Here is a 72,089-nt window from a genome sequence, read left to right as displayed (position 1 = left end):
TATATGACATGCATGAGTGCAGAAAACTTATAGGCAAGATTTCTACATGATATGCGTAAGTGCAGAGCTTGTAAATAGTAACACCTATGAGCATGCTGTCTACCCTTTACATACGTAAATGACCCTCCCCTTTTCACTAGATCCCCATAAGTTATTACAACATATTACAGACCAGAATGAATTAAGAAAAGTAAAATTACATCAGAAATTAAGCTACAACTAAGGAGCCAAATTTAAACTCAAGGTCTAACAATATGAGATGAACCAACTTCCAGGATCAGGTTTCCAAAGCCTTTCTCTTATTTGGTATGTATCAAAGTTCCCAAAAGTCTCAAAGGGCTCCGGGTAATGCTTACATCCCAAACACATTGCAGAATTAAGAGCATAGTGTAGTGTGGAAATGGCAGCCCTCAGATGTCCAAGTTCAGAGGGAACTCAAGGCCCCAAAGCAAGGCTCATAAGAGAGGGGCAGAACTTAGAATCTAAGAGAGAGTGTAAGTGCATAGAGGGGGAATTAAGGAGAGCCATGGAAGGCTAGTGGTCATGCCTAGCAATTAGGAGTGTTGGCACACCCCTGACTAGCCTGTTAGCCACATTTATTGGGTGTTAGGATCCATTAAGGATTAGAGGTCCAGACATGAGCATCAATTTGGATATTGCCAGGCCTGAACCTTAACTCAAACACATAGAAAGGAGTAGGGATATGGGGAATTCACAACAAACATGCACATCAGATGCAAAGAGAAAGTAGCATATTCAGTACATAACATGAACAGCAAAGTAGACAGGAGTGTAGCAACAGTAAAGTAAACACATAGGGATGGTGCTGAAATAAAAATTAAGACATACCAGTTTCAGGGAAACAAATAAGTGAAAGTTGAAGTCTTGTAAACCAAATTGCAAGCAAACAGTACAAAAGATCTCAGAAGAGAGTAGAGTATTGAAAGAGTATTGTAATTGAGAGGTGTGTGTGTAAAGTATTGAATTCGAAGTCTTGAACTGAAGGTTCAAGGTGTCTAAGTGTAGAAGGGTCGTCCCTTTTTATAGTGTAGAAGGCAAGTAAGAAAGAAAATAGGTCTGCAATCAATCACGCAGAATCTCCCTTTAGTTAAGGGATTCTGATTTCAAACGGGTAGAAGACAATTAAGAAAAGAATTGGATTAAAAATCTTTTCTAAAGTAACACAAGAAGGGTAAATACACAGGGTTTATTTAAGGCAAAAGTCCAATGGTACACGGTTTGTGAAAAAATAAGGAAAGGGAATCAATCAAGCAACCAGTAAAAATCGAAATTGCATGATTTGTTCGAATGAACCAAGTCAGGAAAAGGTAAAGAAGGTTCAATTAGAGAAAATCAGTAACAATCAATCAAACCCTATTAAAAGGAATTCGGAATCAATCAATAGTTGGCAAAAATCCTTTTTGAAAAAAGAATTTCTCTTATATAAAGCACACAAATATGTGAATCAAGAAGGAACTGTCATGTTACTTAGAAAAGAGTCTAACATAGAAAGGTTCAGAATCATGAGCAAAGGGATACAAGTCTAGTTTGCAGGCTCACAATGAGTCTGAGAGTCCAGGGTCCCAAAGTAGAACCCTAACCCGCACACAAAAGATCAAAATTGCTAAGAAATCCCAAATCTTAGGGTTTCGAATTGAGTCAGCTAATAGAGATGAGAAGGCAAGCCACTCGATAGAGGCTCAGGAATCTTTTCCAAAGACTTATGAGAATCAAATAGATATGATATACAGTCAAGAGCATGGAGAACACGTTTTGAGAAAAACTCAGAACTTAAACAAGTTCAGAAGAAAAAGTGATACAAACTTAGGTAAAAACAGATGAATCATGCTTAGTAAGAACACAAACATAGTCCAGTAAAGCAAACAACATCAAAGAATTCACAGTAAACAAATATAGTAGAAGAGTAAGGAAAACATAACACGGATTAACATGCGAGTACAGGAGGAAAGAAAGTAGAAGAACAGTACGTGCATAGTAAAAGAAGTCATACAAGCATAACACAGACAAGCACACATAAAGAAAGAATCAGAAAGATATTTTGAAGAAACCTTTTAGAAATCCTAAATCGAAATTAAACGATTTTGAAAAGAGAATTTGGAGAAAACCTTTAAAAAGTTCAGTAGACCACAAACATATTCCAGATCTAAGAAATTAAGCAAGTAAAGAACTTCGGACAGTTTAGGGTTTCAGAGAAAAGCCTAGAAATGAGAAAGGTCTTGAGGATCGAAAAGACTCATATTGCTTGAACACACCGGAATAATGGTCGGAGAAGCCATAGATCTATAGATCTAAGAAGGATCTGAAGAGAGCCATCGGAGTCGGGCCTTAAAACATCGAACATCCAAGGTTGAGTGGTAGAGGGGAGTGAGTACAGGCCATCCATGGCCTGAGAAGCCATGGATTCCGGGGGAAACATGGTAGAATAAGGTGGGAGATGGCTAGGGTTTCCGAGAGCTTGAGAGTGTTTTAAGATACGAAGGGTTTCAAGGCGGCGGGTCAAATCAGAATGAGGGAGATTAGGGTAGTTGTTTGGGTTTAATTATGGAAGGGTAAATAATGGTCGTTGATCTGAATGATCAACGGCCTAGATATAAGAGGGTAGGTGGGAAACCGGGTAGGGTCATTTGAATTGGGTTATGGGTTGGGTCAAAATTGAAATTGGGCCAGTTCAGTTGGGGTTAGGATTGGGTCAATTAAGGGTTAAAATTGAAATGAAATGGGGCTGTAATTGAAATGAAATGGGGCTAAATGTTAAATAGCCAGCGTTTTCCCTTTTATTTATAAAAATAGTAATAATAATATATAAATATCAATTTAAAATACTGGAACAAATTTTACAATTATAAAATGCTATTAATCTTAAAATAGGCTAGAATTGCAATTATTTGCAATTTAGCTTTTTAAAATACCAAATAAAATTATAAAAATGTATAAAATATTACCTTAATTATATTTGGTATAAATATAGGAATAAAATAAATTACTCACCAAAATTGATAATTTTGGGAATAATTACTGAGTTTTGTACTGCTAAAAATGGATAATAAATTGATTTTAAAATCTTTGAAAAAAATACAAAAACTCTTGGGAATGCTTATATATGCATGTATATGCTATTTTGAAAATATTTTGTATATAAAAATACATAGGAAAAAATTGGGTATCAACAACTGCCCATCTTTACCCGGGAAGGATGAAAGAGTTGTCGGGTAAAGATATGATGGCCAATTTTGACCGAATGAAACGATTTGAAGAATTTTTACCGAGCTCTGGTTCCTGAGCTGCCTACATATCCCTGGTCTTACAGGAATCAGGCCATATGTAGTTCATGATCCAATGGTAGAATATACCGATGGAGCTTTCGAAAAGCGGACACGATGCTCGGGTTGAGAAGGATGGTCGGAGTCTGATAAGCTGCGAGAACTGGAGCAAGATCGCCCCTGTTGAGACGGCCGTTGCTAGCCGATTTACCTGCAAATGAGCATATATTGTGCATAAATTTAAACGTGATGCAAGTTCCCATTGGACCATGAATGTTGTCTTTGGACGGTTAGGATGACGTCCTCGGACTATGACGTCCTGGGCCATGAAGCGTATGATAAAGGATTCATAGGCTATGAAATGATGTTCTCGGGCTATGAGAATGAGGCCTCCGAACTATGATGCCTTTGAATAATGATATGCAAAAGATAAAATGGGGTCCTCAGGCCATGGCATGGCGTTCTCAGGCTATGCAAATGGTGCCTCCGAACAATGATGCCTTTGGACAATTTCGTGATCTTTCAGCCCATGAAATGCAGAAGGTGGAGATATTTTAGCCGATGCAAGACGTAAATAAAAGGTGGCTATATTCCAGCCGATGCAAGATGTAAATAAAAGGTGGCGATATTTCAGCCATGCAAGAGTGATAAAGTGGTGTTATTTCAGCCATGCAGGATGGGGACAGAGCTTAGTCTCGGAAGGCAGAAAGGTAGCCTTATGCAATGCAAAGAAATGGAGATGGAGACAGAGCTTAGTCTCAGAAGGCAGAAAGGTAGCCTTATGCAATGCAGAGAAATGAAGATGGAGACAGTGCTTAGTTCGGAAGGCAGAAAGGTAGCCTTATGCAATGCAGGAATGCAGATGGAGACAGAGCTTAGTCTCAGAAGGCAAAAAGGTAGCCTTATGCAATGCAAGAATGAAGATGGAGATAAAGCTTAGTCTCAGAAGGCAGAAAAGGTACCCTTATGCAATGCAGCAAATGTAGATGAAGATAATGCTTAGTCTCGGAAGGCAGAAAGGTAGCCTTATGCAATGCAAGAATGCATATGGAGATAGAGCTTAGTCTCGGAAAGCAGAAAAGGTAGCCTTATGCAATGCAGGAAATGCAGATAGAGACAATGCTTAGTCTCGGAAGGCAGAAAGGTAGCCTTATGCAATGCAGGAAATGCAGATGGAGATAATGCTTAGTCTCGGAAGGCAGAAAGATAGCCTTATGCAATGCAGGAAATGCAGATAGAGACAATGCTTAGTCTCGGAAGGCAGAAAGGTAGCCTTATGCAATGCAGAGAAATGCAGATAGAGGTAGATCTTAACCTCGGAAGGCAAAAAGGTAGCCTTATGTAAGGAGTAAAAAGGGCAAAATAATGATAGAATTTTCTTAGCTGATAGCGGATTAAGGCATTGCGACTGCTGGGGATACTGTGTCTGCTGGGAGCACTACGTGCGGATAGCAGCTGTGAGTAAGTGCAACAGTTCTGAGAGTTATATTCCTGAGCAATGTGAGTCTCGTGAGTGTATAGTATATTTGATGATTTTGCAACTCAAGTTCCTGCATTCAAAGAAAAATTGTGAGTTTTATAAATAGGGAAGGTTAGTTCGTATTCCCGCTGGCTCTGCTTGACCTGCTCGGCTCCGTTCTGATGATATTGGGCGTATCATTGGGGTAGCATTGCTAAACGAAGCAACTTTGGTAACAGACATGCATGATTTAGTAAAGAAATGTGACAATAAATACATAATTAAGAATAGTTTTCTTTAGATGAACTGACGACTGCGACATGGTCCAAGATACTGCAACTTCTCTCGCTCCGGAATTTTGAGGGTCCTCCTCAAAATTCTGCCCCAGTTTACTGGGTTGCTGCTTCCGATGGCTGCTTGCGTCAAATGGCTGAAATCACTTCGGAATTTTGAGGGTCCTCCTCAAAATTCTACCCCAATTTCCAATAGCGGGGGAAAATGAAAATTTTATTGAATTATGACCGAACTCATTTGGTGAAATAATCAATTGCCACTAGAATGAACATGTGCATGTTTGATGCAGCAGGCTCGATAGGTCCGATAACATCCACTCCACAAGCGGCGAACGGCCATGGCGAGCTTGTTGCAGTAAGCTCGTTTGGAGGCACCTTTATCATGTCTGTATGTATCTGACAACGATGGCATTTTCGGACATACTAGATGCAGTCCGTTTCCATAGTCATCCAAAAATAACCAGCTAGGAGTATTTTCTTGGCTAAGACAAAGCCTTTCATATGCGGACCGCAGGTCCCTGCCTGAATTTCCTCCAATAGCCCGGATGCTTCCTTTGCGTCGACACACCTTAGTAACCCCAAATCAGGAGTCCTCCTATACAGGATTCCTCCGCTATGAAAGAAGTTGTTAGATAATCTCCGAAGTCTGCATTTCTGAGTAAGATTTGCAAGTTCTGGATATTCTCCTTTCGTCAAATATTTCTTGATATCATGAAACCAAGGTTCTCCATCTGCTTCTTCTTCTATATGAGTGCAGTAAACTGGTTGATCGTAGATATTTACCGGAATAAGATCAATGAAGTTCTTGTCAGGGTGCTGTATCATGGACGATAGGGTAGACAATGCATCGGCAGACTCATTCTGAACTCTGGGAACATGTTGGAACTCTGTCTTTGTGAACCTCTTCCTCAATTCATGTACATGATGCATATAAGGGGGTATCTTGGAGTTCTTGGTTTCCCATTCTTCTCGGACTTGATGTATAAGTAGGTCTGAATCTCCGATCACTAGCAATTCCTGAATGTTCATGTCAATGGCCATCTTGAGCCCTAAGATGTAGGCTTCGTACTCGGCCATGTTGTTGGTGCACGGGAACCTGAGCTTGGCAGACACTGGATAATGTTGGCCAGTTTTTGATACTAGAACCGCTCCTATGCCAATTCCTTTGAAGTTTGCTACTCCGTCAAAAAACATTCTCCAACCATCATAGGGTTCTGCAATATCTTCCCCTATGAAAGATACCTCTTCATCAGGAAAATACGTCTTTAGAGGCTCGTATTCTCCATTCACGGGATTTTCAGCAAGATGATCGGTCAGTGCTTATCATTTGATTGCTTTCTAAGTTACGTAAACAATGTCGAATTCACTCAGCAGGATCTGCCACTTGGCTATCTTGCCAGTGGGCATAGGCTTCTAAAGATGTACTTCAAAGGATCCATTCTTGATATGAGGTAGGTGGTATAGGCACAGAAATAGTGTCTCAACTTCTAATCTACCCAAGTCAGAGCACAACAGGTGCGTTCCAATAGAGAATATCGGGCCTCGTACGGGGTGAACTTCTTGCTAAGATAATAGATGGCCTGCTTCTTTCTTCCCGTTTCATCATGCTTCCCTAGAAGACAACCGAAAGCTCCATCCAATACTGCAAGGTAGAGTAATAAAGGTCTACCTGGCTCGGGCGGGACCAAAACTGGCGGCATTGACAGGTATTCCTTGATTCTTTCCAAGGCTTTCTGACAATCATCAGTCCATTTGGTAGCGGCGTCCTTCTTTAACATCTTAAAGATTGGCTCACAAATAACAGTGGATTGAGCTATGAACCGGCTGATGTAGTTATGTCTTCCCAAGAAACTCATAACCACTTTCTTGTTCTTCGGTGGTGGCAATTCTTGGATGGCTTTGAACTTTGACGGATCCAGTTCTATTCCTCGACGACTCACAATGAACCCAAGTAGTTTTCTGGCAGGAACCCCGAATGTACATTTGGCAGGATTCAGCTTCAAGTTGTACCTTCTTAGTCTGTTGAAGAACTTCCTCAGATCTTCCATGTGGTCATTGGCTCTCTTGGATTTGATGATGACGTCGTCTACATATACCTCGATCTCTTTGTGTATCATGTAATAGCAAATAGCAGTCATGACCCTCATGTAGGTGGCCCCAGCATTCTTTAACCCAAACGACATCATCTTATAACAATACATCCCCCACGGCGTATAAAAGCCGTTTTCTTTGTGTTTTCCTCATCCATCCATATCTGATGATACCCAGCAAAACAATCAACGAACGACTGTAGTTCATGCTTGGCGTAGTTGTCAATTAGAATGTGTATGTTCGCAAGGGGAAGTTGCCTTTCAGACTGGCCCGGTTGAGATCCCGGTAGTCGACACAGACTCTAACCTTCCCGTCCTTCTTCGGCACTGGCACAATATTGGCTAACCATGTTGGATACTCTACTCCCCTGAGAACCTTGGCTTTGACTTGCTTGGTGACTTCTTCCTTGATTTTCAAACTCATGTCAGGTTTGAACTTCCTGAGCTTCTATTTTACTGGTGGACATGTCGGATCGGTTGGCAGTTTGTGAGCTACAATAGATGTACTGAGACCAGTCATGTCATCATAAGACCAGGCGAATATGTCCTCATATTCCCTTAGAAATTCCGTGTACTCTTTCTTTTCTGATGGTGACAGATGAACACTGATTCGTGTTTCTTTGACATTTTCTGCATCTCCCAGGTTGACAATCTCAGTTTCGTCCAGATTAGACTTAGGTCTATTCTCAAAATCCTCAACCTCTTTAACAACCTCTTCTGGTATATCATCTTCTTCTGAGTCCATATCTGTTTGTTGCGTTGCCTCGTTGCACGTCACAATCGGCGGTTCATCAAGATAAGTAATAGTAATGCTGTGTAAATAAAGTAAACGATAAAAAGTAATAAGTGCAAGATTTATAAGAAACTGAAATGCTTTGATAACTTTCATAATTGTTTTGAACATTAGAGCTCTTATTTCAATATTAAAAATGCGGAGAGAAAGTCAATTAGCGAAAAATAAAGATAATGCATGGTGCTTTGTTCAGCCTTGCTACCCCGAAGCTTTCCGGGCCCTGATGGTTTTGATGGACCAATTGTTGATGCGTGCTCCTCGGCTTACGGCCTGTATAGAAGGGCCTTGTGAAGTAAAATGATGATGCGAGAGTGCACGAACTAACCTTTGGGGAGGGGAATAAACAAAAGGTAAAAACAAAAAAGGTAGCAAGTTAGTGCGGATTATGAGAAGAAAATGTTGCAATATTTAAACATATAGTGCAAGAATATAAATCGTGTCCTAATTTGGGAGCCTCGTTGTGCCCGAGGTAGGTCTAGCGACAAGTTGATTTGGAGAACTTATAATGCTAAATGCCTCATTTTATTGATAAAAAAATAAGGTGAATCCCAAAATGACACTAATAGCAGAAAATAAAATGTTACTAATGGTCGTTGGCCTTATTACATTTTTAAAGCAAAAGAAAAGACTCTTAACTACTTGTTCCCAGAAGGACCTTCCCCAGACTCGGCATCTTAGCTCCATCGAACAGCTTCACCAGCTCACATAATCCCAACAACAAATAGGCTCTAGCCAAGTGTCCTCGTCCGTTCCCCTCAGCGTTCTGGCAGTCGGTGACTCTTTTCCTCACTTTCCCTTCCAACTCTAGCAGACTATATTCCAGATATTCCAGCTTCTCACTAGCCCTGGTGACTCTCTCTTTCCATTCGTTGATTTGGTTACTTGATGGGAGGTTCCTACACCAGGTCAGCAAGAGTGAGGGTATGTTGATCATACCAAAGTCGGGAACTTTGTCATTCATTTCTGCAAAACAAAAGTGTTAGACCCTTACCCCGCCGGACTCGACTATTAAATATCAATAATTAGCATAAGCAGCATTCAGTTCTCCAAATAAATGCACAGAATATGGTAATGTCCGTTTGGGTTCCCAGGAAACCCAGTGGACATTGGACAAGGCTATCTTAAAGAGTTATTATGTGGACAACATAACTGACTCGGCTAGGTTTTGACAGTGATGCATGCATAATTCAACAGAGTAGGGTTTCTATAAGGTATTAGACTGGTACCCTTGAGCGGACAACTCAAGAGGGAAAGGCACGGAACCATCAACTACACCGTTGATCGACTAGTTTTACCGCAAATACGCCTTTGCCAAATTTAGGGGGTAATGATATCGGAAGGGCGCAACCACTCATTATAAGTGTTGCTATGGTATTTTGTTTGGCACGAGTGGAATATGATGTTGAATATGCAGTTACAAGTTGTCATGTATTTGCACGTTCATAAAGTAATGATTACAATAATTGCTCATAATTACAACAGTATTGAAGGAAAGTAGTAAAAGAAAGCATTAAAGAAAAGAAACAAGGAGCCAAGTCAGTTTCGTAATAGAAGAGAAATAAAGACATTAAATAAAGGCAATAAAGACGCAGTAAAGTCACAAATAACATGAGATGGTAAAAGCCTAAAAGAAATATCCCCAGCAAAGACGCCACGCTGTCGCGCCCCCTTTTTCTCGCAAAATCGGGCTTGTGACATTTGGGAAGACAACTCGTTCCCTTTTGGGAATTAGGTTTTGGAACTTGAAGAGTCGCCACCTAATGATTATGTGCATTAGGACACTAAGAAGGGTTTGAGTTTGAAGAACCAGAGTTTGGGTAAGGGCTAGAAATTATCTCGAGGGGAAGGTGTTAGGCACCCCTCAAGATCCACTAGTGTGGTTCCCGGCCATGTTACAATTGTGACTTCACATAATCAAATAAAAAATTAAGGGCACAAGTAAGAAGGGGTTCACATATTATTGCAAGCAAATTGAAAGTTTGAAGAGAATAAAGAAAGCAGAAATTTTAAGGAAATAGTTCGGACAATAAAACAAGTTAAAAAACAAAGGGGGTCCTAGGTTTACAAACAATATGGATCACATCAATGCAATATCCGGTAATCGCTCCTCAAAAGAGGGGTTACACGTGGTATTAGCATAGCGATTATCATATCCATATCTACCCTTTCCCACCCCGTTAAGATATTAAGCGCGGAATAGTATCGTTACTTATTGCATTCTAGTACCCGCCCCAATCCTATCAGTCCCGCAGGCATTTGGGACTACAAGTCTTAAAGGGAAGGGAGATTTGGCTTTTCAGAGTTTTAAAAGGATAAAATTCTAGGGCGACAATCAAAACATATAAGGCAGGTATGGGGAGAACACACAACAGTTTAAAGGGCTCAAACGGGCCTCCTCATTTAAAGAAACAAACTGTTTAGCATGACTTACAAATACTAGTTATGGTCTAAATTTTAAAGCGTTAGGGTAGGCTAATTCATCACATATTTTTTAGATGAGGAGTCCGAATTAGCCTTCCTTGGTTGTAGTTTATCAAAGACTGATGCAGTTAATCAATTATCTACTGGCTTGCCTAGGCAAAACTTACAGACATGATATCTAACAATGCTTACTCTGATTTTAACGAAGGCTTATTGATTATATAAAAAACATAAGATCTGCAGATATTAGACAACATTGCAACTGATTTTAAACTCGTAGATGAAATAAGCGAATCAGATTCAAAGGGTTACTCCTATAAGCATGATTTCTAAGCGTTGTTGATTTTAAGACGATTATGAAAGTGCGGGGAGTCCTATAGACATGGTATCTAAAAGGCAGTTGATTATTGTTTTAACCTATAACTGTTTGTCTAATGATAGATGTAAAATGCAGAAGTGTCGAAGACCTATAGTCATGATTTCTATATGTAGAAGTGCATAAACATAGGCAAGATTTCTATATGATATGCGAAAGTGCAGAAAACCTATAGACATGATCTCTATATATGCAGAGATGCAGAAAAACCTACAGACAGGATTTCTATATGATATGCAGAAGTGTAGAAACTTATGGGTAGGATTTCTATATGACATGCATGAGTGCAGAAAACTTATAGGCAAGATTTCTACATGATATGCGTAAGTGTATAGCTTGTAAATGGTAACGCCTATGAGCATGTTGTCTACCCTTTTCATACGTAAATGACCCTCCCTTTTTCACTAGAACCCCATAAGTTATTACAACATATTACAGACCAGAATGAATTAAGAAAAGTAAAATTACATCAGAAATTAAGCTACAATCAAGGAGCCTAATTCAGACTCAAGGTCTAACAATATGAGATGAACCAACTTCCAGGATCAGGTTTCCAAATCCTTTCTCTTATTTGGGATGTATCAAAGTTCCCAAAAGTGTCAAAGGGATCCGGGCAATACTTATATCCCAAACACATTACAGAATTAAGAGCATAGTGCAGTGTGGAAATGCCAGCCCTCAGATGTCCAAGTTCAGAGGGAACTCAAGGTCCCAAAGCAAGGCTCATAAGAGAGGGGCAGAACTTAGAATCTAAGAGAGAGTGTAAGAGCATAGAGGGGGAATTAAGGAGAGTCATGGCAAGCTAGTGGTCATGCCTAGCAATTAGGAGTGCTGGCACACCCCTGACTAGCCTGTTAGCCACATTTATTGGGAGTTAGGATCCATTAAGGATTAGAGGTCCAGACATGAGCAGCAATTTGGATATTGCCAGGCCTGAACCTTAACTCAAACACATAGAAGGGAGTAGGGATATGGGGAATTCACAACAAACATGTACAGCAGATTCAAAGAGAGAGTAGCATATTCAGTACCGAACATGAACAGCAAAGTAGACAGGAGTGTAGCAACTGTAAAGTAAACACATAGGGATGGTGCTGAAATCAAAATTAAGACATACCAGTTTCAGGGAAACAAATAAGTGAAAGCTGAAGTCTTGTAAACCAAATTACAAGCAAACAGTACAAAAGATCTCAGAAGAGAGTAGAGTATTGAAAGAGTATTGTAATTGAGAGGTGTGTGTGTAAAGTATTGAATTCGAAGTCTTGAACTGAAGGTTCAAGGTGTCTAAGTGTAGAAGGGTCGTCCCCTTTTATAGTGTAGAAGGCAAGTAAGAAAGAAAATAGGTCTGCAATCAATCACACAGAATCTCCCTTTAGTTAAGGGATTCTGATTTCAAACGGGTAGAATAAGGTGGGAGATGGCTAGGGTTTCCGAGAGCTTGAGAGTGTTTTGAGAGACGAAGGGTTTCAAGGCGGCAGGTCAAATGAGAATGAGGGAGATTGGGGTAGTCGTTTGGGTTTAATTATGGAAGGGTAAATAATGGTCGTTGATCTAAATGATCAACGGCCTAGATTTAAGAGGGTAGGTGGGAAACCGGGTAGGGTCATTTGAATTGGGTTATGGGTTGGGTCAAAATTGAAATTGGGCCAGTTCAGTTGGGGTTAGGATTGGGTCAATTAAGGGTTAAAATTGGAATGAAATGGGGGTGTAATTGAATGAAATGGGGGTGTAATTGAAATGAAATGGGGCTAAATATTAAATAGCCAGCTTTTTCCCTTTTATTTATAAAAATAATAATAATATATAAATATCAATTTAAAATACTGGAACAAATTTTACAGTTATAAAATGCTATTAATCTTAAAATAGGCTAGAATTGCAATTATATGCAATTTAGCTTTTTTAAATACCAAATAAAATTGTAAAAATGTATAAAAAAAATTCCTTAATTATATTTGGTATAAATATGGGAATAAAATAAATTACTCTCCAAAATTGATAATTTTGGGAATAATTACTGATTTTTGTACTACTAAAAATGGACAATAAATTGATTTTAAAATCTTTGAAAAAAAATACAAAACTCTTGGGCATGCTTATATATGCATGTACATGCTATTTTAAAATTATTTTGTATATAAAAATACATAGGGAAAAATTGGGTATCAACACACTATCACGACTCCTGAGGGTGAAAAATCCAGGTACTGACAAGTTGGTATTAGAGCTCTAGGTTACATGGGTCTCACAGTTCACAGACAAGCTTAGTGGAGTCTGAGGGATCGGTACAGAGACGTCTGTATTTATCCTTAGGAACAACTTCACATTTATTCTCTCCTGTCGTGCGGTTTGGTTTCTCTATACTAATTGAAATTCAACTCTGTTCTTTCGCAGATGGCGAGAACACGCGCTTCCTCATTCACTGACCAGCAGCCCGAGCCCCCAACACTAGCTCCCACGAGGGGAAGAGGGTGAGGGTGAGGCCGTGCTAGAGGCCGAGGTAGGGGCAGAGCTCAGCCCCGAGCAGCAACACCAGCAGCGGAGCCTCAGGTTGACTATGATGATGAGGTTCCGGCCCCAGCAGTTCTGGTTGGCCCTGCTCAGGTCCTTGAGGGGTTTATTGCTACCCCGGTTCTTTAGGATGCTCTGGTCCATTTAGTGGGCCTCATAGAGAGTGTCACTCGAGCAGGCTTGCTTCCTGTAGCACCAGCCGTCTCACAGGCTGGAGGAGGAGCCCAGACTCCTGGTACTCGCACTCCGGATCAGGTAGCTCGCTAGATTCAGACTCCAGTGGGTCACCCAGTTGGAGCGGTTCAGCCAGTTGGCGCAGTTCATCAGGGTATGGTAGCTCATACCAGGGATGGAGCAGTTATGTCTGCCGATGCTTTGTGGAGGCTGGATAGGTTCACCAAGCTCTTTACTACTACTTTCAGCGGTGCATCTACTAAGTATCCCCAGGATTATCTAGATAGTTGTTATGAGGTTCTCAGGAACATGGGGATAGTTGAGACCAATGGGGTCGATTTTGCCACTTTTTGCTTATCTGGATTCTCCAAGATTTGGTGGAGGGATTTCTATTTGGCTAAACCAGCCGGATCACCAGCTTTGACTTGGGAGCAGTTTACTCAACTATTTCTAGAGAAGTTTCTCCCTATCACTCAGAGAGAGGCCAATCGGAGGTAGTTTGAGCATCTCCAGCAGGTTTCCATGACTGTTACCCAGTATGAGACCAAATTCATCGACTTGGCTCATCATGCTCTTGTCATACTTCCCACCGAGAGAGAGAGGGTGAGGAGGTTCATTGATGGACTTATTTAGCCGATTCATCTTCAGATGGCTAGGGAGACTGGGAGTGAGATTACTTTCCAAGAGGCGGCCAATGTGGCCAGGAGAGTGGAGATGGTTCTGTCGTAGGGAGGTGGTCATGGGTCGGACAAGAGGCCCTGTCATTCAGGCAGATTCAGTGGTGCCTCGTCTGGAGGCAGGGATTCGTATGGTAGAGGCCATCCTCCTAGTCCCTTTCAGTCAGCACTTCAGGTTTCTCATGGTGCTTCAGGCGGTCGTGGTTCTCAGATGTAGTATTCTGATCAGTAGTCCTACAGTGCACCACTAGCTCCTATCAGTGCACCGCCGCTTCAGAGTTTCCAGGGTCGTCAGCCCCAGCAGCTGAGGGCTTGTTTTACTTGTGGTGACACAATGAACATTGCTAGGTATTGCCCTCAAGCACCGAGAAGCTCTCAACATCAGGGTTCCCGTGCCATGGTTCAGGCACCAGGTATTCCACAGCCTGCCCAGCCAGCTAGAGGTGCTAGAGGTGGAGGTAGAGGTATTAGAGGTGGAGCTCAGGCCGCTAGAGGTGGAGGCCAGCCAGCAGTAAGCCATCCTAGAGATATAGTTCAGGGTAGTGGGGCCTAGCCCCGATGTTATGCTCTTCCAGCCAGCCCGAAGTTGAGGCTTCCTATGCAGTTATTACAGGTACGATTCTGGTTTATGATAGAGATGCTTCAGTGTTATTTGATGCAGGGTCTACGTACTCGTATGTGTCCTCTTATTTTGCACTGTATCTGGTCATGCCTAGTGATTCTCTAAGTGATCATGTTTATGTGTCTACACTGGTGGGTGATTCTATTGTGGTAGATCGAGTCCATCGTTCATGCATAGTTGTGATTGGAGGTCTTGCGACTCATGTAGATTGCTTCTTTTGGACATGGTCGATTTTGATGTCATGTTAGGGATGGACTAGTTATCATCTTACCACGCTATCTTGGAATGTCATGCCAAGACTATGACCTTAGCCTTACCGGGTTTACCTCATTTAGAGTGGAGAGGGACTCCTAGTCATTCTACCTATAGTGTTATCTCTTATGTGAAGGCTCGGCGTATAGTCGAGAAAGGGTGTTTGGCCTTTGGCATATGCTCGTGATTTTAGTAATGAGGTTCCTTCTATTGATTCTGTGCCCGTTGTTCGTGAGTTTCCTGAGGTATTTTTTTCAAACCTGCCGGGTATGCCACCCGATAGGGGTATTGACTTTTGCATCGATTTGGATCCGGGCACTCAGCCCGTTTCTATCCCACCATATCATATGGCCCTGCCTGAGTTGAAAAAGTTGAAGGAGCAGTTGCAAGACTTGCTTGAGAAGGGTTTTATTAGGCCGAGTGTTTCGCCTTGGGGTGTGCCGGTGTTGTTTGTTAAGAAGAAGGATAGATAGATGAGAATGTGTATTGATTACCGGAAGTTGAACAAGGTTATGATCAAGAATAAGTATCTATTAACAGGGATTGATGATTTGTTTGATCAGTTTTAGGGTGCCAAGGTATTTTCGAAGATTGACTTGAGATCTGGCTACCATCAGTTGAGGATTAGGGCATCCGAGCACTCGGTGCGGGCATTATGAGTTCTTGGTTATGTCATTCGGGTTGACAAATGCCCCAGTAGCTTTTATGGATCTGATGAACCGAGTGTTCAGGCCTTATTTGGATTCATTCGTGATGGTCTTCATTGATGATATTTTGATTTATCCCCGCAGCCGGGAGGAGCACGAGCATCATCTTATAGTGGTTCTTCAGACCTTGAGGGTTAGTCAGTTATATGTTAAGTTCTCGAAGTGTGAGTTCTGGTTGAGTTCAGTTGCATTTCTGGGTCATGTTGTATCAGCATAGGGTATTCAGGTTGACCCGAAGAAGATTGAGGCAGTCAAGAACTGGCCTAGACTAGCATCAGCTATAGAGATTCGGAGTTTCTTGGGATTGGCAGGCTATTATCGTCGGTTCGTGGAGGTGTTTTCATCTATCGTAGGCCCGATGACCAGGTTGACCCAGAAGGGTGCCCAGTTCAGATGGTTGGATGAGTGTGAGGCGAGCTTTTAAAAGCTCAAGACAGCTCTAACTACGGCACCGGTGTTGGTTTTGCCCATAGGTTCAAGGCCTTATACAGTCTATTATGATGCATCTCGTATTGGACTCGGTGCAGTGTTGATGCAGGATGGCAAGATCATTGCCTATGATTCGTGGTAGTTGAAGATTTATGAGAAGAACTATCCGGTTCATGATTTGGAGTTAGCAGCCATTGTTCACGCATTGAAGATTTGGAGGCATTATCTGTATGGCATGGTATGTGAGGTGTTCACGGATCACAAGAGTCTTCAGTATTTGTTCAAGCAAAAGGAGTTGAATTTGAGGCAGATGAGGTGGTTGGAGTTGTTGAAAGATTATTATATCACCATCTTATATCATCCGGAAAAGGCCAATGTGGTGGCCAATGCTTTGAGTAGAAAGTCAGCCAGTATATGTAGTCTTGCTTATATTCCGTTCGGTGAGAGACCGTTTGCCTTGGATGTTCAGGCTTTGGCCAATCAGTTCGTGAGGTTGGATGTTTTTGAGCCCAGTCGTGTGTTAGCTTGAACAGTCTCTCATTCTTTTTTATTAGAGCGTATCCAAGATAGGCAGTATGATGATCCCCATTTATGTGTCCTTAGAGACACGGTGCAGCGCGGAGGTGCAAAGCAGGTTACCTTAGGTGATGATGGAGTTTTGAGATTGCAGGGTCGAATTTGTGTGCCTAATGTGGATGGGCTTCGAGAGTTGATTTTAGAGGAGGCCCATAGTTCTCGGTACTCTATTCATCCGGGCACCGCTAAGATGTATCAGGATTTGCGGCAGCATTATTGGTGGTGAAGAATGAAGAAAAATATCGTTGCATATGTGGCTCGGTGTTTGAATTGACAGCAGGTTAAGTAAAAGCATCAGAGGCCCGGTGGTTCATTTCAGAGGATTGAGCTTCCCGAGTGGAAGTGGGAGCGGATCACTATGGATTTCATTGTTGGACTCCCACAGACTCGGAGGAAGTTCGATGCAATGTGGGTTATTGTTAATAGGCTGACCAAGTCAGCGCATTTCATTACTGTGGTAGTCTCCTATTCTTCCGAGAGGCTAGCTGAGATCTATATCCGGGAGATTGTTCGTCTTCATGGTGTGCCCGAGTCTATCATTTTAGACCGAGGTACGCAATTTACCTCGCATTTCTGGAGAGCAATTCAGCGAGAGTTGGGCACACGGGTTGAGTTAAGCACAGCATTTCATCCTCAGACGGACGGGCAGTCCGAGCGGACTATTCATATTTTGGAGGATATGCTCTGAGCTTGTGTCATTGACTTTGGAGGCTCGTGGATCAGTTTTTGCCCTTATTAGAGTTTACCTACAACAACAGCTACCAGTGGAGTATTCAGATGGCTCCTTATGAAGCTTTATATGGTAGGCGATGTCGGTCTCCGGTTAGATGGTTTGAGACGGGAGAGTCTCGGTTGACGGGAGATGCCCTGGACAAGGTCAGGATTATTCAGGATAGGCTTCGTACAGCTCAGTCCAGGCAAAAGAGTTATGCTGACCGCAAGGTTCATTATTTGGCATTCATGTTCGGTGAGCAGGTATTGCTTCGAGTGTCGCCTATGAAGGGTGTGATGAGGTTTGGGAAGAAGGCAAGCTTAGCCCTAGGTTCATTGGCCCGTTTGAGATCCTTGATCGAGTGGGAGAGGTGGCTTATAGACTTGCATTGCCGCCGATCTTGTCAGTCGTGCATCCAGTGTTTCATGTGTCAATGCTTCGGAAGTATCACGGTGATCCATCCCACATATTAGATTTCAGCACTATCCAGTTGGACAAGAACTTGTCTTATGAGGAGGAGCTGGTAGCTATTCTAGACCGGCAGGTTCGTCAGTTGAGATCGGAGAGTTTTCCTTTTGTTTGTGTTTAGTGAAGAGGTCAACCTGCTGAGGCATCGACCTGGGAGTCCGAGTCCGATATGTGGAGCCGTTATCCCCATCTTTTTCCCGACTCAGGTACTTCCTTCTTATGTCGGTTCGAGGACGAACGGTTGTTTTAGAGGTAGAGAATGTGATGACCTGAATTATGCATCCCGAGGCCTTAAAAACCTCTTTCTGTATCACCTCAATTTGCATGCATAGTCCGGGCGCGTAGCCGGAAAGCTATTATGTGAATATCTGTGAAAATGTTGAAATTTTGATGTAAAATGCATTTTTAAGTTGACTTTGGTCAACATTTTGGGTAAATAGACCCGGACTTGTGATTTGATGACCCCGAAGGGTCCGTGGAAAAGTATGGGACTTAGACGTATGCCCGGAATCGAATTCCGAGGTCCCAAGCCCGAGTAATGAATTTTTAAAGAAAATTATTTTCTGGAAATTTCTATGATTTTTGGAAATGAAATGCATTTAGAATTTGATGGTATCAGGTCCGTATTCTGGTTCCGAAACCCGGTACAGGTCTTATATGTGAAATAATATGAGTCCGTGAAATTTGGTAAGAAACGGAAGTCATTTGAGGTGATTCGGACCCGTAGTTGTGAAAATTCATACTTTGAAAGTTTTGAGATTTTTCTTAGATTTCTATGCTAAATTCATTGTTTAAGAGGTTATTTTGGTGATTTGATCACACGGATAAGTTCATATGATGTTTTTGAGTTAGTTTGTATGTTTGGGTTGGAGCCTTGAGGGCTCGGGTGAGTTTCGGATGGGTTTCGGAGAGTTTTGAACTCATAAAAAGTTGCAGGTTTTTGACTGTTCAGTGCCCAAGAATTTTGTTCTTCGCGTTCCCGTGGTCCCACTCGCGAACGCGTAAGGAAAATCTCCAAGGTGCCAGATTTCTTCTTCACGAACACGAAACCTGAGACGCGAACGCGAGGCTGAGGGGGCATACCCTTCGCGAACGTGTAAGGCAATGGGCCTGGGGGAGGAGATTCTCATTTATTCTACACGAATGCGGCCACTAGTCCGCGAACGTGAAGGATCGAGGGGTCAAAGCTCTGCAAACGCGAGCCCAATGTCGCGAACGCAAAGGTCACTGAGGCCTTACTCATCACAAACGTGATGAAGGCATGTCCAATGATTTTAAAGCAGAAGCAAAAACGGGACTTAACCAAAATTTCATAACTTCTTCTTCCAAACTCCAAGTTGGGTGATTTTTGAAAGGAAATCTCACCATCAATCCTTAGGTATGTAATCTTAGACTCATTTTCTTCAATTTCCATTAACACCCATTAGATTTTTAGGCTTAAATCATGTTCTTAAGAGTAGAAAATTAGGGATTTGGGTAGAGTTAGGGATTTTTGTATAATTGTGATTTAGACCTCGTTTTGGGATCGAATTTTGGAAATAATTATATATTCGGGCTCATGGGTGAATGGGTGAATGGATTTTTGTCCAAACTTGTGTTTTGACCAAGCGAGCCCGAAGTCAATTTTTGACTTTTTGGAAAGAATGATGGGAAAGCTATAATTAAGCATTGGAATTGGATTGTTTAGCGTTTATTGATGTTATTAAGTCGATTATGTCTAGATACAATTGATTTGGAGCCGAATTCAAAAGGGAAAGCTTTGTTTGAGGCTTGAGTTGGCCGTGGAAGTTTGAGGTAAGTGTTTGGTCTAACCTTAGCTTGAGGGATTAGAAGTTGTGTCTTATTTGCTACATGTTAATTGTGGAGTACGATGTATAGGAATGGTAACGAGTATCTATACGTTGGTGTCAAGCATGCCTGTGAGTCTTGTATTATAATTGTTATGACTCTGATGTGGTTTATTGCGCTTCATATGTTATTATCACCATTGTTCCCTTGTCGTGATGTTTGTTTGATATTAATGATCCCTTGTCGGGATGTTTGTTTTGATAGTATTGTTCCCTTGCCGGGATGTTTGTTGAAATTATTGTTCCCCTGCCGGGATATTGTGGAAATATCATTGTTCCTTTGCGGGGAAGCTGTTATATTGTTCTTGTTCCCTTGCTGGGATTCCTTGTGATTTTTGTTGGCTTATAATTGGGAGCAGGTGGTACGCCTAACACAAGATATAATGAAATGGGAGCGGGTGGTACGCCTACCACAAGATATAATGAAATGGGAGTTGGTGGTACGCCTACCACGAGGTAAATAAAATGGGTGCAGGTGGCACGCCAGCCACGAGATACATGAAATGGGAGTGGGTGGCACGCCTGCCACAAGACACAGGAAATGGGATCGGGTTGCACGCCTGCAACAATATGTGAAAAGAAAGTGAAATCTGCCTTTGTTTTCCTTATTCTTGTTAGTGGTTGATTTTGACTCCTTTATAATTCTCTTGATATTCTGTTTTACCCGTTATTCCCCGAAGCATGTTTCCCCCTCCTATCTTTATTTGTTTATTTATGTATTTCTTTTGCGCTGTATATATATTTGAACTGCACAGGTTTATTTGGTAGTCTGGTCCTAGCCTCGTCACTACTTCGCTGGGGTTAGGCTGGACACTTACCAGCACATGAGGTCGGTTGTGCTGATACTACACTCTGCACTATGTGCAGATCCCGGAGCAGCTTCTGGAAAGTAGCTTGGAGGCTTCCTTCAGTCCATCCGTAGACCTACGGTACACCTGCAGGCGTCTGCATGCCCTGGTGTCTCCATCTGTCCCTATTTCCTGTTTCATTTTCCTTTTATTCAGAAACAGTGTATTGTTATTTCTTTAGACTTTGTATGTATCAATTTTAGATAGTCTGTGACACCATGTTTTGGGTGGTTAAGGCTTAAGTATTTGTAATAGATGCAGTTTTCATAATTCTTATTGTTGTCTTCTGCTTAAATTTGAATTTTCGATGTTGCCATGTTATCATTTTATATTTGTTAAAAAGAACTTATTGGTTAATGAAGTAATTAGATTAAAGGTTTGGTTTTCCTAGCTCACATTAGTAGGTTCCATCACGACTCCCGAGGGTGGAAAATCCGAGTCATAACATGACCCAACCGGTCATTCCGTTCAACTATTTAAAGTCTTGAGTAGCATCGTATGATGTATTATGACTTGTGTGAATCGTAGGTTTTGGTTTTGATATTAATCGAAATTGATTTGGAATAATGATTCTCAACTAGGAATCGTTAAGTTGGAAGAGTTAACCAAGGTTGAATTTTTTGTATTTGACCCCAGATTAGAGTTTCGATGGCTCCATTAGGTCCGGATGATGATTTTAGACTTAGGTGTATCCCCGGATTTGTATTTGGATATTTCTAGAAGGTTTCGACACTAATTGGCGAAAGTTTGAAATTTGAAGGATTGGAATGTTCATAAGTTTGACCGAGAGTTGACTTTTATGATATCTTTTTCGAATTGTTGTTCCGGGAATTGGAATAGCTTCTTTTTTTCATTTGGGACTTGGGTGCAAAATTTGAGTCCATCCCGGATTGATTTGATATAGTACGAAATGAATTTTGGGAGTTGAAAGTTCAAAAGTTCATTAAGCTTGATTTGAAGAGCAATTCGTCATTTTGATGTTGTTATGTGTGATTTGAGGCTCAAGTAGGTATGTGTTATGTTATGGTACTTGTTGGTATGTTCGGACGGGGTCTCAAGGGGCTCGGGCGTATTTTAGATTGATTTCAAACCATTTTTCTTCATGTTTTCATTGCTGGTTGTTGCTGGTGTCTGATGCCTCAATGGTTCTTTGTGATCACGAAGATGGTGATGCAATCACGTAGAGGAATTATAGAGCTAAGTAATTTTCTCACTCGTGCTCGCGTCTTCATGAACGTGTTCCCATAGGGTTGTGCTGGTTACTATTTGCGTTCGTATATAGGGACCATGATTGCGTAGAGCTAAGACCGGGAGCTGGGAGCTGGTGAGTTCTCTTCTGCGTTCGTGTGGGTCAGCCCGCGTTCGCGGAGAGTCGGCATCTGTGGGCATCGCGTTTGCGTGAGGAGACTCGGGAAAGCATAGAGTATTTCAGGGTCAGTGTATTTTTCTTCTTGGCGATCGCGATGGTATTTCCGCGATCGCTATTCATTAATTCATTCAGTGATTATAAGTTCTCTATTTTCGGAGGTTTCGGCTATTTTGCATATTTGGAGCTATGGAGCTCGGATTGAGGCGATGTTTGGCAAGTTTCACCATATGGATTGGGGTAAGTGTTTTATACTCGGTTTTGATTATATTTCATGAATTCATCTTCGATTTTGGCATTTGATTGATGATTTTGAAAGAGAAATTGAGTTTTGAACATCGATTCGGAGTCGGATTGGAGTGAAACTAGTATGGTTGGACTCGTAATTAAATGGGTTGTCAAATTTTGTAAGTTTTGATGCATTTTGAGGTGCGGGCCCGAGTTTGACTTTGTTAAATTTGGGCTTTTGATTAAAGAATCCACCTTTATCGATTGTATTTATTTCCTTTGGCATTATTTGATGTTCTTGAGTTATTTTCGGCTAGTTTCGAGCCGCTCGAAGGTCGGTATACGTAGGATGGCATTTTTATAGTATTGTTTGACTTGCTCGGTATTGGATTCAGCTTGTTCGAGGTAAGTAACACTTCTAAACTTGGTGCTGAGTGTATGATCCCTGAATATACATGTTATGTGTTGGTATTGAGGTGACGCACATACTAGGTGACAGGCGTGTGGGTGTGCACCGTGTGAATTATGACTCGGTTGATTATGTGGTACTGTGTAGCTACTTAATCTTGTTTTATTCCATGAAATTTCTACGTGCTAGAGAAATTTAGCTGTGATCGATATTAGAAACCATGTTTAGGCTATATGTTTATCTCGTTGAGACCTACTGAAGTCATTTCTGTTGTTGAGTTATTTGCTTAAATTGCAATTATGTACTCAGTCACATTCATCATTTGGATATCATATCTCAGACATTGTTATCATTTATTGTTAAATCATGTATCATTATTTGGGCTGATTGGCGTGAGATTTATGAGCCTGAGAGACTGGAGTGATTGATAATTGAGTGAGGTCGAGGGCCTAATTGTGAGTTATGATTATGGGATCGAGCTACATGGAGTGACAGGCCATATTGGCTTTATATATATTATTATTGTATGGATCGAGTTGCACGTCACAACAGGCCTTATAGTCTTTATTATTATGGGATCGGGCTACACGCCGCAGCAGGCCAGATTGGCTTTATATTAGCGCTTGGGCAGGATTCGCCCCTTCGGAGTCTAACATACCAGCAGTGAGCCCATGCATCGAGTGCCGAGAGATTGAGTGCCGAGTGATTGAGTGCGAGACGGTGAGATTGAGTACTCTGAGGGTGTGAGTTCATGAGTTCAACTAAAAAAGCGTTGGCAAGAAAATTAGCATTAGACACCACATGATTAGTAGTCGTAGTGTCAATGATCCGTTTCTGAGGTCGAGCAAAAGTTTAAAGTGCAGTACTAATACCTGCCACATTAGCTTGAGGAGTAGCATAGCACTGTTCATAAAATATATATTATATGGACATATTGGTCTTTGGTGAAAGGGAAGGAACCTCATTGGTTCTGAGAAATAACACCACCTTATTTTTTGGAAACACCACATCCATGATTTTGTGGAATACCATACATAATGTCCCATAGCATGCTTGACATGTTACATTGGAATACCCAGAGAACCATGAGTGGAATGTATGTAAATAGAAGGACCAATATCAGCCATCACATTATAAGTACTAGCTCCCCCTTTCTTTTTGAACTTAAATTATAGTGGATATCCGACTATCTTATAGCAGTTTTTTATCGTGGCCTTTTATCTTACAAAACTCACATTGAAGATTATAGTTCTTTTTGTGTTTCTGACGACCACCTAGCTAAGAGCTATATAAAGCAGTAGGTTCATAGTTTTCTATATTAACAATAGGAGCAAAAACTAGCGCAACTCTCTGACTCTCATCACTCATAAGCGTAGTTCACTACTGGTAAAGGTTTTATCATAATAATTTGACTACGAGCTTGAGAATAAGAATCATTCAAAGCCCATGAGAAACTGGTATAAATTCTGGTGTCGCATATGCACTACAAAATCCTTGGATTTTGCATAGTCACAACCAAATGTGGGCACTAAAGCCTCAGACTCATCTCAAAGGTCTTTAACCTTGGAGTAATACACCGAGATAGAAGTACCTTGACTTAAGGTTGCAATTTTCTTGTGTAAGTTGAAGCTACGATTATCATTCACCTTGTCAAATTGCCCATGTAGATCCATCTACACAGTGTGGGCATTAGAGGTATATACAATGCCATTAATGGGAGTTTATTAACTAAATTCATCAACTAAGAAAATACAATCACATTGCATATTTTCCCTGATACCAGTATTTCTCATGAAATTACTCCTTCTTCCTTCTATCATCAACCAGCCCAAGCTTATTGCGGCCAAGTAAAGCAATTCACACAAATCAATATCACAATAAGAAATTTTCAATACTATTCAACTCAAATAAAATTAGAGAGATTCCAATTGTATCACCGGAGGCTAGATACAATGGATGAGTGATTGTAATAGTTACTCTGTTATATTTAGCATAAAATATGGGAAAGTCCCAGGTTAAATAAAAAAAACTAAGACTCTAAACTCAAATCTAAAATAATGAACCTTCAACTTCAAATTCCTATTTGAACAACTTTTTATTGTTATTGATCCATTTGAATCATTACTAAACTAAAATAGCTTCCTCAATCTCGACGATTGCTTATTCATAGGCTATTATGAGTTCAAGACAGGCCGCTATGGTGAAATTGGTAGACACGCTGCTCTTAGGAAGCAGTGCTAATGCATCTCGGTTCGAGTCCGAGTGGCGGCATACCGTCTTCTAAAAAGGATAAATAGATCTTATAATGAATTCAATTCCCGATTTCCTTTTTAGAATTATGTAATTAAGGGACTCTTCTTTTTTAAGATTTTTTATGATATTTTCAACCTTAGAGCATATATTAACTCACATTTCCTTTTCGATCGTTTCAATTGTAATTACAATTCATTTGATAACCTTTTTAGTCGATGAAATCGTAAAACTATACGATTCATCAGAAAAGGGCATAATAGTTACTTTTTTCTGTATAACAGGATTATTAGTTACTCGTTGGATTTCTTCTGGACATTTCCCACTAAGCGATTTATATGAATCATTAATTTTCCTTTCATGGAGTTTCTCCCTTATTCATATAATTCCGTATTTCAAAAAAAATGTTTTAATTTTAAGTAAAATAACTGGCCCTAGTGCTATTTTTACCCAAGGCTTTGCTACGTCAGGTATTTTAACTGAAATACACCAATCTGTAATATTAGTACCTGCTCTTCAATCCGAGTGGTTAATAATGCACGTAAGTATGATGATATTGGGCTATGCAGCTCTTTTATGTGGATCATTATTATCAGTAGCACTTCTAGTGATTACATTTCGAAAAAACAGACAGCTTTTTTATAAGAGCAATGGTTTTTTAAACGAGTCATTTTTCTTGGGTGAAAATGTTTTACAAAATACTTCTTTTTTTTCTGCTAAAAATTATTACAGGTCCCAATTGATTCAACAATTGGATTATTGGAGTTATCGGGTTATTAGTTTAGGATTTACTTTTTTAACCATAGGAATCCTTTCGGGAGCGGTATGGGCTAATGAAGCGTGGGGGTCGTATTGGAATTGGGACCCAAAAGAAACTTGGGCATTTATTACTTGGATCGTATTTGCAATTTATTTACATACTCGAACAAATAGAAATTTGCGGGGTGCAAATTCTGCAATTGTAGCGTCTATAGGCTTTCTTATAATTTGGATATGCTATTTTGGGGTCAATCTTTTAGGAATAGGGTTACATAGTTATGGTTCTTTTCCATCAACATTTAATTGAATTCAAGACAAGTTATTACAAATACAAGAGCGGGCGGCGCATTGTATGAACCAGCGTGCGGACCGTGTGAATCATCAATACAATATTTGATTCACACGGTTTTCTACCATATGTAGTTCAATTTCATTGTTTTTACTTAACTTAAGAGTTAAGAGAAGAAAAAAAGTCTTCTTTTTTTCATTGTCCAAGAATGTTTTTCAAAACAAACATAGGTTTTTTTTATTTCAGTCATCCAAATTATCTATAAAAAAAATTAGATAGAATAACTTCGACCTTGTCAACTGCTAATGAAAGAACGAAATCCGGGTATATACCAATACCTATTACGGGTAAAAAGATGGAGATCGAAAGAAATAACTCTCGCGGTCCAGAATCAAAAAAAGAATCCTTCGGGGCATTAAATAGCTTGTATCCATAGAACATCTGGCGTGACATAGATAATGAATAAATAGGAGTTAATATCATTCCAATTGCCATTACAAAAGTAATTAGTATTTTTGGAATTAAAAGATATTTTTGGCCGGTAATTATTCCAAAAAATACTATCAATTCGGCAACAAAACCACTCATACCTGGTAATGCAAGGGAAGCCATCGAAAAGCTACTGAACATCGTGAACATTTTTGGCATTGGAATAGCTATTCCGCCCATTTCGTCAAGATAAACAAGGCGGATTCTATCATAAGTCGTTCCCGCCAAGAAAAAAAGTGCAGCACCAATAAATCCATGAGATATTATTTGTAAAAGGGCTCCATTAAGTCCCGTGTCGGTTAGAGAACTAATTCCTATAATTATGAAACCCATATGAGAGACAGAGGAATAGGCTATTCTTTTTTTTAAATTCCGTTGGCCAAGAGATGTTAAAGCTGCATAGATTATTTGTATTGTACCTATTATCATCAACCAAGGAGAAAATATAGAATGGGCATGAGGTAATAATTCCATATTGATTCGAATTAATCCATACGCTCCCATTTTTAATAAAATTCCGGCTAGAAGCATACAAGTACTGTAATGTGCTTCTCCATGGGTATCTGGTAACCATGTGTGTAGGGGGATAATGGGCGATTTGACAGCAAAAGCAATAAAAAATCCAATATAGAATATTATTTCTAAAACCACAGGATATGACTGATTAACTGATGTTTCAAAATTTAATGTTGGTTCATTAGAACCATATAAAGCAAGACCCAAAACTCCCATTAAGAGAAAAACAGAACCCCCCGCCGTGTACAAAATAAATTTTGTAGCTGAGTACAGACGTTTCTTTCCTCCCCACATGCATAGAAGTAGATAAACAGGAATTAATTCTAACTCCCACATGATGAAAAAAAGTAAAAGGTCCCGTGGAAGGCTACTAGGTACGGACAATAGATAGATTGATGAATTTAAAACTGATTTGTAAATTGTAATAACTAAGTCTGGACTAGATCATTCTTAAGGATTTGTTGGGGGCACTAGGGAGCCTGTGACCAAAATGATCAGGGTGTAGCCCCTTGTTAGTTTAGTAAAAATTACTGTATATATGTTTATAGTTGATCAACTCTCTCTACAAAGATAGGTGACATACTTGTTGTATGTTATTCTTGGCCATCTATCAAATTTGCAATTCATGCCTCAATAAAATGATCTGTTGAGCTATATTCTATCTTTGATTATGTAAATATGTCTTGCGGTCCTTTGCCTGCATATGAGGTTTCCCGTGCATTGATATAATCCACTAAATTAGGAGCATTATCTTAACAGGTAGAATGTTAATTCTTGAGCACGGAACGTACACTTTCAATCACTTACTGGTCTAATCAGAGAGATTCTGCCAAATTAGCAGCATACCTTCTTATTAATTTATTCAAAACGCCTACTTGATTTTTCTTTTTTTTCTTTTTTTGTGTGGCGGGGGGGGGGGGGGGGTCAAAAGTCATTATGCAATCAAGTCATGTGGATGTGGTTTGAATCTTGCCAACGCATGCAGAGTAGAGGAGCTTCTTTGTGGATGTAGAAACATAATTGCCAGATTACTGTTACTTATAGACTTGAAAGTGTGCATAATTGCCAGAGCTCATTTGTATAGGCAGGAGAACTTCGTGAGGTTTAGGTTTGAAGCTGAGCGTGTTTTATATAGCTGTTTTTTGTTCTCTTGATTTCACTTTTACGCGCTCTGCTTTGCTGCTTTACTGAGATCTGGGGCTAAGTTCGATGATTATTTTGGCAAATGCTAACGCAATAATATGAATAGGGGGGAAGGGAATTCTGATGTAATGGAAGAAACAGTATTTCATCAAAAGAAAATGTTAGCAATAGAAATCTAACATAGTGAAACTGGTATTAAGATCAATTGGCCTAACCTTTATTCTCAGGAGCCCAGGTAAATGCTCTCAAAATCGATTGGTCAACGTTTATTATCCTTAAGCTATGGATGCACAAGAACTTAACGTCATTTCTATCTCTCAGCATGACCACGTTCCAAAATTTTCCTAAGGACAAAAAGGAGACGTCGTACAAACCAAAATCCAAAGCGCCCCCCCCCCCCTCCCCCTCCCCCCATACACTGGCGCCAAAAAAAACATCCTATATGGGAAACAAACATCATTTGTCCATACCACCATTATGGTTACACGACATGGTAATTCTCGGTAGCCAGCAGCATTCTTTGAGAAAACTTGGGAGCAGATCCACCTTTCAATGGCAGAATGTTGGCAACCTGAAAATTACAATGAATCAACATATCAACCAACTCTGATGGACAATATTTAGCAACCTATTGGAGATAACTTTGGGCAACATCAATTGCCTAAATTCACGGTAAACTCCCTCAACGTTGTAACTACATTCCACCCACAACCACAGGATTTCTTTGGGAAAATACACAAGAATGATCCTTGAACAGACATAAGAAGGCTCACATGCAAAGAAATCAAAATAGGAAAGAACATGAATCAGAAGCATAAAAGAAAATTGATAAGTAAAGCATCAAATTATCCAGACACAAATAGCCCAAGCAGGTAAGCAGAAATAGTGCATATATTCAGCAACCTAATGGCTGAAAAAGGAGCGTCACAATATCATGTGTAGAAACAGGTGCAAACCTTCAGGTCACTGAATGTTCTTGAGGCAGTAAAACGGGCAGAAATTGGGAAGAAGACATCAGGATCTGCTGCTGGAACAACAAATTCCAGTGATCCACTGCAAAGTTTCCATTTCCACATTAAAGTTACAAAAAAATACTAGAGATCAATCACATGCTTCAGTACAAAAACAAGTTTCGACATAAGCTAACCTGCGATTAGAATTGTCAATGAGAACTATAGACCACTCCAGAACAGCATTTCTGGAATCATACCTGCAATTAATGGGAGAAATTATTGAATCTTAATAGAACACGTGATCATAGGAACATAAGTCCCCAGCAGTTCTCTCAATCACATTTGCAGTACTTGGTCTAGTTTTGGTCATATTCACTGGATTTAGGTTTGCCACTACTAGTTACAAAGCATGGATAGCAGTTACAGAGTCTGGTTGCCAATTTTGACTATACGTGTTTATATTGCACTTCTTTCATTCACATTTTGTTCCAAAAGTAATCATGCCACTCCAATACAGCTTTAGCTGCATAACTTCACTAAAGCAAAAATACATCGGCAACTGGTGCACCTACTACAATTAAATTCACTGTTTCAGTTCTCTGTACAACTCAAATTCACTAGTGAAGCTTAAAAATTCGATACTCAAAACCAATATTCACACCAAAATATGCCTTTTTTATCATCAGTGGATAGTTCATACAAGGTGCAACAAGATAGATACAGAATACTGTTTCTTCATCTAGGAAAGAAAAGGGAATTGAAGTTCGGAATTGAACAAGAATAACCAAATCACACCCATCCCTCCCATTAAAGAACCACAATAAGTGGGAATTTTCCAATCTCCAAAAATCTTATCCCAGTAACCTAGGCAAACAGCCTAACCAAAATTGGGGGAAGCAGCAGGTGACACACTATGCATGCACCACACAGTTAAATTAAACATGAAACCACTTCCTTGTCTTGACCGTATGATACAACTGACTTAAAAGGCACTAAGAATTTGCAAGCACTCAGATATATATTTACAGCTTTAGTAAAACCATTTCATCCTTAAAAGCTCTATTACAATGAGATCTGTGCAAGCACTGGTCCAAATATCCACAAGAATTTATCTTTGATATAAAAGGGTACTGCTTTTAATAACCGAGTGGCAGAGTAATGTTTGAAGTTAAAATGTCACCTCCACTCTCCATCAATCTGCTGTATACGTGGGGCCTCCCTGAGAGCTGGGAGAGGTACAGAAATCACGGCATTCTGTAGATCAATCTGTGCTGGGGTTTCATACTCAATATTCACATAGGTTTCATTCCCAGAAACTGAAGGCCAGCAGTTAACTGAGAAAAAGTTGAAATTAATTATAAAAGATTAAACATTATTGAATTGTAAAAGATGAATAAACAGAGATGTAGACAAGAACAACCAAATATCACGATGCTTACTAGTTAAGGGTAAAATCGACTCATCTGCACTTTGCATTCTCCACTTCAAGAGATTAACGCCGTCACCAGATTGATTAGCAGGAAAAGGCCTATTAGGATCTTTGAGGCCTAGAATATTTTCCTTAGAAAATAACTCCTTATTGATATTTGGGTGTGTTTTGAAGAGGATGCCTGGATTACCACTGGTTTCAACCTGAACATATAGAATCAGATGACAAATAACATTAAGTAAGTTACCACAAGCAAAACCATCACGATTATCCCTGCCATCTGAGATCAGATAGGCCTGCAAACTGGGAGCTACAGAGTCATGTTTAAACAAATATTTCAAATTGATATGGGCCTAGTTGAGTCTTCATCTTTGTTGGCAAGTGTTAAGCCTAGAAAAGGCATTGCTACTGCTCCTTAATGAAGAAGAAGTCATTCAAAAGAAAGAAGCACATGCAAACTTCACTTGGCTTTACACCCTCCAATTGCTTCTTAGTCCCATGTCTGATGCAAACGATTCAGAAATATGAGAATCGTTTAGCTTCAGAAGGAACAGACAATAAGTTTATTTTCCCAAAGAGATAAAAATGGAAGGGGCAGACAAAAATCTAATGGTGACACTATACATTCTACCTGTAAAATATGACAGAAGCTGTCTAAAGATGACTATGGAACGAAAACCAGAGAGAATTAGGATGCAGATGAAGATACACAAATGACACATACTTGGTAGGCAAAGGACTTTTATCATCAGCGTTAATGCTCCCGATGAAATATATGAGAAAGAAAAGGCAGACAAGTACGTGGTCAGGAATCATAATTGCATCTAGACCAATCAAAATAACAATCCGATCCAAAACCATGACGGCCTGTAACTATATTCTGAGTTCACTTGATTCAAGTAGAAACTTAATAGATAACTTAAGTACCCTGCCTTCTATAGAAGTTCTATTTACAAACTACAAAAACCAAGGTACTGACCGGGGAATGAGGATATAAATCGAAGGAACTCATGGACAAAGTATTTTACAAAAAAACAGAACACAATACATTAGGGCACAGTAAGATGTAAATAACATAACATCAATACACTTTATATGATTACAGGCATCATGAATATAAGTAACAATTCATAACTTCTATAAAACACTATACAGTCCACAATAGAACTCAGCAGAATGCATCTACAGCAATTTCATTATATCCTTCAATACAACCGTTATTTGACACACAATTCTTTGAAAGAAATACTTTCTCATAAACTTTTTATTTTGAAAGTAAGCAGTTTCATAGACAGATCAACAAGAAGCAATAGGTAATACTTTATCATAAACTTATATTACTTTAAACTTCCTTCCAGTACATCAGAAGAAGTTAGCATAACTATTTTACTCCCTCCGTTTCAATTTAAATGGTGTAGTTTGACTTGGCACAAAGTTTAAGGAAAAAAGACTTCTGAAACGTGTGGTCCTAAAAGCTTAAGGGGCAAAAGCTTTGTCATTCTTTTTGGAACGGACTAATAAGGAAAGTGTGTCATTCAAATTGAAATACAGAGAGTACTAGATATTGCCATAGCCTGATCGTGCTTGCCAGGTGCCAATATCCAGTAATTCAAGAATTTTTAACTTCCTCTTTGTTTGGATCTAATGAAGACTAGTGGAAATGTGACTAATGGTGCCTAGTGTGTGCCACATCCATTGCCGAACAGGTGTCATTGCCTTCAAGGGGATGTGCAGTATTACCATTTATGGGCCTTTAAAGTAGATCCACAGATGGGGAAAAAAAATCAAACTTAAAGGGATGCTTACACATGCTCAGAGAGAGAGAGTACCTGAACTTGGATATATCCATCCTCTTGGTTCAGAATTTGGAGAGACAAGGTACCCTGCACATCAAAGTTGCCGATACCGCCATCACGCTTTAATGTTACATTAATCTTCTCTTCAACAGTCAGTGTGACTGGATCAGTTGGTGGTGGAGCAGCTGGCTTGGACTGACCAATGCTTGGTCTGACATCTTCGACAATGACCTCACCCTCAGCTTTCAGGGATTCCAAAAATTGGTTGGCCCTTTGTGTTTTACCTAGCTGCATACCAAGACCTTTCGGGGGAGCTGTAGCAGATGCAGCTGGACGACCTGATCACATAAATGTGATGAGCTAATTATGCCAAATTGGTTTTCAACCACCTACTCGATGTTTCTCCAAAAAGTATGTGCTTTTTCCATAAGTAAAATAACATGTTTATTTATAAGATAGAAAAGAAAAACTGCTTACGAACCATGAGAGAAGTAATACAATGTAGATACACAAATTTTTCGGGCCCACCAACTGATTCCAGGATTTGAATTATGGACATATGATGAAGATTTTAGGGGCATGTCTCAAGTAGAGCTCACCTCCCAAAAACAAGAAATATTGGGTAAAGAGTAAACAAAAGCTGTATGATATCATTGCTGATTTTTTTTGGGTTGTCTGTGCATGTGTGGTTTTTTTTTTTTTTGGGGGGGGGGGGGTTAAAAAAAGGAAGAAACACAACAATGTCATGTTCTCCTCCAACCTCGTTTCCTCATCTCACAAGCTTTTTGCATACTTTATATATATCTAATAGAAGAAAATTAAAGTAATTAAGAAAATAGTAGAGTAAATTTTCAGCATAACTCATGCAAGACAGAAACAGTGCTAAATAGACAGTACCCCACAACCAGCTGGCGACAAAGTTCAAGGGGAAATAAATTAGGCATAAAACATTGCAGCCAGCTTAAACTCACTGGTCCAAAGAAATGTAAAATATCAGGTTGCACATAGTACATAAGGCAGAATGTGTACATTAAGAACTTCCATTGATTGACTTTATATAGGTCAAATAGGAATTTACAGATTGCTGTTCTTGATTCAGATGAAACTTATGCAACTGTCGCAGGAATGTTTAGGATATTATTCATGACAAATGTCTCGGATGTACGGAAGGAGCAAAATTAGAAAAATAAAGGACTTGCAAGTTTTTTTTAAAGGTACTTGAATATTTGATTCATTTCATTGGGTGTTCGTGTTTATGAATGTTGAATAGCATGATTCAAGGAGATTAGATTTAGGAGTATTGATTAGCTAAGTTGCTCGGACACGGGTGCGGGTGTCTGACACGGGTGCGGATCTAGAGGTCAGATCCTTCGAGATGTAAATTCTAAGATTCGGGGATAGGGATCCTAGTACGGATACGGGTGCGGGGATCTGGCTAAAATAATTCAAAAAATATAAAAATATCTCTAAATTATAATAAATTTTGTGAAATACTTATGTATAGCTTGTAAAGTATGAATTTCTTTTCTATTCTCAAGTTGTAGATAAGTAAAGGATTGATTTCCTAAAAAAGGTATGCTATTTTGTTCAAATTTAACCGAGTTTTGGTTCTGATTTCGGGAATCAAATTGTATCTCGTCTCAAATTTTTCGCCATCGCTGTCAAAGTACCCAAAATTGTTTGACCAGAACCGATATAGATCTCATACCCACACCCGTACTAGTGTCGTGTTGACACGGGTGTGGCACATAAATTGCCATGTCGGAGCAACTTAGTTGATTAGCATGGTTTCAGGAGATTTGATTTTATTTGATTTGATAGCTGGATTGATTGTATAGGTTTATTTTATTTCCTTAATTAGCATTAAGAGCTTTGCATAAATTTCCTTACCCATGGGATGTAAACACACACAGAAATATAAGAAGCCTTTTCCTCTTCTCAAAATCTACATGGTATCAGAGCCATTGCTGCCTTTTTAAGGTGCGTTATCTCCCTCGCAGCACTAGGGTTCCGTTTTTATCAAAGAGGTCGAGTTTTCTCTCTCTTGGTGGCTGTCCACAACACAAACTCCTGGTAAGTTTTTTTTTGGAATTTTCTTTTCTATTAGGGTTGCTGGATCTTCCGAGCATATCCTTACCAGTTTTAATTTTTCCATTCACCGGAGCTAAGGTTCGCTCGAGACAGATTTGGTTTCCAGCGAGGCAGATTATATTTGAGCAATTTTTTTCAAATTTCCTTTGATTTGGCAGAAATATGGAGACATTCAAGGAGATGGTTTTTCGAGAAATCTTGTCTTCGGATGAAATTCAGTTTTTTCGTCGCCTCCAAGCCAAATTTGACTACGCTAATGTTGCCACATCCAATCATGTGCAATTAGGTACTTCCTTTGTTGCTCACCTTAATTCTTGAATTGTTGATTTTTGTGCAAATAACACATGACAGGCTCTTCTAAAGGCATTCAAAATCATTCTCTGTATCCCAAAGGAGACAATGTTAAAATAGCCACTGGTTCTTAAACACGTATCTCTGGAACAAGTTCAGTCATTTGTACTCCTAATATTAAACTATCATTTGTGCTCCATGTCCCTGAGTTCCATGTCAACCTTTTAACTATTAGTGTCATCACCAAAACTCTAAACTGTAAAATCGAGTTCTTTCCCAATCATTGTATTTTTTAGGATCTTCAAACAAGGAAAATGATTGTCAGTGGTAGATTGCATGATGACTTGTCTATATTAGATGGAATTCAAAACTCTGGTCAAGCCTTTTTTGGGGAAAGTAAGTATGTCAACCAAGAAATAATACAGCGGCATAGACGATTAGGACATCCATCATTTTTTGTTTTGAAGAAGTTATATCCCGATTTGTTTTCAAGGACTCGATTTGAATCTTTGTTCTGTGATGCGTGTGAATATACCAAGCATACTAGAAACTCTCATCCTGTGAATGATAATAGAAGCACAACTCCGTTTATGACTATTCATTCTAATGTATGGGGTCCAACCCGAACTATTTCTTTGTCTGCTAGTCGATGGTTTGTTACTTTCATTGATTGTTGCACTAGGATGACTTGGGTATATTTGTTAAAAGCTAAAAGCGAAGTTTTCTCTTGTTTTCAGTCATTTCATAAGATGATTTGTACTCAGGTTGATGCCAAAACAAAAATCTTAGAATTGACAATGGTAGTAAATACATGGATAAAAGATTTGGTGCTTATTTGGAGTCCAATGGGATAGTCCATCAGACTAGTTGTCCTTACACTAGTGCTTGGGTGTGTTTGCTTTATCCACACTAGAAATTTTGGGAAACTTGATCCTAGAGATAAAGTGTGTTTTTATTGGGTATTCTCCGACACATAAAGGTTATAAATGTTATCATCCTCCCTCTAGGAGATCTTTTGTTAGCATGGATGTTACCTTTCGAGAATCTGAGCCTTATTTCAGTATTACCTCATCACCTCTTCAGGGCGAGAGTAGGAAGAGGTGATTCTACCTAGTTCTATTACTGGACCTCTTAATGAGAGTCACAGGGGAAAGTGAAATTGGAGAAAGAATTCAGGGGGAGACTATTGGGCATTTGGATAGGCCTGATTTGAAAACTTACTCAAAGAGAAATAGAGCAGAAGAAACCATCATGCAATCTACCGAAGCTGAATCTGCTTCTACTAGTGAGTTATTTACATTTCCTAATGAGTTAGAAGTGCTTATTGCTCATAAAAAAGGAGTCAGATTTTGCACCACCAAACACCCTTTATCTAATTTTGTCTCCTATAATTCTTTGTCTCCCTCCTACAAAGTCTTTGCCTTGTCCATTTCTTCTGTGTCTATTCCCCAGAATTGGAGGGAAGCTTTTGTAGATCCTAAATGGAAGCTAGCTATGATTGAAGAAATGAAGACCTTATCAAAAAAAAAGACTCGGGAACTTGTCACTTCACCATCAGACAAGAAGTTGGTTGGCTGCAAATGGGTCTTCACTGTGAAGCACAAAGCTTATTGCTCAATTGAAAGATTCAAAGCAAGATTGGTAGTTAAGGGATTCACTAAGACTTATTGAGTGGATTATCATGAGACATTTGCTCATGTTGCCAAGATGGACACTATTAGAATTCTTTTGTCGTGTGCAGCTAATCTTGAATGGGACATGCAACAGTTTGATGTGAAGAATGCATTTCTTCCTGGAGACTAAGAAGAAGAGGTGTATATGGAGATTCCTCCTGGATTTGATATTGCACAGAGTCAAAGAAAGGTATGCAGATTGAAGAAAGCCTTGTACACACTGAAGCAATCCCCTAGAGCTTGGTTTGACAAATTCATCAGAGCAATGATCTCATTCGGTTACCAACAAAGCAATGCTGATATCAAACGAGTAAAGTCACTCTTCTCGTAATTTATGTTGATAACATAGTAATGACCGAAGATGATCAAAAGAAGATGGCCCGATTGAAGAAGTTGTTCGCACATAAATTTGAGATCAAGGAACTAGGAAAATTGCAGTACTTCTTGGGAATTGAGGTTGCTAGATCCGAAAGAGAAATCTTTATTTCTCAAAGGAAGTATATTCTGGATCTCTTGAAAGAAACTGGTATGACAGGTTACAAGCCCACAAAATCGTCCATTGAAAGCAATCACAAGTTACAAAGCGGAGTTACAGAGTCAGTTGATAAGGAGAGATATCAGAGGTTGGTTGGAAGACTCATTTATCTCTCCCACACTAGACCAAACATAGTCTATTCAGTTAGCCTTGTGAGTCAGTTCATGCATGATCCCCGAGATCCTCATATGCAAGTTGTCTTTCATATTTTGCGGTACCTGAAGTCTGCTCCAGGGAAAAGTCTACTTTTCTCCAAACATGACCACCTCCAAATAGAAGCCTTTACAGAAGCGGATTGGGTTGGATCTCTAGATGACAAAAGATCAACTTACGGCTATTGTACGCTCGTAGGAGGAAACTTGGTTACTTGGAAAAGCAAGACGCAAAATGTAGTTGCTAGATCAAGTGCGGAGGCAGAATATAGAGTTATGGCCCAGGATATTTGCGAACTACCTTGGCTACAAAAGCTACAACAGGAGTTGAGACCATCTGAAAAAAGAAAACTTTCCTTGTATTGTGACAAGAAGGCTGCCATCAATATAGCTCATAATCCAGTCCAGTATGACCGAACAAATCATGTGGAAATTGATCGACACTTCATCAAAGAAAAAGTCACAACTGGTGTCTTGAGTTTGTTTCATGTGTCATCGGAAAAACAACTAGTTAATGTATTTACCAAAGGTCTCAACAAGCGAACTTTCCATACTTTGAGTTGCAAGTTGGTCATGCGGCATCTTTGCACCAACTTGAGGGGGAGTGTTGATTAGCATGATTCAAGGATATTTGATTTAGGAGTGTTGATCAGCATGATTTTAGGAGATTTGATTATATTTAGGAAATCTGATTTTATTTGATTTGATTTGATAGCTGGATTGGTTGAATAGATTTATTTTATTTCCTTAATTAGCATTAGGAGCTTTGTATAAATTCTCTTGCTCATGGGATGTAAACACACACAAAAATATAAGAAGCCTTTTCTTCTTCTCAAAATCTACAATGAACCTTCCACATTTTGAAAGTAGACTTAGGCAGTAAACTTATGCAATTTTGACTCCTCCCAATCATCTTAACGGAGCATTTATTTTCCTTCAATTAGTATTCCCCATAGACTTCCTGTGCATTCATCACATCGATGCCTTATGTTTTCCTAACCAATATAATTCTACTGCTTTCCTCCCAATATACAGACATGTAATACTAATTAGAATTGAAAGAGTTCCAGATCCTATGCTCAAGAATATAAGAAGCCATGCGGGAAAAATATGCAAAACTCAATGATGCACTGCCTCGACAAGGTGTGTTTGAACTAAAGACACATAGCATATTGATTAGGTACAACAAATACAAACCCTTGGATTTGGTGGAAAATGAATCCAAATCGGTGCTTGGTCCAAGTCCAGAACCACTGCCAAAACCACCACCTCCTAAGCTAGATAAGTTTGTATTGCTGCCAAAGCCAGTGTCAATTCTTCCAGAACCCATAGATTGCAGAGACATGAAACCTCCTTTCTCACCTCTATTCTTCTCAATCTGCAAAGCAGTTTCCACATGTTGATTCTTCTAATAGCACTCAAAGGATCCAAGATAAAAGAAAGGTTAAAAGTTACGGCACAGGTAGCACTGGCGTCCTGAACTACCTTGCTTTTATCAATCTCACTGGCTTTACGCTTCATGACATCCTTAGTTTCATTAATCTTGCTCTGTAAGACTAACTTATGCAATTTCTCTTCATGGCTCTCCATTTCACCATACTGCTTGACTTGTGCCACGGTAACATTTTCCTTGTGCCCAAGAGAGATTACCTCATCAAATGCAAAAATAAGCTCAAAAGCTGTCTGTGAGATTCCCTCCTCATCTAAGCAATGACAGTATTCAGGCACCTAATAACAGTCAAGGAATCAACCCAAATCCTTTCCATGTGACAAATAATCTCGGAAAGCAACAAGCATAAAAAAACTATGGGAGATATATTTTGCAGCTTGATGAAAATTTGAACTTAGATGACGACAAGCATTTCTTATGAAAAGCATCAAAACTCAATGAACAGAGTTGGGCAGAATAACCTAGAGCTCATAAGAAATGAATCGTAAATATGTATCAGAAAAACAGGAAGGATACAAGTTTAGACAGCAGCCTCAGTGTCTCCAAATCTTCAAGAATGTTGCTCTGTTTGTTTGTCACAAGCAGTAAGTATAGAGACTCAATTGGCTGATAAACATAACGCACGTTTTCAGTCTCCACATAGGTATGTTGCTTTCCTGTTCCAACCAATTTGGGGAAGGCTGCAAGATACCCTTCAATTCTTATACGAGACATATCAACAAACTGCCTCGAGACAAGTGCTGCAGAAGAGGTGAAATGATACAGTCAATGGTGGTTTGTGGCAAATGTATCCGATTATAACTAGAGAAGAAGAATATTGAGCATCCCAAATGCAAGAACTGATTGAATAAACATCCCACCACGATCAAATAAAAGAAGCTTCTTCTGTTCTTTTTCTTTTTTTTCTATGCAAGAGCAAAAAATCTGTAGAACTATTTACCAGAAAGCATCAAAGGCCAGTTGACCCACTACAAGAGGGAATTATCAGAGGAAACAGAAACTCTTTTCTTTCAAATGTCAATAATAGAAACCATTGCAAGCTAAAACAAGTACAGAACTAGACCCTATAGGATTAGAAGATGGAAACACATGTATGTGTGAAAACCAAACAGTGGCAGTAGACACCATAATAGTTCCAATATATTTCTCCCTCCCCCTTTTTTCATCATTATACCACTAGCGTCATTGAATCAACCATTGATGCTTGCATCAAGGTAGGCTGTCTATATCCCCGGACACTGCATGAACGCGGAATGCTTTGTGCACCTGACTGTCCCTTTATACCACTAGCCTCTTTACATAATAGATATGAAAAACAAATATTTTTTTCTGTCTATCCAAAAGTTTCTCATTTTACAGGTAGATGGTTACAAATTTATGTATGATTTACCTTTTCTCTCCTTTGAGTATGTGTTCCGTGATTTAGTCCTTTCCTTTGCATAAACTTCACATTCCTTTTTACCCTTTTCCGAAAGATATTAATTCCTTATACTTTGTCGCATCTATTACAAATAAATAATAAAAGAGAATCAAGTAGGTATGGACAACTAAAATGTGAAGCCTGCCATTTTCTTTCACATAGTAATCTTATAACTTCCTCACATATATAGTAAGACTTCTTTTACTCTCTTCCCTATACTACTACTTTCCTCCACCCACCGATTTACCCTTTTATCTACCATCTCATAGTCTTAGCTGCGCTTATCTCTACCATTCTTCTCCACGTTTCTCCCAGTGCACAATGTATATTTTTTGGCTAACATGTTCAATCTTTTCTATTTTGCTTAAGAATTGCTCAGAGACATTAGCTCAGCTAAATATAAATGTAAGGACAAAAAGATATTTCCATATTACATAAACACCTAGAATGTGCCACAGTTTCTAGCGCTTTATTGTATCACTTAGTATCCCTAAGGGTATTAGAATTTTGTTCTCTCATTCTGACCAAAACAAATGGCATAATGGGTAAGCAACATATGACCAGATGTATCCATGCAGTATTAGCATGCCTAATCTCTTCTTTCAATGAAAAAGGGGAGCTATTTGCAAACAAAAATACTTCGTTTGAGGATATGTTGTCAGCTATGAAACAAGAAAAGAACTGAGTAAAGATCTCCAAATGTTCACAAGACAAACCAGTAAAGTACATTCTTTATATATTGCAATGTCAGTCAATGATGATTAACAGTAGATAGTCCTAGCCCTTTGCAAATTACTTTAAACTACTTTATTCATGTTGCTCTATGCCTTCTGTCTTTATACGAGGTTGGCATCTTGATATTCAATCACACATGAATTAGAGATCATCTACTCTTGTGCCTCCAGTTATACCTATGGAATTTTCTTTTTCTCCATTAATTGCAATTTTTACATTTCTCCACCATAATAATTAAACTAACTTATACTATCAAATGCTTTCCTAAATCTTATTTGTAATGTTCGAGCTCTCGACTGCTAAGTGCTAAAAGTGTTCACATTTCTCAAAGATAATATCTGAACAAACTTTTCTTAGTTAAGTGCTTTTCTAAGGCCCTTTTTATAACGTTCATTCTGTAAACTTCAGAAAAGGAACGAGTCACATAGTTTTGCAAATCAGAATGCAGGATAATAGATCTTACTAGTTTATTCTCACAGTTTTGTCAAAAGAACAAATCAATTAATTGGCAGATGCCAAATTTGTGTAGAATTGCACCACAAAAAATATTCGACTGAAGAAACTAGAAATTCCAGAAACAGATATAGTAAAGATAGTACCTTTGCCTGACTTAGAAATAATGGACGCAGCTAGAACAACCTGCAGCACATAGAACAGTTTGCAATTATTATCACAACGATTCTTTTTCAAAATCAACAAACTCCATATTTTCCCTAGAAAATTCCTGATTTTTTCTAAAGAGATTCCTAAAATGTTCAGCAAAAGATTAATCTTTAAAGATATTGAGTTATAAGCTCATCAACAACCAAAATCACATGGGAAAAAGAAGTTGTCAGTCGGAAAAATTCATTGGAAAGATAAGCCAGTGGAATATTACCATCTTCGCAGATCTTCTGTTTCAGACCTTAATCAATAGATCGCGTATCACCTGGAATTTAAACACAAATTCCTTCTGGTAAGAATAAGATAAAAATTACTCCAATTTATTCGCATCACCAAGGCGTGCGTGGCTCAATGAAATTGGCTTAAAAGCCAAAACTGTATTGGTAATGCCATAAATTTTCCTTCAAGGTTTAAGTTTTCTTTTAATTTTAAGTATTTCATAATATAACATAGTCTAATATTTTAAAATTTTGAGTTAAATTATTTAAATATTCATATCTACTTATAAAATATTTGATAACTACAGCCAATATAGTTGTAATGAAACTAAATATTAATATTTTGTTAACTTAAAAAAATCTTACTAATAAAATAACTATAACTAATAGAAAAAAAATTGGCCTAAAGCGGAAGCTTTAATGGTCTTGCCATAGAGCCCCATGCACCAAGGAAATTAGAGTTACAAAATAAACAAAGTAATACAACAACAACAACCCAGGAAAATCCCACAAGTGGGATCTGGGGAGGATAGTATATACGCAGACCTTACCCCTACCTCAAAGGGATAGAGAGGTTGTTTCCGAAAGACCATCGGCTCAAGATAATAAGAAAAACAAGAAAAACAAAAAAAAACAAAAGGGAGAATATTAGTTTCACCATAGAGATCATAGGAAAAATAGTATCATAAAATGCATAAGAAAAATACAAGGCATAAAAGATGGCTAGTAAATAGATCTAGCACCGAAAAGAGAAAATATTAAGACACGACAATGCCTCTAGTAATTTTCGATTAAAACCTTACCAGACTAGGCTCACAATGGAACAAAGTAACGCAAGACTCAACTAGCTTCTAGCCTACAACTGTAATACTCGACCTCCACAAAATAAACAAAGTAATGTAGAGCGCATATCAATCAATGAATTATGCCTTATTCTCATGCTAGTTAAGGCCGCATGTAACGGATTTTAATGTAAACTATATAAATTAACTCAATTATATGTTTAACCAGAGATCCGCGTCCTATGGCTATGCAAAATGTATGCATCATAGCATAGTTTTAACAACGAATGCTAACTGAAATAGTAATAAAACCCTAGGATCAACAGCCAAAAGTGGAAGTAGAAGATATCGATGACGCGACACCACACATTTCAATAGAGATCATCAGTTAGCTAAGTGAAATGATCGGATCAGTATGCAAATGCAAATGCAGGACGGAAGAAAGAAATAAGGCGCTCAAGAGTTTATATATGGAGGCGTCGGAGTAGAAGATCTTAACAGTGTTTGAATATTAAGATTTCAAACATTGCCTCCTTTGTTTTTATTAAGATTAAGACGTCTAAATATTAATATGTATATTAAGATTATAACGTCTGAATCTGAATATACATCTTAATATTAAGAGCTCATTTGGCCATGAAAATATTTTTACTTTTTTCGAAAAACTTTCACTTTTTTTCGAAATCAATGTTTGGTCATAAATTTTTTATTTTTACTTGAAGATGAATTTTAAAATTTTTTAAAAATTTAAAAAAATTCAAAAAGTTATTTTTCAAAATTTTCACTCGGATCACTCACAAAAATTTAAAAACAACCCAAAATTATATTCATGTCTAAACACAACTCTAATTTTCATATACCATTTTCACTTGGGAAAAAAAATATTTTTTTCGAAATTTTACAATTCTTATGTCCAAATGCCCACTAAGATATTTTATAAGATCTGAATACTGATTAATTAAGACTATTTGTTTTCTCTACATATGAATATGAATACTTATCTTTATTTAAAAATTAATAAGTATAAATTCAAATAAAAATAATACTAATTAATCTAATATTATACTAATAAAATAAATTTAAATATTATATTGTGGTTGCTGGTGATGATGGCTAACAATGGTGGTTGTGGGTGTCAACTGGGTAGTGTTGGTTGATAGTAATGATTATGGGTAGTAGATGGTGGATGACAGTAGCAGTTAACGATGTTGGTTGGTGGTGGTGGTAGCCGATAAAAGTAATGAATACTGGTACATAGTGGTGACTAGTGATTGTTGTCACACCTCCTTTTTACCACTCGAGGGGGAGTATAAGGGAGTTTTTTCAATTTAAGTGACATAAATCAAAATGGAATTATTTATTTATTTTTTCAGAGTCGCCACTTGCACTAATTTAATATGGTATCCCAAGTCACCGGTTTATTTTAAAATCTCAAATCGAGGAAAATCGACTTTATTTAAAAGTCTGTGAAACCAAAAATTCTAGATAAGAAATTCTTTTAACCCGAGAGAAGGTATTAGGCATTTCCGGGTTTCGTGGGTCTAACACAGTCGCTTAAACTATTAATAATTGGCCTATTATCTGATTTACTACACGTTTTAAACCTATTGTGCATTTTAGCTTTATAACCACTTTTAACAATTTATGAGATTATTCTGGAATAAGTTACGATTGTCGTACACTTGTTTGTTTGATACACATTGTGAATCGTGTCACGGAAAACATACCCACGATCTACAACATGTTTAATTTATTAAAGTATTAGAAGTTGTGGCTAGGTCACATAAATGTACCCCCAAATTTGAAAATTATGTAACACAACTACGTCACGGGAACCGTACCCATAGCTATGATAATTTTATTATAAACGTGTCTAAAACAAACTACGAATGTTCAAAGTGCTTTCTATACTAGTTTCGATATTAATGTGAGGGCCATGGGTTATGGGATTCATTTGTGGATGGCACGCCTCAATTTATTTCGAAAGATTATACTTGATTAAAGCAAACTAAGGGTGTTCATGTTTACTTCCTAAAATTATATTTTGAGATTATTGCAAAAGCGAAGAATTATAGATATAGCATTAGGAGATGCGTGTATAATTTTAACTACTAAGGGGAATGGGCCAAGGAGCAAGCCCAGTATGTTATTCTAGTCGTGTCCTTTAGAAAGGTGCCACCACACTGAATTGGGCTCAAAAACTGAGCCCAGGCGCGAAGTGAAGGCTTAAATACAAGCCCAAGTCTTTTTTTTTTTTACCAGGCCATCTCCTTTGGGCTAAAGCCAGGCCCAACTTTTAAGTGAAGGCCTCAAATGTACTGAGGCCTTATTTGATCTTCACACTTCCTCCAATACACAAATATACATATATCACACAAGTTCTGATTGCCAACATAATGAATAACTAGACTATAAAACTTAATATTTAGCAAATCATTTGAAACAGTGGTACTGTCTTGAACTTCTTTAAATAAAAAAAAGGACCTGTTTGAATCGTGGCACTTCATGCATAGGAGGGGAAATTAAGACTTCAACTTTGAAATTGAGAACAGTTATAATTAAAATTTCATGTTGTGTTTACAACACCTTGCTACTAGTTATTACAGACCATCCTAATAATAATATGATAATTACAACTACTATATTGTACCCGAATTCGAATTTTTAAAGAGAAAATATCAACTACCCTATTACCACTTCCATGTAATTGATAGCCTAATGAACACCTGCCTCTTTTAGACATGATTTATCCATCAAAGCTTGATCCAACACATGAAAACACTAGTTTCAGCATGATATCAACAACAGGATTTCAGCTCTTAACTTTTGAACTTGCTGATTTGGCCAACTAATGGCCAAACCCACAGGTTATAGCTTATGGTTGGCAAAACAAAACTCAAATGATATCAAGTAAAAAATATATTATTCACTAACAGAATAAGAAGGGAAGAAATGACTTCAATAAATAACATTCAGAATCAGCATTAACATGCAGAATATTTGACTAAAGAAGCATCTTCAAACAAGGTTATTTTCAAGAGGAAAACTACAAAGCATCAATGTATTAACTAGGTTATTCATACCAAATTACTTCAATCTTAAACTCACAGAATAGAGACTAATTAGATCCATATCAATGTAAGCTACAACTAACATGAAAAGATACTTATATTTTCACATGTAATTTGCAGCTCTAGTCTTATATCATTTAAACAAGCATTTCATGAAGAAAGGCTGAAGTCAGTACCTTGAAAAAACAGCAACAAAAACCAACAACAAACAGATGAAGAGCTGGCTGAAACTAAAAAAAATGTGAGCAGCAACAGAAACCCCAAACAAACAGCAGCCCAGAATCCAAACCAGAAAAACCAAGAACCAACCAAACAAAATTCTCAAAACCAGAGTATTCAAGAGACGACCAGCCTAGAAATTCTAACTAGTGAAACTGATGTTCTAGCCGGAAAAAGTTTCAAGGGATTTCTTTTTGTTTTCAAAGCCTTTTAAGTGTAGAAAATGTTGATGAATATTTCTGTGAGTGCAGGTTTTCTTTTCTTTTTATAGAGTGTATATCCAAAACAACAGCAAAGAATATTCTACCCTAATTCTTTGGATAGTACAGCGGATGTGACAGAGAATAATGTCCAGTTGTCCATTTTTCAGCATCTTTTAAAACCAATTTTGGACAGCTTGTACATTTCTAGAACTTTCTTTTTTAACTATTTGTTTTCTAAAGTTCTGAAATCCTCCTAAGTTTCGTTTAGTTCAAATAGACCCTTACAAGTTTCTAATGATGTACAAATCCAGGCAAATAGAGGCAAATCCAAAAGGGATAAAAATCCAAATCGAAAATGACCAAACGGAATCAAGATGGTGCAATTTAAACCTAAAAACTAAACTAATCGGTAAATGAAAGTGCTTATCTAATTAACCCTAAACAAGAACTTAAATTTAAACAAACACATATGGCAGAACACAGTAACAAACAAAGAAACAAGCATGGTAATGCCATGAAACCTAATAATTAACCTAATTAACCTACACTGTGATCGAATTAACTAAACTATGCAACTAAAAATAATTTTCTAACAATTAGACATGCTGTGAACTAAATAACTTGTACAGTTCAAAAGTCCTTCGATGTGGCCAAACAATATGCTAACCAACTGTTCTTGTTGAGAACGATTGACTAGCACGGTCTTTCAACTACATCGAATCTGGAAGCAATCCAAAGAAAACTCGAAAAGGGCGGACAAATGGAACTAGGTTTTATGGTTCTTCATAGATTTAAGATTCGAGGACTTTGGCATGGATTTTTGGGGAATCAAGGGTAGGATAGTGGTGAGGGAAGGTTGATGGTCCTATGGTGTGAGTTTGGCATTGTTTGGGTGATTTAGGGATTTTAGGTTTGGGATTTCAGATCTGAAATTCGAGCAGTTTGATAAGAATTTTGAGGGAAATGGTTTGGGGATTTGGAAAAGGGAGGGAAAGGTGATTGCATGGTGTTAATTTGGAGTAGTTTGGAGAAGCTCCACCACCGTAAGGCAATTTTCGGACGGCGGAGATGGGTGGAGCCTGTGTGGGATAAAGGGGAGACTAGGGTTTACAGGTTAGAGACAGGTTTGGGAGAGGGAATGGACTAAGTATTGGGGTTTGGGAGGGATAACTGGTTTTAGGACAGTTATATCATAAATGATTGCCTAGTTTCGAGCCGTTGGATCAAAAGTATCCAACGGCTGTGATTGAAAGACAAGGAAACGATGTCGTTTTGGTTAAGTGAGGGACGCAGGCCGGGTAAGGGATTGGGCTGGGTTTGAACGAGTATTGTGTTTGGGCTAATTAGAAATTGACCCAATATACTAAGATAAAATCTTTTCCATTTTTCTTTTCTCTTTATTTTCCTTTTCTTTTTTCTTTACTTAGTTAAAATCCTAAATTAATATAATTTATAAAATTAAACTAATTATCTATTATAATATTTACAAAAAATGAGTTAACCCTAAATTAATAAAGAGAAAACTATTATTCTAACATTTTAAAGCTAAAAATGTAAATGACTGATATTTTTTGTGATTTTCATCTTAATAAAGTAATTAATTAACTGATTAATCCTAAAATATGAAAACGAAATCTAAATGCAATGCATGGTATTTTTTACATTTTTTCATGATTTTAACAAAATTAAACATGCACAAAAATGCAAACAATTAAAAAAAATCCTGCAAAAATCCTATATAATTGCAAATAATTTAGAAAAATCTATTTTCTTTATTTTTGTAGGAGTATTTCACATAGGGCAAAAATCACATGCTCACAGCTGCCCCTCTTTGCTCGGAAACACGAAGAGTTTTTGGGCACAAATAAAATGAGCAACTATGAGTGATTTTTGCCCGTTTGAAGCTCCATGGGAAGCATTTTTTGAAAAAGTCTGACCAAACCTTGCTTCGGAGGTTGCCTACATATCCTTGACTATAAAGAAATTAGGTCAGTATAGTTCTGGAAGTTTTGGTAGCTTAGACTATCAAGAAACTGTGATTTCATTGTTGTTGCTGCTGTTTCTGCTTGCTGAGCTCCTTATTACACCGAAATGAAAGATGAAAAGCTAAACTAGCTAAGCCTATCAACTATGAGTTACAAGATTCCTATCTATAAACCTTCTAAAGCTTGATCTTTAGTCTTGGCTGGTTCTTCCTGCAGAATCTAATCTGAATCTTGATGCTCGTTAGCTGCAGTTTCTAGTTCATTCTTCTTCAGCTTTTCGGATCAAGGCGGGACATGCAAAACTTGTGATTTCAATCGTATCTTGAGCAGTCCGCATTTTTTCTTCGCTTCCACACTTAAAGTCCAACTTCTTTTCTTGTTTTTCTTTTCCTCTATTTGGATTGAGACTTCTTCTTTTGGTCATCTCAAACCTCGTCCTTATGGTGAAAACCTGTTCAGGCACCAAAACAAACAAACGAATGAAATTTTCTGCCCCAGTTTTTACTAGGAAAATTTCGTGAGTTATTGCAAAAAATCCAAATCATTTCTTTATTGAAAGCAATAAAATTAGGATTGTGTATCCTTGAGAAAAAAAAGATTAGGGAGTGGAGACCCTATATCTAAAATGAAATCAAATGGGGACCAGAGGCCCTAAGTTGGAAAGATTATCAAGTTATGCTAGCATCAACTAGGGAGTGAGACCCTATACTAAAAAAGACTACCAGGTTATGCTGGCAGGGTCATCGAGTTATGCCAGAAAAGTTCTCGCGTTATGCTGGGAAAGTCATCGGGTTAAGCCGAAAGGTCCTCGGGTTATGCCGGAAAAGTTATCGGGTTATGCCGGAAAGGGTCCTCAGGTTATGCCGGGAAAGTCATCGGGTTATACCAAAAAAGGGTCCTCGGGTTATGCTGGGAAAGTCATCGGGTTATGCCAGAAAGGGTCCTCGGGTTATGCCAGAAAGGGTCCTCGGGTTATGCCAGGAAAGTCATCGGGTTATGCCGGAAAAAAGTCCTCGGGTTATGCCAGGAAAGTCATCGGGTTATGCCGGAAAGGGTCCTCGGATTATGCCGGGAAAGTCATCGGGTTATGCCGGAAAGAGTCCTTGGGTTATGTCGGGAAAGTCATCAGGTTATGCCGGAAAGGTCCTCGAGTTATACCGGGAAAGGTCCTCGGGTTATGCTGGGGATATCTAGGGGATGGGACCTTATATTAGAAAGATTACCGGGTTATGCTGGCATCGACTAGGAAATGGGACCCTATGTTGGAAAAACGTAGCTAGAGATTGGAGACCCTATGCTACCATGGTTTTGAATTTTTTTCTTCTTCTTTCTTTTTATTTTACTGTTAGCACTTTATTCAGGAGAATGCATGAAGAGTTTGAAAGAGACTTCCCTTTTTGGGTTAACTTCTGTTGCAGGACTATTTTGGTCTCCGCGTACCTTGCTTTATTGCACCTGCTTCTTGCAAGGTTGTTTTGGATTGTACCTATTTTCCTGTTATCAAATTAAAGAACAATTTGTTAGTTTGAAACGGTGGTTGGTTTTGTGGCCTTGATTGTTTCAATCACTTGATCTTGGCCTAGTACTTTCCATAAAATCTCCATTGCTTGCTGGCTTTCTGGAAATTGGTCTCATTTCTAAACCCGGGGACCTTAATTTTCCAAAGTTCCACATGATGATTGACCCGTGTGGGGCTTGGACTTTTCCTATCTTATTTTGCCTTTATGGGCAATTGACTTTGATTTCCTTTATTTTCGAGAGTTTTTGACCCTGGAGCATCGGCCATCATGGCCAGTCGAGATCGACTTGATGCACCTGCTGAGGCTGGGTGCTTTTTCTTGAATTTTAGCTTTTGTCAAACAAAACCCTATAAAATCAATCTTGCCATCTTTTCTTTGTATTAGTTTCGGAGGAGAATTAGACCGAAAGGGATTCAAAGAAAAATAAACAACGGGTAGGATAATGAATTTAAACTAGAGGTGTTCCTTTCGGGGAAAGGAAAGAAGGACTTATTTGGAGTGCATGCAGACTTCAATAGACATGGCATGCTTCTTAGACTAGATACCCGATCTGTGAAAACCATCCAACTCTCATAAACCCATCATAACTCATACCTCAAAACCAAGAAACCTTGACAGGACTTTATTAGTGCTGATGGTTGTAAGGGATCCCTTTTTCGATCAGTGGCGCCCTTTGCGGGTTTACACCAACTAACCTCTCTCATTTCTCTTCTCATCGTCTCCTTGTAGTGCTCTTTGCGAGTTTTCACTAACAAGGCTCTCTCATTTCCAATTTCTCTGCTCACCATCGCTTTATGGTGCCCGTGTGAGTTTTCACCGATAAGACTCTCTCATTTTATTTCTCTCATTTGAATGTATCAGATCCAAGTGACCAACATCCTCCCATTTTGAACATTTTTACCGATTGATCAGAAGGACTTTAGACAGGATTTAGGGTAAAAAGAGTTTAGATTAAATTACAACTTTGTCACCTTTCGGGCGAAATCATCGCCGAACCATTATAACATCTGCCCCAGTTTCACTTTTGGGGGAATTTGGATTTTTGCTTTGGTGTGACTGAATCCCAGAGAGATGATGCCTATGTATCCTTTCAGAATCAAGTCAAACTTAGTTCAGGGAACTTTTTTTTACAATATTTTCGGGTTCCAAAGAGGGTAATCAAAGAAAGGTAACCGGCTCAAAGGGTTAGCAAAGGGTTAAAAGTGTTTGGGTAGCGAGAATGAAAGCCTTCGTCATTCCAATCGAAGAATCTCTGTACCGTAGAAGGGTTAAATGTAATACCTTTTGACCGCGTCTGCATTGACAACTTTTTCAGGGTCATTTCCTTCAATGTCTCCCAAGTACAATGCCCCTTTTGGCAATAGTTTTCTTATAATGTACGGACCCTTCCAGTTTGGAGCAAACTTTCCTTTTGCTTCCTTGTGATGTGGGAAAATACGTCTCAAAACGATTTGCCCCACTTCAAAGTTCCTAGGCCGCACTTTCTTGTTGGAGGACTGGGCCATTCTTTGTTGGTACAACTGCCCGTGGCAAACGGCGGCCATTCGTTTTTCATCAATCTGGGTTAATTGTTCTAGACGGGTCTTGACCCACTCATTATCCTCAATGTCAGCTTAACGATAATTCGAAGAGATGGAATTTCAACTTCTGCGAGTATTACGGCTTCAGTGCCATAAAACAATAGATAGGGTATTGCTCCAACTGATGTGCGCACAGTTGTGCGATATCCTAATAATGCAAAAGGCAACTTTTCATGCCATTGTCTAGAACTTTGGATCATTTTCCTAAGGATGTTCTTGATATTTTTGTTCGCTGCTTCGCCAGCACCATTAGCTTTGGGCCGATAAGGGGTAGAATTCCGATGTGTGATCTTAAATTGTTCGCATACTTCCCTCATCAAATGACTGTTCAAATTTGCAACATTGTCCATAACGATAGTATTAGGAATACCAAAACGACAGATAATGTTGGAATGCACGAAGTCCCCCACTGCTTCCTTGGTGACGGCTTTGAGAGTGACTGCTTCAACCCACTTTGTTAAATAGTCAATGGAAACTAAGATGAATCTGTGCCCCTTTGAAGCTTTCGGCTCGATTAGCCCAATGACATCCACACCCCAAGCAATGAACGACCACAGTGCTGACATAGGATGTAGTTCAGAAGGCGGTGCATGAATCAAGTCGCCGTGTACCTGACACTGATGACATTTTTGGACAAAACTGAAGCAGTCCTTTTCCATGGTCATCCAGTAATAACTCGTCCGAAGGATTTTCTTTGCAAGGACATATCCATTCATATGGGGTCTACACACTCCTACGTGCACCTCATTCATGATTCTTCCGGCCTCTTGGGCATCCACGCATCTTAAAAGGTTCAGGTCCAGAGTCATTTTATACAAGACTTCTCCGCTCAAGAAGAAACTATTGGCGAGCCTCTAATGGTTCTCTTTTGGTCCCCACTAGCTTGTTCAGGATATTCCTTTGTTTTCAAGAATCTTTTGATATCATGATACAATGGCTGAACATCTGGTTCTATCTCAACTGTATTGAAATAACCATGTCTTTCTCAAATTTGGATTTCCAGTAGGTCAATGTGGACATTGCCTGGATATGGTAGCATCGAGGCTAAAGTAGCTAGTGCATCGACTAACTCATTGTGAAACCGAGGAATGTACCTGAACTCAGCAAATTTAAACCGCTTGCTAAGATCTTCGACATGTTGCATGTATAGAATAAGCCTAATATCTCGGGTTTCCCATTCACCTTGAGCTTGTCGGATGATCAAGTCAGAGCCTCCCATGATTAACAATTCTTCCACATCCTGATCGACTGCCATGTTCATGCCCATAATGCAGGCTTCACACTCGGTAGTGTTGTTTGTATAAAAGAACCGAAGCCGGGCTGTGGTCGGATAGTGCTGACCAGTGGGCGAAATCAGAATTTCCCTAATCCCGACACCTTTTGCATTCACAACTCCATCGAAGAACATTTTCCAAGCATTAGTGTCTTTTGGAATTACCTCAACTGAATTTACTTCCTCGTCCAGAAAGTAAGTACTCAAAGGCTGATATTTATCATCAACAGGATTCTCAGCTAAGTGATCCGCTAAGGTTTGAGCTTTCATCGCCGTGCGGGTGACATAGATTATGTCAAACTCGGTGAGTAGGATTTGCCATTTTGCTAACCTTCCCGTGGGCATTGGCTTTTGGAATATGTACTTCAAAGGATCCAATCTGGTTATGAGGTAGGTGGTATAAGCCAATAAATAATGCCTAAGCTTCTGAGCGACCCAAGTTAGGGCGTAACAAGTTCTTTCTAACAAAGTGTACTTGGCTTCATAACTAGTGAACTTCTTGCTCAAATAGTATATGGCTTGTTCTTTCTTCCCGGTCACATCATGTTGTCTGAGAACATATCCAAAAGAGTTTTCTAATACTGTCAAGTACAAGAACAAAGACCTTCCAGGTTCGGGTAGGACCAACACTGGAGGATTCAACATATATTCTTTGATTTTGTCGAAAGCTTCCTGACACTCATCTGTCCATCTAATCGCCGCATCTTTCTTTAATAGCTTATGTATGGGCTCACACGTGAAAGTCAACTGAGCAATGAACCTGCTGATGTAATTCAACCTACCCAGCAGACTCATAACCTCTTTCTTGGTTTTCGGAGGAGGCAAATCTCGAATAGACTTTATCTTTGTTGGATCTAGCTCAATGCCCCTCCGATTGACTATAAACCCCAAAAGTTTCCCAAACAGAACTCTGAATGCACATTTAGCTAGATTTAATTTCAAGTCACACTTACATAGACACTTAAAGAACTTCTTTAGATCCTGCACATGATCGTCCTGCATTCTTGATTTAATGATCACATCATCCACATATACCTCAATTTCCTAGTGCATCATGTCGTGAAAGATGGCAGTCATAGCTCTCATGTAAGTTTCCCCGGCGTTCTTCAAACCAAACGGCATGACCATGTAACAGTAAGTACCCCAAGGTGTGGTGAAATCTATCTTTTTTGCATCTTCTTCATCCATCAAGACCTGATGATACCCCGTGTAACAATCCATGAAAAACTGTATCTCATGTTTGGCACAATTGTCAACAAGGATGTGGATGTTTGGTAGTAGAAAGTTGTCCTTGGGGCTTGCTTTGTTCAAGTCCCCATAATCAGCACACACTCGGGTTTTCTCATCTTTCTTTGGCACTTGGACCGCATTAGCCAACCACGTGGTGTATCAGACCACTCGAATCACACCGGCTTTCAACTGTTTGGTGACTTCCTCTTTAATCTTGTCACTGATATTCGTTTTAAACTTTCTCTATTTTGCTTGGATAGAGGGATAACTGGGGTAAGTTAACAACTTGTGCACCACTAAATCAACGCTCAGTCCTGGTATATCATCATAGGACCAGGCAAACACGTCTTTGAATTCGAACAAAAGTTGGATCAATGCATCCCTAGTTCTTTCATCAGCGTGAATGCTTATCATGGTTTCCTGGACCTCTTCAGAACTACCCAAATTAACTGGCTCAGTTTCATTTAAGATTGGCTTAGGCTTATTCTCAAATTATTCCAGTTCTCGGTTTATTTCCCTAAAAGCCTCATCTTCATCATATTCTGGTTCTTGATTCATTATTTCACAGTTAGACAACTTTTTAGGATCTGGGCATGAAGTCCGCAAGCATGTCATGTTATTTAAGTCTGCATTATTAGAACTGAAAAGAGAGATAAGAAAAATAACAAAAAAATCAGAAAGAATAAAGAGAGAGATTCATAGACGATGAAATATTGATTTGATTTCATTAAATTTGAAGATAGAAGAGTTTACATTGGAATTTTAAAGACAATAAACTAAAAACATTCTAGTTACACCCTGAAGTAACTTGGAATGCAGAAAAGATGGCAAGACTGAACTATCGAGATTCCCGCCTGACTGGGAACGGAGTAGCCTTCCAATTTTGAAGCTTGGCATTAGGACCCATATATTGCACCTCAGCAGTGCTTGAGACTTCACCCGACTGGACCATATGAGCCTCATATAACATTTGCATCATTGCCCCACAGATGTCCTCAATTTCTTCGGTCGTGAAGGCCTCATCTTCTTCCTCTATGTATCTTAGCTTGACAAACATTTTGGAGAGATGCGGGACCGGCTGAGGTAGGATCCACCCATTGTTCTTACGTTCATTAGCCCATGTTATGTCAGCTTCTATGGCCTAAAAACCCACACCGAAGAATTTTTCACTGGTAGTCAAAGTTATAGGCTCTGTAATACCTTGCAAAGATGCCCCGAGCCCTTTCCCGGTCTTGTAGCCATATTTGATCATTTCACTAGCGACCATGATTGACACGTTTGACAAGAAGGGTTGAGGACACGGGGTTCCTTCCTCACACTGGTCCGCAACCACGATCTCAAAAGCTTGGTAGACTATGTGCTCACTACCTTCCTTAGCCTCCAAACATGGGACTGACGGGTCCCCATAAATTGATTGCTCATCTTCTCTGTGGACCACAATTTCCTGGTTTTTATGTTCAAACTTAACCATTTGGTGGAGAGTAGATGGTACAGCCCCTGTTGCATGGATCCAAGGCCTTCCTAAGAGAAAATTGTAGGAAGTGTCCATGTCCAAAACCTGAAATGTTACTTCAAAATCCATAGGGCCGATGGTTAATATCATATCAATCTCCCCGATCGTATCTCTCTTAACGCCATCAAAAGCACGTACGCAAACATTGTTGGGTCTAATTCTTTCAGTCCCAATTTCCATTCTCTGCAAGGTCGAGAAATGGCAGATGTCAATCCCAGATCCGCCATCCAACATAACTCTTTTCATGTAGTATCCTTCACACTTAACAGTCAAATGAAGAGCTTTGTTATGGGAAACCCCTTCCGAAGGCATGTCATTTCGGCTAAATGAGATCCGGTTGACTTCAAAAAATCGTTCCTCCATTCTTTCCAATTGCTCAACAGTGGTCTCAACCAGAACATATGCCTCATTAAGGGTTTTTATCAGCACTTTCTGATGCTCATTTGAGCTTATCAGTAGAGACAAAAGTGAGACCTGAGAGGGGGACTTCTAGAGTTGGTCAATTACATCGTAGTCCATAGCTTTCATCTTTCGGAAGAATTCTTCTGCCTATTCAGCACTGATTGGCTTTTTAAGCAGAAAACGCTTCTTTTTGGTCTTGTTCAATTCTTCCAGATTGAGATACTTCCCAGACGAGTTTGTTTCATTCACTTCCCCCATGATTTCTTTTCCCTTGTACATCACTACTGCTTTGTTGTAGTTTGAGGGGACGACAATGGGGTCCTTCATGGGCTTTTGTGGTGTGCGGCTGATAACTACTGGCTCAGTCATCCTGGGTGAAATTATCGGCCCCCGCGCCACATAAGTCCCCTTTGGTACGTACATCTTTGGTACCGTAAGCGTGACCATGTTTTGCTCAAACCTTTTGGGAGGATTCAATATAAACTGTTCCTTTCTGGGGCCCTAGGAACATAAAGAATAGCATCTTTAGGAGGTACTGCACTTGTCTTGGTTTCCACAGCCTTTTATGCTTTGAGGAATGGAGTTACTCTTATTCTCATCCTTAGTTTGTTCTGCTGCCACTTTGGGCTTCTTTTCAATATCGGCGATAGCAATGATAGCCTTCAAAGCTAGGTCGAACTCTTTATCCTCACAAATCATCCCGATAATTGGCCCATTGTTGTGAGTTGGCAATGGGTTATTGGTTACATTGGGGACCTCTTCATCCCTCAGAACTACCCGTTTTAGTTCTATTAGGGTCCAACAATCCTCAGTGTTGTGCCCTTCTGCCCTTGAATGATAAGAACATCGAGTACCGGGTCTGTAGGAAGGTGACTCTGGGTTTTGCCTATTTGGAGGTACGGGCTGCAACAAACCTATTTGGACCAACTTTGGGAAGAGGCTGGAATATGATTCACCAATGGGTGTGAAGTTGGTCTTTCTGGGTGGCTCACGGGCACGGGCGTTATATGGAAAATTATTCTGTGGGGGACGGGGATTGTATGGAGCTTAGTGAGGAGGGTTATTTCTGGGAGGTGGAGCTCGGTTCTGGTTAACTGTGGTTGTGGCCGAGCGTATGGCTGGGCTTTCATCACTGCATAAGACTGAGGAGTCATGGTATATACCGCATCTTGGTGAGGGCAATAATGTTGCGGGGTGTTTGAAGAGTAACCGAAGTAACCTCGGGGTTGACAGGGGTTTTTCAGACCTGAGGCCATTATTTCCACTTCTTCCTTCTTCTTTCGGTTTGCTACAGCCCCTAATCCGCTCTAGATTGCTTGAGAAGTAGCTCTTATAGCCGATTGGCTCAGGATGCGACCTGTTTTCAAAACATTCTGTACCATCTCCCCAATTTTGATAGCCTCATCACACGGCTTTCCCATAACGGACATCATGTTCTAGAAGTAATCAGCCTCTTAGGCTTGCAAGAATACATTGACCATCTTGGTCTCATCCATTGGAGGCTTCACCCTAGCAGCTTGTTCGCATCACTTGACAACATACTCTCGGAAACTCTCTAAAGACTTCTTTTTGAAATTGGACAAAAAGTTTCTATCTGGAGCTATGTCCACATTGTACTGGAACTGTCTAACAAAGTCTCGAGCCAAGTCATCCCATATATGCCAGTAGGAGATGTCTTGGTCCATATACCATTCGGATGTAATTCCGACTAAACCCTCCCCGAAGTAAGCCATTAGGAGCTCTTCTTTTCCGCCTGCTCCTCTTAACTGATTGCAATACCTCTTCAGGTGGGCTATGGGGTCCCCATGTCCGTCATACTTTTCAAACTTGGGAGTTTTGAAACTGATGGGCAGATGAACATGCGGGAACATGCACAAGTCAACATAGGAGACACTTTTCTGGCCACTTAAGCCTTGTATGTTCTTGAGACTTTGTTCTATGCTTTTCATTTTCCGTGTGATCTCTTCTTGCTCGGGATTCTTTATAGTTCTCTCTTGTCCCGCGGTAAACTCATACCAGGTTGTTGAGGGTAGGAGTTTGTGGTGACATAAGCCGTGTCCGATGTAAATGGTGGTTTTGGAATGTAAAGTATGGCGGCTCAAAACTTGGCCTGTGCAATGTTGGCTGTGCCATGGCCGAGGTTGGTGGTGCGGTGAATATGTCAGAGGCCACTCCTAAAATCAGTGCCTGGGGGCGAACCTTAGAAGACGTTCCGACGAAATGGGCTGACATGGTGGGGTATCCAAGTGGGGTGTTTGGGTAATTTATAGCGATGTTGGAGGTTCCACTTGTTCTGGGAATCAGCTCGGGGAAACCAGGTATTGCACTAGGCAGCTCTCTACTGTTGGACCAAGTGTTCCACATTTCCAACATGCGGAGGCGCAGTTCCCTGTTCTCTTCAGCAGTTGCTGACTCTGACGTCGGGATAACCGAAAATGACCTATCCTCTGAGGGGGAATTATTGGTAGATGACTCTCTAATATCATTTCAACACTTCTTTTGGATCTTGTAAAGTAGGGGTACAAAGCCAGGTTACCACAAAACCAACCACCTTAACAACAAAACCTGGTCTTAAAGCGTACATAACAAACTAGTTAGTTTGGGACAATTAGCACATAGGGAATCGCACGTTGGGAATGTAATGCACCTAAATAGTTAAATACTTTTCTACATATTTTGCAACGGTTGCATGTCTCATCCCGACTTTTATTTATCTCCCAGATCTTTGCATCTTTCTTTTCTTTTTGCGCTTTTCATTGTTTGCTCTCTTTTCTTTGCACACTCTCTCTCTCTTTTGCATTGTTCTCTCTCTCTTATTCTTGTTTTCTCTCTTTTTCTTGTGTCCTCTTTTCATCATTTTTCTTTTATTTGAGTTACCTAAAATCATGACCGGATCCGATGGGGATTACCTACGTATCACGACGCCGCGTGAATCGGATCATCACGTAGTTCAAGGGATAAATGCGAAATAAAAGAAACAAATAATTTTGGGTTTTTCAAATTTTCATTAAAATTAAAACTTCTAAGTTTTTTCTCTATTACAACGACTCCATCATACATACCTAAGAACTGAAAAAACTAAAACAGACTCAAAAAGGAAACTGAAATACAGACTCGAAAAGAAAAATCAAGAATACATAAGTGCTTCCAATACTACTCCGGGGACCCGCGGGACATCAGTCGATCTCAGAACGGGCCTATGTGCAAGATATCCTTGGAGACGATCCAGGTCATCCATTATCTAGTGAACAAAAGTCATCACTGCGGCGAAGAAGGTAGATCTAGTCATATCCTCACACTTATGGCATTTCATAACGATGTAGTCAGCAATTCCTCTAATCCTTTCTCTAATGATGTCTTTCACTTGGAGCAGGCACCCAATTTGTTGAGACCTAGCTTCCAAAACTTGGGTGTCATGATGGATTTGTTCCTGCAACTGTTGCATGCCCTCTTCCAGTCGAGACATCAATGCATAACAATGTTCCCTCTCTGCCTTAAAGTTGTTTGTTTGTTTAGCCATTTCATTCTCGATGGTAGCTAGCTTTTTCTTTAGACTTACGACTTCTCTATCATATTTTCCTTTTAATTGCTGAACAAACTCTGCCCGTCCTTCTATGTTTTTTGCCAACTTTGCCCCGGCTCTTGCCAGACTACCTTCGGACTTTTCCAAGTCAGTTCCATACTTACATATCTTCCGCCTAAGACCGTTTATAAATCTTTCATCTGTTTGGCTCCTTCCCGGATTCTCAGCAACTATCTTCATTCTTTGAATCTGGGCTCGGAGAACATCATTTTCTTAGGCCAACTTCTTCTTTTCACCCTCATCTACAACGGCTTGTAAACCACTATCAAATTTAAGATCCCTGATTTGCCCTTGCAACTTGCTTATGGTGGCTCTATATTCATTTTCTTTGGTCAGCGAATCCCATTGTTCTTGTGAAGCTTCAACAAATTCTTGAAGGTGGTCTTCAAGAAGGTGGTCTTAGCTGGTCTTCCAAACTCAACACTCCTTTTATACCAAGCAAGGTAATCAGACGAGACTTTACCCTTGGATAAATCACGTACTCGGGTGTTCGCCGTCAAGTATTGGCACTCACTCCAGATCTGGCAAACCACTACTTCATGCAATTGGCCATCGGAGCGGATCTCAACTGCATGAATGCTAAGGTTTTCGTCCTTGGGGACTATTTGGCATCTTCCCAGCTGTCTCAAAACCCGGTACGGGGCATAAGGTTGGATACTTCTGAGACCCATTAGGAGGAAGTGAGGACCGATGGCAGGCATGTACGCAATCTCATTAACAAGAAGCCAACCCAACGTCCACTCTACCTGATCTGCAGTTATGGAGCGGAGGTAGGATATCCAATCTACGACCCCTTCCGACATCTTGAACCCATTGGACCTTGTATCAAACTCCTCTATGCAGCTTTTCCCTGTAGATCTGTAATTCATGTACCGAGGACGATTACACAGATGCTCAATCATACATATTTGTAATAGCAAATTGCACCCTTCGAAAAACTCTACCCCAGCTTTGAAAGCTATAAGAGCTCGGAATATTTCTGATACTATCATAGGAGGGTGCTCTTGGCATTGGTAATCAAAGTATTGAAGACTCCTGCTACCCGTAGATCAATATTCCTGTCCTTCTTAGGAAACACTAAAAGACCTAATAATGCCACCATGAAAGTGAAGCGTCTATGCTCTTCCCACTTTGATCAGTTCCCATTGTTACAAATTCCACTTTTCGGGTTGTCAAATCCTCTTATATGCCCGTACCGTTGGTATATGAAGTGTAAAGTGAAAAACCCATCCGCCAAATCTGTATAATGGACTTGCCTGCTTATTTTTAGCAAATCCAAAAACTTGTGAGGGGTGATAACCCTTGGAGCGACTAGGTATTTTTGTCTTAGACCCTCGGTACTTCCAGCATATATAACCCGCTATCTCTTCTAAAGTAGGTGTGAGTTCGAAGTCCGAGAAATACAGGACGTTATGAGCTAGGTCCCAAAATGTCACCAGTGCTTTTATTATGTCCCCCTAGGCTTGATCTTTAATAATCCAGTGAGAGCCCCCAAGTAATGGTTGACCATTTCTCGTCATGGCTTACCCAAATCTTCCTACCACATGTGTAGTTCCAACGGGATCTTGGTCAAAACCTTCATTGGTAAGTTTTGACTCGTGCTCATTCTGCACATTTAGATTAAGGTGATTGGTTTAAAACAAAGTGAATTTTATTAAAGTTGATAAAAAGAGGTCATTTTGCAAAATTTAAATAAACACGACTACTTTTGCAAATACGGGCCTTCAGCACTTCAAAAGGAAGATTTTAGGATTGTGTTTGCTAGGTGGCCAAAAATTGGCAAGGAAACCGTCGGTGGCTATTCTTGCAAAAACGGCCTTCCGCTGCCCCGTTGGGACGTTCGACTTATTTAGACAAAAACGGCATCACCCACTTTATTTATGACAACAAATGACGACATTTTCAAATTTTTGGGTTATTTTTGCAAAAGGGGAGCTGGACCCGATGAGGGTTGCCTACGTATCCCACATCCGGTAAGAATCAAACCCACATAGTTCGGTCAGTTTTGACGCAACAGAAAACATGAAGTATTTTGAAACAATTTCCCCTTCTTTCTCTTTCTTTTTCTTTTCTTTTCTTTTCAAAATTTTGACAGAGTTTCGGTATATTTTGGACACCAAATTTTCAAAGGCGGGTAATTATCTCTCTCATACCTCAATTTGATTTTTCCAATTTTTCTCCCTATTCTAGAAGCTGGTCAACATGCAAACCGAAGAAAATAATTGTACAAGTATTTCGTAAAAATGCATCACGATGGTCTTTTGATTTTTGGGTACACCTGTTCTAGATGGACCCAACCCCTGTGTTGAGTTCCCAAAGTCAAATGCACATGGTGCAAACAAGCGTTCCTACTAGGGATCCGGCATGAGGCTGCGTTATTCTAGGTTTAAAACATGGGTGTATTGTTCTAGACCTGACTTACCCGAGCGGACAACTCTAGCCGGGAGGGGGGGCTACGTACCGGGAACCAAAAGACCATCCGACTTTGTAACTTGTCTGAACCTCGTTCCTAAATTGGGATATGACACTAACAGAAAAAAGTTATGCCAGCGTGCACTTCCTAGAAAAGTAGAAGAGAAGGCTTTCGCAATAGTTTATATACAATTCAAATAATATCAAAGCGGTAAAAAAGGACATTTAGCACATTAGGCCCAAACATGTAATAAACAATCAGATAATAAATAAAAGACAATTATAAAAGTTATTCTAAGCTCGAATTCTTGAATCCTGAACCAAAAGTTCTTGGTTCTTTGATCCCCAGCGGAGTTGCCAGAGCTGTCACACCTCTTTTTTACCACCCGAGGGAGAGTATAAGGGAGTTTTTCCAATTTAAGTGACATAAATAAAAATGAGATTATTTATTTATTTTTTCAGAGTCGCCACTTGGAATAATTTAATATGGTGTCCCAACTCACCGGTTTATTTTAAAATCTCAAATCGAGGAAAATCGACTTTATTTAAATGTCTGCGAGACCAGAAATTCTAGATAAGGAATTTTGTTAACCCGGGAGAAGGTGTTAGGCATTTTTGGGTTCCGTGGTTCTAGCACAGTCGCTTAAACTATTAATAATTGGCCTATTATCTGATTTACTACACGTTTTAAACCTATTGTGCATTTTAGCTTTATAACCGATTTAACTATTTATGAAATTATTCTGGAACAAGTTACGATTGTCGTACACTTGTTTGTTTGATACACATTGCGAATCGTGTTATGGGAACCGCACGATCTACTACATGTTTAATTTGTTAAAGTATTAGAAGTTGTGGCCGGGTTACATAAATGTACCCCCGGATTTGAAAATTATGTATTATAACTACGTTACGGGAACCGTACCCCTTGCTATGATAATTTTATTATAAACATTCCTAAAAAAAACTACGAATGTTCAAAGTGCTTTCTATACTAGTGTCGGTATTAATGTGAGGGCCATGTGTTATGGGATTCATTTGTGGATGGCACGCCTCAACTTATTTTAAAAGATTATACTTGATTAAAGTAAACTAAGGATGTTCATGTTTACTTCCTAAAATAATTTTTTGAGATTATTACAAAAGCGAAGAATTATAGATATAGTATTGGGAGATGCATATATAATTTTAACTACTAAGGGGAATGAGCCAAGGAGCAGGCCCAGTATGTTATTCTGGCCGTGTCCTTTTGAAAGGTGCCACCACATTGATTTGGGCTCAAAAACTGAGCCCAGGCGTGAAGTGAAGGCTTAAATACAAGCCCAGGTCTTTTTTTTACCAGGCCATCTCGTTTGGGCTAACTCGAGGCCCAAAATTTAAGTGAAGGCCCTAAATATACTGAGGCCTTATTTGATCTCCACACTTCCTCCAATACACAAATATACAGATATCACACAAGTTCTAATTATCAACATAATGAATAACTAGAATATAAAACTTAATATTTAGAAAATCATTTGAAATAGTTGTACTTTCTTGAACTTCTTTAAATAAATAAAAAGACCTCTTTGAATCGTGACACTTTATGCATGGGAGGGGAAATTAAGACTTCAACTTTGAAATTGAGAGCAGTTATAATTAAAATTCCATGTTGTGTTTACAACACCTTACTACTAGTTATTACAGACCATCCTAACAATAATATGAGAATTGCAACTACTATACTGTACCAGAATTCGAATTTTTAAAGAGAAAATATCAACTATCCTATTACCACTTCCATGTAATTGATAGCCTAATGAACACCTGCCTCTTTTGGACATGATTTATCCACCAAAGCTTGGTCAAACAAATGAAAACACCAGTTTCAGCATGATATCAACAGCAGGATTTCAGCTCTAAACTTTTGAACTTGCTAATTTGGCCAATTAGTGGCTAAACCCACAGGTTACAACTCATGGTCGACAAAACAAAACTCAAATGACATCAAGTAAACAACATATTATTCACTGACAAAATAAGAAGGGAAGAAATGACTTCAATAAATAACATTCAGAATCAGCATTAACATGCAAAATATTTGGCTAAAGAAGCATATTCAAACAAGGTTATTTTCAAGAAGAAAACTACAAAGCATCAATGTATTAACTAGGCTATTCATAGCAAATTACTTCAAGCTTAAACTCATAGAATAGAGACTAATTAGATCTATATCAATGTAAGCTACAACTAACATGAAAAGAAACTCTTGTGTTTCACATGTAATTTGCAGCTCTAGTCTTATATCATTTAAACAAGCATTACATGAGAAAGGCTGAAGTCAGTACCTTGAACAAAACAACAATAAAAACCAGCAACAAACAGATGAAGAGCTAGCTGAAACTAAAAAAATGGAGCAGCAACAGAAACCCCAAACAAATAGCAGCCCAGAATCTAAACCAGAAAAACCAAGAACCAACCAAACAAAATTCTCAAAACCAGAGTAGCCAAGAGAAGACCAATGTAGAAACTCTAACTAATGAAGTTGATGTTCTAGCCGGAAAAGGTTTCAAGTGATTTCTTTTTGTTTTTAGAGCCTTTTAAGTGTAGAAAATACTGATGAATGTGTATGTGAGTGTAGGTTTTATTTTCTTTTTATAGAGTGTATATCCAAAACAGCATCAAAGAATATTCTACCCTAATTCTTTGGATAGTACAACTGCTATGATAGAGAATAATGTCCAGCTGTCTATTTTTCAGCATCTTTTAAAACCAATTTTGGACAGCTGGTACATTTCTAGAACTTTCTTCTTTTACATATTTATTTTCTAAAGTTTTGAAATCCTCCTAAGTTTCTTTTAATTCAAATAGACCCTTACAAGTTTCTAATGATGTGCAAATCCAAGCAAATAAAGCCAAAGCCAAAAAGGATAAAAATCCAAATCGAAAATGACCAAACAGAATCAAGATGGTGTAATTTAAACATAAAAACTAAACTAATCAATAAATCAAAGTGCTTATCTAATTAACCCTAAACAAGAACTTGAATTTAAACAAACACAAATGGAAGAACATAGTAACAAACAAAGAAACAAGCATGGTAATGCCATGAAACCTAATAATTTACCTAATTAACCTACATTGTGATTGAATCAACTAAACTATGCAACTAAAAATAATTTTCTAACAATTAGACATGCTGTGAACTAAATAACTTGTACAGAAGTGAACTAAATTACTCATGATTATTCACATACAGAAATTAAGGAAACAAAATAAAGAAATAAGGAAAAGGGTTAAAGAAAATACCAAGAGTAGCCTGGCAGTTCAAAAGTCCTTCGATGTGGCCAAAAAATATGCTAACCAATTGTTCTTGTTGAGAACGATTGAATAGCATGGTCTTTCAACTGCATCGAATCTGGAAGCAATCTAAAGAAAACTCGAAAAGGACGGACAAATGGAACTAGGTTTTCTGTTTTTTCATAGATTTAAGATTCGAGGACTTTGGCAGGGATTTTTGAGGAATCAAGGGTAGGATAGTGGTGAGGGAAGGTTGAGGGTCCTATGGTGTGAGTTTGGGGTTATTTGGGTGATTTAGGGCTTTTAGGTTTGGGATTCCAAATCTGAAATTCGAGCAGTTTGATAAGAATTTGAGGGAAATGATTTGGGGATTTGGAAAGGGGAGGGAAAAGTGATTGCATGGTGTGAATTTAAAGTAGTTTGGAGAAGCTCCGCCGCTGTAAGGCAATTTTCGGGTGGTGGAGATGGGCGGAGCCAACGTGGGATAAGGGGGCGGCTAGGGTTTATAGGTTAGAGACAGGTTTGGGAGAGGGAATGGACTGAGTATTGGGGTTTGGGGGGGTGACTGGTTTTAGGACTGTTATATCATAAATGATTGCCTAGTTCCGCTGATTGAAAGACAAGGAAACAATGTCGTTTTGGTTAAGTGAGGGACGCAGACCGGGTAAGGGATTGGGCTGGGTTTGAACGGGTATTGTGTTTGGGTTAATTAGAAATTGGCCCAATATACTAAGATAAAATCTTTTCCATTTTTCTTTTCTCTTTATTTTCTTTTTCGTTTTTCTTTACTTAGTTAAAATCCTAAATTAATCTAATTTGTAAAATTAAACTAATTATCTATTATAATATTTACAAAAATGAGTTAATCCTAAATTAATGAAGAGAAAAATACTATTCTAACATTTAAAAGCTAAAAATGTAAATGAATGATATTTTTTTGTGATTTTCATCTTAATAAAGCAATTAATTAACTAATTAATCCTAAAATATGAAAACAAAATCTAAATGCAATGCATGGTATTTTTTTACATTTTTTCATGATTTTAACAAAATTAAACGTGCACAAAGATGCAAACAATTAATAAAAAAAATCTTGCAAAAATCCTATAAAATTGCAAATAATTTGGAAAAATCTATTTTCTTTATTTTTTAGGAGTATTTCACATAGGGCAAAAATCACATGCTCACAATTATTGTGGTAATAATGGTCGGTAGTGATGGCTAATTGTAGTGATAATTGACCTTCGTGATTGGCAACAGTAGTGATTATGACTGAGGATAGTGGTAATGAGCGTTGGGTGGTGGTAGTCTATAATGGTGGGGGACATCGATAATAGTATTGATGGTGATTAGTAGCAAAAGTTTAGGAGTAATAGTTAAATATCTTTTTTACATAAATTCTTGAATGTATATCATCTTAATGATATTAAGACTCTGTTATAGATCTTAATCATATCTATTCAAACATATTAAGTGGTTGTAAAATTTTAAAAACAAACCAACTTAATAGATTAAGATCTGAATGATTAAGATTCAGATCTAAAAAATAAATGCACTTAATGATTGAGATCTGAATGATTAAGATTTAGACGTCCCTTAAGTATAAAGAAATGGGGTGTGTTTGTTTGCACTTAATGATGGAGGTATGTGTCATGCCCGAACCTGCACCTGAACGTAACTCGGCACCCGGTGCCTGACTACATGTGACCGAGCGAACCAACTGGCTGGCTGAATCGACATGTGATATCATAACATACTGAATGCGGAAGATAAAGTAACACATGCTGATATACTGAAGTGTGAATGATATAAATCAAAGTGCGAAAATACTAATATAAGTCTGAAACATATCTGAAGCCAACAATGCTTAACATGAAAAACATGCGACTTTGTCTAACCGTCACTCTAGTCTATGAAGCCTCTAATGAAGTACTGAAAACACTGATTATCTGTATATACTGAAATACTGAAAAGTGATGATAATGCCCTGAAAGAACTAGGCTCACCAAATAGCTGGTGCGAAAATCCTAGCGCTCTGAATCGTCAACCTGTAAATCATTACATGCATCGTGAGATACAGTCCCCGGGCGAAAGGGACGTCAGTATGTTTGAATTGTACTGGTATATACAACTGAAAGAAAGAACTGTAAATGCTGAAACTAAAACTAAGCTGATAACTTAGAACTGATAACAGAAAACTGAAATGATAACTGCTGAAACTGAAACTTAAATGATAATAACTAATAACTGATAACTGAAATGATAACTAATAACTAAAATGATAATTGATGAAAGTGAAATTGAAATGATAACTGATAACTGAATTGAACATAGGAAGTAAAGATATGAATACTCCCTCTTTTGAATGATGAACCACCTGTTTATCTGAATATTAAACTGCGGCCTTAGGCCTAATATATATGTGCACAAGCTGCAGCTTAGGGCCCAAGTGTACGTATACATAACTGCGGCCTCAGACCCAAAGATGCATACAACATAAACTGCGGCCTCAGGCCCAAATATGCATAAAACATTAACTGCAGCCTCAGGCCCAAATACAAGTGTTCAACTGTGACGACCCGGCCAGTCGTCTCACAAGTTACCGCTCTGTTTTTCCATTTTTGCTTCTTTATGCTTTGTTAACTGTGCTATATGGTATCGAGTTGGTCAGATAGAATCCGAAATGATTTTGACAAAGTTTGAGACACTTAGTCTCTTTTAAGGAAGTTTAAGTTGGAAAAGTCAACCGGATGTTGACTTATGTGTTAGAGAGATCGGATGTGAGTTCCGATGATTCAGTTAGCTTTGGGAGGTGATTTCTGACTTAGGAGCGTGATCGGAATGAATTTTGGAGGTTCGTAGTAGATTTAGACTTGAATTGGCGAAGTCGATATTTTGGCGATTTCCGGTTGGTAGGCGAGATTTTGATATAGGGGTCGGAATGGAATTTTGAGAGTTGTAGTAGTTCTATTGTGTCATTTGGGATGTGGGTGCAAAGTTTCAAGTCATTCGGACGTGGTTTGGTTGGGTTTTTTATCAAAAGCGGAATTCAGAGGATTTTTGAAAGTTAGGCTTGAATCCGATGTATTTTGGTTGATTTGATATTGTTTGAGGTGTTTTGAAGATTGGAACAAGATTGGATAAGGTATTGGGATATGTTTGTGCCTTTGGTTGAGGTCCCGGAGGCCTCGGGTGAGTTTCGGAGGGTTGAACGGATAATTTTAAGTTAAGAAAAATTGCAAAAAATGGTTTCAGCTGTTGCAGATATTTTAATCTTTGCATTCGCGAGTGGGCCCTCGCATTTGCGAAGGGTCAGGAAGGGAGGCGTTAGGTTTGGCCTTCGCATTCGCAAAGGGGGAGTTCCGGATTCGCGAAGGGCCGGATTAGTAAGCATCAGGTTCGCGAGAGGCTTGGTCGCGTTCGCGTAGGTTGGTGAAGCTGAGGCATAGCGTTCCATATGGTGGGGTCGCGTTCGCGAAGAAGAATTTTGGTCAACGGAATTTTTGTGCTTTGCGAACGTGAGGCTTTGACCGCGTTCGTGAAGAAGGAAATTTAGGCCTGGACAGAATATTTAAGTACTCGTCTTGTACGCGATTTTGGGGTTTATTTCTTCCATTGTTGGTCGTTTTTGGAGATTTTTGAAAGGGATTGAAGAGGGATTCAAGGGGAATCACTTGGAGGTAAGATTCTTGGACATAAAACTCGATTCTAATGTGAATTCCACCTAGAAAATCATGGAAATTAAGCCAAAAAAAATTGAAGAACTAGGGCTTGGAAATTTAGACATTTGATTGAGGATTTTAAGGGCCATTTGAGGTCGGATTTCAGAACTTTTGATATGTATGAACTCGTGAGGAGATAAGGAATCTATTGATGTAAAAATTATTGAATTTCGAGACGTAGGCCCGGGGGTCGGGTTTGGCTAATTTCGAGATTTTTGGTATTATTTGATTGTTTTTGCTTGGGCTTTGTTCCCTTAGCATATATTTACGTCCTCGTTCTGATTTTGGATAGATTTGACGCGAGTGGAGGCCGATTCAAGGGGCAAAGGCATCGTGAGCTAGAGATTTGACCGGTTCGAGGTGAGTAATGATTGTAAATGATGTTGTGAGGGTTTGAAACCCTGGATTGCACATCGTAGTGCTATATTGAGGTAAGGTACATGCTTGATGACGAGCGTGGGGTCGTGCACTATTGGGGATTGCGACTTGGTCCATCCTCACTGATGATTTTACCGTGTATTTGACTGAAATCTATTTGTTATCATCATTATTTGGACTGAATGCATATTTGGGCCTTGGGCCAACTATTTGAACCTTTTGAGGATTTTTACTGGTATTTTCTCACTGTTTTGACTTTATACTTGAACTCAGTCATGTTATATTTTATTGTTTTCGTACTCAGCCATGTTCACTCTGTTTTAAACACTTACATGATCTTTTAAACGATATATTTGGGCTTAGAAACATGTTTTACTACTGCCCAAGTGGCTTGTGAGGATTTTGACTGGTAAGGCCGAGGGCCTATGTTATGAGGAAACATTTGATACTGATTATGAGGCCGAGGGCCTGAGATATGTACGCCACTAGGTAGCTTGATTGATATGAGGCCGAGGGCCTAGTGATGATGCCACGAGGTGGCTTGATATTGCGTTTGGGCCGTAAGGGGCCCCTCTAGGAGTCTGTATACCCCCAGCGAGCGCCGGTACCCATTGTGATGTGAGATTGAGCCCGAGGGGCTGGTATTGTTCTATGTGATTGCTCGAGGGGCTAATAATGTTCTGAGATGTTGCCCGAGGGGCGGATTTATTGATATTGTGCCCGAAGGGCGAGCCTTTATGTGTTTATTTTTCATATTTATCTGTCAATTACCTGCGTAAATATTGAAAAAGGCTTTTCATGAAACTATATTTGAGTTAAAGGATTTTACCTACCTTTCACTGATTTACTGATTCTAAATGGTTTTACTGCTTCTTTATAGAATGCTTTGTGCCTTACGTGATTTCTTGCTTTCAGCCTTTATTTACATTTGTTACTCACTGAGTTGGAGTACTCACTTTACTCCCTGCACCCCTGTGTGCAGACTCAGGCGTTGCGGATCCTGCTAGTGCAAGTTGAGAGCTCCCGACAGATATTAGAGTCCACGAGGTAGCTGATTGACTTCCGCAGTCCCGTGTTTCTCCTCCTTTATCATTTCTATCTCTTTTTAGACATTTGTACTAGCTTATAGACTTAGTAGACTTGTATTATGACTTATAGATGCTCATGACTAGTGACACCTCGGTATCGGGCTGTGTTGGGTTGTACTTCTGTGTATTTATGACATTTTCTGCTACTTTGGATTATTTTATCATGTGTCGACCATTTCTAAATGCTTAAATGTTAATAATTGGAAAAAAGGGAAGTGTCGACTTGCCTTGTCTTCACGAGAGGCGCAATCACGACCGGGTCCGGGTTTGGGTCGTGACAAGTTGGTATCAGAGCCTAGGTTACATAGGTCTCACGAGTCATGAGCAGACTTAGTAGAGTCTCGGGGGATCGGTATGGAGACGTCTGTATTTATCCTCGAGAGGCTGCTAAACCTTTAGGAAAAACTTCATATTCTTGGAATTCTTGTCGTGCGAATTTGTTGATCTGAGTACTAAACCTCTGTTGTTCTATTCTCTCATAGATGGTGAAGACATGCGCTACCGGTCAGGATGGACGACCACCAGTACCACCGGCTGTGACCACCAAAGACCGAGGACGCGGCCGTGGTCGTGGTAGGGGCAGAGTAGCTAGGGCAGCACCTGCAGATCCACCAGCTGCCCCAGTTTAGGATCAGGTACCAGTTATGGACGCTCCTGCAGCACCAGCAGTGCCCATTGTGATTCCGGGTCTTCAGGAGGTCTTGGCTCAGATCTTATCAGTTTGCACTGGCCTAGCTCAGGCGGTTTCAACCACTACAGCCGTAGCTACTTCTCAGGCCGGGGGAGGCAATCAGACTCCTGCCGCTTGCACACCTGAGCAAGTCGTGTAGGGACTTTAGACGCTGGTGGCACATCTAGCCCAACCGGTTGCAGCTGCTCAAGACTATGTAGTTCCTGCTATGCCGGAGGATGAGCAACGTAGGTTGGAGAGGTTTGGTAGACTGCAGCCTCCGACCTTCAGTGGTGTAGAGGGCGAGGATGCCCAGGGTTTCTTAGATAAGTGCCAGAGGATGCTTCGCACAACGGGTATTCTGGAGACCAGCGGGGTCGCTTTCACTACCTATCAGTTTTCGGGAGCTTCCTTTACTTGGTGGAAGGCTTTTGAGAGGCATAGGCTTGTTGGTGCAACACCCCTTACCTGGCAGTAGTTCTCCATTCTCTTCCTAGAAAAGTATGTGTAGTATAAGCTGCTTAGGGAGTTTGAGTGGTTATGTCAGGGAGAGATGACTGTGACGTAGTATAAGCTAAGGTTCTTCGAGTTAGCTCGTCATGCTATTTAGATGGTTCCGACAGATAGGGAGAGGATTATGAGGTTTGTTGATTGCCTCACTTATCAGCTTCATATTCTCATGACTAGGGAGAGGGTGATTGGTGCTACTTTCGAGGAGTTTGTGGATTTTGCCCGTGAGATTGAGTCTGTTCGTCGCTAGGAGCGAGAGGAGAGGGAGGCCAAAAGGCCTCGAGGATCTGGTAGTTACAGTGGTACTCCTTCGAGGGGTCAGTTTCAGCACGGTAGAGGCCGCCCATTCAGGCATGCTCAGCCAGCTCACCCAGGTTATCATGGGGTATCATCGAGTCATGGTTATCACAGTTCTCATCAGGACCAGTCATCACTTAGTGCCTTTCCAGCTCAGAGTTCGTCTCGTGCTCTATCAGTTCAGGGCTCTTCTATACCGAGTGCATCTACTAGTCACTCCGGTGCAAGGGTTTCCCTTCTGCCCCTTCTCCAGCACCTGGGAGTTGTTATGAGTGTGGAGAGATGGGTCACATGTGGAGGCAGTGTCCTCGTTGTTTTGCTAGTTCATCCCAGCAGAGGGGTCAGTCATCGACTTCATTGTCAGTTGCTTCATCACTAGGGGTGCCTTAGGGGGAAATGTTGGCTGGCCTTGTCTTCATAAGAGGCACCATCACGACCGGGTCTGGGTTTGGGCCGTGACAGAGGGGGAGGTTGATCAGGGGGCGGTCAAGCCCATTTCTATGCACTTCCAGATAGACCTGATGTTATTGCTTCCGATGCCGTTATTACAGGTATTGTTTCAGTCTGCCACAGATATGCCTCTATATTATTTGATCCCAGTTCCACCTTTTCTTATGTGTCATCATACTTTGCTCGTTATTTGGGTATGCCCCATGAGTTTCTTGCTTCACCTATTCATGTATCTATCCCAGTAGGCGATACTATTATTGTAGATCATATGTACTCGTCGTGTGTACCTGTCGTGTATGGTGACTATTGGGGATTTGGAGACCCGTGTGGATCTTTTATTATTGTGTATGGTGGATTTCGATGTCATTTTGGGCATGGATTGGCTATCTCTGTGTTGTGCTATTCTGGACTATCATGTTAAGACAGTCACATTGGCTATACTAAGTGTTCCACGGATTGAGTGGCAAGGTGTGACTGATTATGTTCCCAATAGAGCGATCTAGTTCTTGAAAGCCCAGTGTATGGTTGGGA

The 72,089-nt window shown here is 39.4% G+C and overlaps 2 protein-coding genes across 2 annotated transcripts; both read right to left on the bottom strand.

Annotated features, from left to right (window-relative positions):
* Positions 1-28,392: 28,392 nt before the first annotated feature.
* Positions 28,393-41,563, bottom strand: LOC104243931 (coatomer subunit delta-like). The gene is made up of 11 exons (XM_009799215.2): positions 41,388-41,563; positions 41,110-41,149; positions 38,872-39,095; positions 38,391-38,633; positions 38,103-38,283; positions 32,197-32,501; positions 30,378-30,570; positions 30,119-30,272; positions 29,133-29,195; positions 28,942-29,038; positions 28,393-28,556 (listed from the first exon to the last, which is right to left on the bottom strand). Exons 1-11 carry the CDS (start codon positions 41,388-41,390, stop codon positions 28,467-28,469), a joined length of 1,593 nt encoding a protein of 530 aa, XP_009797517.1. The 5' UTR covers positions 41,391-41,563; the 3' UTR covers positions 28,393-28,466.
* A 12,832-nt stretch (positions 41,564-54,395) lies between these two features.
* Positions 54,396-55,130, bottom strand: LOC138873472 (uncharacterized). Its single transcript, XM_070151942.1, has one exon. The coding sequence runs from the start codon at positions 55,128-55,130 to the stop codon at positions 54,396-54,398; it is 735 nt and encodes a 244-aa protein (XP_070008043.1).
* Between the last annotated feature and the right edge of the window lie 16,959 nt (positions 55,131-72,089).

Source organism: Nicotiana sylvestris, chromosome 7 (assembly GCF_000393655.2).
Source record: "Nicotiana sylvestris chromosome 7, ASM39365v2, whole genome shotgun sequence".
Classification (NCBI taxonomy): Eukaryota; Viridiplantae; Streptophyta; class Magnoliopsida; order Solanales; family Solanaceae; genus Nicotiana; species Nicotiana sylvestris.
Note: the sequence above shows the minus strand (reverse complement) of the source record. Positions and strands in the feature narration are given on the sequence as shown.

Excerpts from the sequence above, each read along its gene's own strand:
- LOC104243931 (XM_009799215.2), bottom strand. Across the intron at positions 39,096-41,109 it reads TATTTCTAAGTCAGGCAAAG|CACTTGTCTCGAGGCAGTTT; the intron begins GTACTATCTTTA and ends CCTCTTCTGCAG. Across the intron at positions 30,571-32,196 it reads ATGGATATATCCAAGTTCAG|GTTGAAACCAGTGGTAATCC; the intron begins GTACTCTCTCTC and ends CTATATGTTCAG.
- LOC138873472 (XM_070151942.1), bottom strand. The coding sequence starts at position 55,130 with ATGGAGGAACGATTTTTTGAAGTCAACCGGATCTCATTTAGCCGAAAT.